Source organism: Brachypodium distachyon, chromosome 1 (genome assembly GCF_000005505.3).
Source record: "Brachypodium distachyon strain Bd21 chromosome 1, Brachypodium_distachyon_v3.0, whole genome shotgun sequence".
In the NCBI taxonomy this organism is placed as follows: Eukaryota; Viridiplantae; Streptophyta; class Magnoliopsida; order Poales; family Poaceae; genus Brachypodium; species Brachypodium distachyon.
In genome coordinates, this window is record NC_016131.3 from 24,428,150 (window position 1) to 24,500,238 (window position 72,089).

General features: G+C 46.3%; 2 protein-coding genes and 1 long non-coding RNA gene across 3 annotated transcripts; all 3 read left to right on the forward strand.

Annotated features, from left to right (window-relative positions):
* The first annotated feature begins 6,773 nt into the window (after positions 1–6,773).
* Positions 6,774–22,430, forward strand: LOC104584913. The gene is made up of 4 exons (XR_732790.3): positions 6,774–18,150; positions 18,245–21,311; positions 21,637–21,687; positions 22,052–22,430. It is a non-coding gene; the product is annotated as an uncharacterized LOC104584913 (long non-coding RNA).
* Positions 22,431–24,334: 1,904 nt separating this feature from the next.
* Positions 24,335–25,365, forward strand: LOC100824270 (photosystem I reaction center subunit IV, chloroplastic). The gene is made up of 3 exons (XM_003563147.4): positions 24,335–24,721; positions 24,839–24,904; positions 25,012–25,365. The coding sequence occupies exons 1-3, from the start codon at positions 24,452–24,454 to the stop codon at positions 25,111–25,113; spliced, it is 438 nt and encodes a 145-aa protein (XP_003563195.1). The 5' UTR covers positions 24,335–24,451; the 3' UTR covers positions 25,114–25,365.
* Positions 25,366–29,120: 3,755 nt separating this feature from the next.
* On the forward strand, positions 29,121–29,708 carry LOC104582080. The gene has a single exon (XM_010231388.1). It carries the CDS (start codon positions 29,121–29,123, stop codon positions 29,706–29,708), a length of 588 nt encoding a protein of 195 aa, XP_010229690.1.
* The last annotated feature ends 42,381 nt before the right edge of the window (positions 29,709–72,089 follow it).

Here is a 72,089-nt window from a genome sequence, read left to right on the forward strand (position 1 = left end):
AGGAAGACGACCACATGAGTGTAGGTTAATGATTGTATGGCCGGCCCATAAGGCCCATTAAAAACCTTAATTTAAGTTAGGTCGTCCACACCGTCCACACCTCTAGGAGCTATCCATAGTCACATTGAAGCTAATCTTAGAAGGCCACACTACTACAGAATCCGTTACTCCAGAAAGCTCTATTCTGACGCATGTAAGAAAAACGTCAGACTTGATCGTTACCTCTGGCATGTCTTGGACGACATGTCAGCGAGCACATGCGAGAGGACGCGTAGCCAGTCGTCTCTGACATTCGCGTGGAGGACGCGTCAGCTTAGTGACGTCTCCTCTGACATAGCGCTTTTCTGAAACTTCACTACTAGAGATGTGTCGGAAGTTAATACTATACCACTAACGCTCCGTCGGTAAGATGTGTCACACATTTTGGAGAGTAACTTCTCTCACGATTGCTATGTTCAAGTGTCAGAGTTTCTGTATTACACCATTGACGCCTTTTCTTACACTCGTCTGAAGTGTTTTGTGTTCCGTGCTATTGTCTTGTCCTCTGACTATGGCGTGTGAATAAGCATCAAAGAAGTTCATTATAGAGCAGAGTATGCATTTTGCGCAGGAATACATATGCATTTTGCGGTCACTGAGGCAAGGGGATATGATGCCACACTCTTGCATTATTATTTGCGGTGTTTTTTTTTTTGCTCTTACAAATTTAATTATCTCTCATGATATTTAATTAATTGCGGGTACAAATTGATCGAAATTAATTTAACTCAAGGAAATTCGATTGGGTCGAATATTGAAAATACATATAATATGCAACCGGTTGCAGAATAACTATTCTGCAACCACCCTCCTATAGGCCGCGCGCACTGCCGGCGAACGAGGGGCGGCGGCGGTGCACCGACCGGGCGGGAGGGAAGGCGGCGCATCGGCAGGGGTCCACCGTCAGCCACCCGCGTCGAGGAGCAGCGCGGTGGCGGTATGATTTGTCATTTATTTCGAAGTGCACGGCCCTGCGGCGCGCCGGTGCGCGGTGCACCCGCGGCAGTGCACCGGTGCACGGTCGGCGCTCCGGCAGAATGCACTGCCTGTGACTCGTCGGTGCACGATGCACCGCCGACATGGTGCGAAATGCACTGCCGCACGCGCGGGGGAAATGCACTACTTGGCAGGAGGATGTGGATTTGGTTGGTTAAGGAAGGATTGCTTGGGAAGGAACAGTAGGTTGTAAAATAATCTGCAACACGTTGCAGAATAGGTTGCATATAACTAGTTCCTGTTTAACTAAACAGGAAACGATCTGAATTTTATCGCCTGCACAACTGAACTTCCCTTTCTGCGGATGTGAACCTCCCCTCCCTGCACTATACTATGCACGGGCACGCAGGACGGGTGGTCCGTGCGGACGGGACGGTAATTTGAAATCTGCTCTTAAACCGTAAAACATTAGCAAAAACATTATAAACGAAAAAGTTGTGCCTGGTTCATAGCTTTCCAACACCGTATTTGCATCATTCTGACAACTACCATGTGAGGAATCATCCTTGCCGCCGCTTGCTCGCCCACACCGGAGAAGAAGGCGGTTCCGACGCACGTCAAGAGGGAGCTCGCCGACTCCTTCCTCGCGTTGGCCTCCGTCACCGCTCGCTCGCCCGCGCCGGAGAAGAAGGCCGTTCCGACACGCGTCGGGAGGGAGCTCACCAACTCCGTCACGAGCTCCCTCGTGTCGGCCTCCTCCGCCGCTTGCTCGCCCGCGCCGGAGAAGAAGGCGGTTTCGGCGCCTGTCGTGAGGGAGCTTGACGAAGGGGTGACTTTGACAATGTCCATATTAGTGGACTTGTATCTAGGAAAGATTTTGAGTGTATGTGTTGGCGAACTCGTCGGCTAATAAGGACACAGGGAACACGATTTACCTAGGTTCAGGGGCCTTGATGAGGTAATACCCCTACGTCCTGCTTGTCTGATCTGCATTGATGAGTCGATTACAATGAGGGTGCCGCGAAGGCTAGATGCACAGATTCGATCTGCCGAGTGCGCCTAGGCGACTTCTAGCTAAGTTGAGGTGTCCCCTTGGCTCCCCCTCCTGGTCCTTTATATATGCAGGAACCCAGGTCTAAGGTAGAGTCCAAGTCGGTTACAATGAAGAGATATACTCTAATTAATCTTCCTTATCTTGAGTCGCAAGATTTGGCATGTAGACTCCTGGAGCCGTAGTAGGCTTCCTTGTGGGCCCCCAGCTGGGCCGTAACGGGTATACTCGAGTCGAGTACTCGGTTAGTCATAACCACGTCAGTAGCCCCCAAGTGCCTAGTTGAGTTGAAGACTTGAGTAGGGACTTTCCCCGTAAAGAATAAACTCAATTGGCTGTTGAGTCAGTTGCATAATGCTGTAGACTCGGTATTTCATCGAGTTAGACTTCAAATGAGAAGCGTTCTCGACTCAGAGAATGTCCGAGCCGATGTTTATTGTTCGATTGTTAAGTAACAGTTTCACAATATGATTTTGATAGCATGTCAGATCAAATGCATTGAGAAGGGATCATAGGTATATATGCTTAATGTGCCCAGATAATGGAGAAGTCGAGTCCAGTTAAGTCGCTCTAGGGCGAATACAACACTAGCTTTCTTCAGTATGCGAGTCCCCGGGCTTGAACCTGGCAACCGGTGAAATTCGACTTAGCCTGCTGGGGTCTTATAGAGTCGAACTCCAGTTTTTAAGTACTCGACTCGTTCGTCAAGTTTGTGCGTACTGGAAATGCGCAGCTGGTACGTTTCCATGCCCTATAGGAAGCCTATGGGTCTTATCTTCATGTAATGAACATGGTCGTAGGGAGCGACCCTTAGGTGAAAATTATTGCTGGAGGGATGCAATCGATGCATATCCAGGCCTAATTTTAGGGCTTACCTTCATACAATGAGTATGGATTCGACTGGAATAATGTAGCTGGTACGATTCCAGGCCCGACAGAGAACTTTCGGGTCTTATCTTCATGCAATCGGCATGGATTTTGCTGAAGTGACGTAGCTGGTGCGATTTCAGGCTCGATGGAATGACCCATGAGACTTATCTTCATGCAATGAGCATGGATCAACTAGAGCGACGCAGCTGGTGCGGTTCCAAGTTCTGTGGATGAAATCCATGAGGCTTATTGTTATGCAAATGAGCATAAATAACTGAGGTGACGCAGCTGGTGCGACCCAGTCGTGTTGACTATATGAAATCGACTGTTGTATGTCAAGGTTGTTGACCTAATTTTACTTGTGTAGGTAAAAAATAAGCAATAACTGACTGTGCGAAGTCTTTAACCAATATAAACCAACAGTTGGTTAGTAAGTGACTCGAATGAGAGTCCTTGTATTCACAAGCGAGACTCATGACGAGTCTTAATATTTTTATGGTAAACTCAATTATCCTGTATGAAAGATAATTTTCGAGTCATGATATTCGAGTCTGACTTCGTCATGGATGACGTACCTGTTGAAGGTGACGAGCCGTTTGGTCAGCCGATGTGACTGGGTGCACAGTCTAGCCTGACAGCTAGACGCACTGTTGGCGTGCGTCAGTGGGGAAACGATCACACTTCGCGTAGTAAATAAGGCATAATGATTTCATCGATTCTCGCGCACGAAATGTAGGCGGCCGTTTCTGTTTTCATCGCTTCATATCCCGATTGATGTGGGACACGTGGCCAAGATAAGGATCTTGCGGCCCGGATTCTTGCCAGGGTTCGGCTTATAAAAAGAGGAGGGTGGATAGGAAATGCCTTTTTACCCTTCTTCTTCTTCCTCGCAACCAGAACCCAAGCGCCCAAGCTCTCTGCCCCCATAACCAAAGACTCTTCGCGAGTTCTCTCGGCGACCAGGAAGCTCACACCATCCAGAGATGGGCAGGACCAAGGTTTCAGGCTCGAAGGCCGACGCCGGCAAGGGAGGTGCTGGTAAGGGGGCCATTCCCGGGCCGAACGTGATCAATCAGCGTCCCAAGATCTTGGTGCTTCAAGGTGAGGGCCTGCTGCCGGGAGGCCTCGACGAGGTCCGCTTCTTGGCCAAGGAGGAGTACCCACAACCTCTGCTAGGTGAGCGGGTCATCTTCATCGACTATGTGTTGCGGGGGCTTTCTTTCCCCCTTCACTCCTTTTTCTGTGCCATGCTGCTAGCCTATGGGCTGCAGCTGCACGATCTCCCCCCTAACTCTTATGTACACGTTGCGTGCTTCATCACGCTGTGTGAATGTTTCTTGTGAGTATTGAAGCGATCCCCTACGTCCTGCTTGTCGGATCTGTATCGATGAGTCGATTACAATGGGGTGCCGCAGAGTCTAGAGGCACCGAATCGTCGAGTGCGTCTAGGCGACTGGTATCTAAGTTGGGGTGTGTCCTCTTGGCTCCCCCTCCTGGTCTTTTATATATGCAGGAACTCAGGTCTCAGGTATAGTCCAAGTCGGTTACAATGAAGAGATATACTCTAATTGACCTTCCTTGTCTTGAGTCGCAAGGTTTGGCATGTAAACTCCTGGAGTCAAAGTACGCTTCCTTGTGGGCCCCCAGCTGGGCTGTACCGGGTATACTCGAGTCGAGTACGTGGTTAGTCATAACCACGTCAGTAGCCCCCAAGTGCCTGGTTGAGTCGAAGACTCGACTAGGGACTTTCCCGTAAAGAATGAGCTTATTCTGCTGTTGAGCCAGTTGCATAGTGTTGTAAACTTTGTCATTTTATTGATTTGTACTTCGAATGAGAAGTATTTTGACTCAGAGAATGTATGAGCTGATGCTTTAGTGTTTAACTGTTAAATGACAGTTTCACAATATGATCTGATAGTGTATAAAAGGGATGAGTAGGAGTCATAGGGATATATGCTTAATGCGCCCAGATACTCGAGAAGTCGAGTCTAGTTAATCGCTCTGGGGCGAAAACAAAGCTTTCATCAGCATTCGAGTCCCCGGGCTCGAACCTGGCGACTGGTGAATTTAGACTTAGCCTGCTGGGGTCTTATAGAGTCAAATTCCAGTTTTTAATTACTCGACTCGTTCGTCAAGATTGCTTGAACTGGAAACACGTAGCTGGTACGTTTCCAGGCCCCATAGGAAGCCTACGGGTATTATCTTCATGTAATGAACATGGTTGCAGGGAGCGACCCTTAAGTGAGAGTTGTTACTGGAGGGATGCAATCGATGCATATCCAGGCCTAAATTTTTAGGACTTACCTCCATACAATGAGTATGGATTTGACTGGAAATAACGTAGCTGGTACGACTCCAGGCCCGTAAGAGAACTTTTCGGGTCTTATCTTCATGCAACGAGCATGGATTTACTGAAATACGTAGCTGGTCCGATTTCAGGCTCGATGGAATGATCCATGAGGCTTATCTTCATGCAATGAGCATGGGGTTTACTAGAGCAGCGCAGCTGGTGCGGCTCCAGGCTCTTTGGACGAAATCAAAGAGGCTTACTGTTATGCAAATGAGCATAAACAACTGAGGTGTCGCAGCTGGTGCGACTCAGTTGAGTCGACTATACGAAATCGACTGTCTTGTGCCAGGGTCATTACCCTGTTTTTACTGTTGTGAATAAAGAATAAATAATAGATGACTGTATGAAGTCTTTAATATAAAGTGACAACTGATTAATTCGCCACTCGAATGAGAGTCTTTAGTATTCATAATCGAGACTCAAGACGAGTCTCAACATTCTTATGATAAAACTCCACCTCCCTATATGAGAGATAGATTTTGAGTCATGATATTTGATTCAGACTCCGTTACTGATGACGTACCTGTTGAAGGTGAAGAGCCGTTGGGTCAACAGATGTGACCGGGTGCACAGTCTAGCCTAACAGCTAGGCGTACTGTTGGCGTGCGTCAATGGGAAAACGGTCACACTTCGCGCAGTAAATAAGGCATAATGATTTCATCGATTCTTGCGCCCGAAACATGGGTGGCCGTTTCTATTTTCACTGCTTCATTTCCCGATTGATGTGGGACACGTGGCCAAGATAAGGATCTTGCGGACCGAATTCTTCGACCAGATTCAGCCTATAAAAGGAGGAAGGTGAAAAGGGAATGCCTTTTACCCTTCTTCTTCCTTGCGAAATCAGTTCAGGCGCTAGAGCTCCCTGCTTCCATAGCCCAAAATCTCTTGCGAGTTCCTTCAGCGACCAAGAATCCCACACCATCCGAAGATGGGCAAGACCAAGACTGCGGGTTCTAAGACCGATGCCGGCAAGGGAGTCATTCCCTGGCCCGTGGTGGCCGACAACCGCATCAAGATCCTGGAACTCCAGGACGAGGGATTGCTGCCGGGGGCCCCTGACGGGGTTCGCTTCCCGACAAAGGAGGAGTACTCGCGACCGTTGCTATGTGAGCGGGTTGTCTTCCTTGATTATGTGCTGCGAGGGCTCTCTTTTCCCTTCATGCCTTTTTCCGTGCTATGCTGCTAGCCTGTGGGCTGCAGCTTCACGATCTGCCCCAAATTCTTATTTGCACGTTGCTTCACGTTGTGCGAATGCTTCTTGGGGGTGAGCCCTCATTGGGGGCTCTGGAAGCGGATCTTTATAATCAAAGGACAGAAGGCGGACGCTGTTGGGAGCGTCAACTTCCAGGTACGGCCCGACGCCAAATACTTCTCCCTCCAGCAGCACGAATCTGTGCAAGGCTGGAGTCGAAGTGGTTCTACGTCCGATCTGATGCCTCGGGTGCCTGCAGAGGAGTCTGAGGCGACTTCCCTGATGGCTAAGATGCACTCCCTTCCCTTATGGGACAGGGGTTGATAGGTGTTCGCCTCATAGCTCTGTTACTCAGTACGAGGATCCAGCCGCTGCTGGCTCACGTTCACCCATGTGGTGCTTCGAAGAACCATGTGATCCCACTTGGGTAAACACGGAGGAACTATCTTTGAAGGAACTGGAGTCGCAGGGGCGAAGGTTAACGACCCTGGTCGAGGCGACTTCATGACTGTCGGTTATCGGTTTGGCTTGCGGTGCTTATGCCTTCTGCGACGCGGTGCGGCTATTTGACCGCAGGGTGGCCGCGAGAAAAAGGTAAGCCCTATGCCAACAACGCTTAATTTCTCTCTGGATTGAATTGATTTGTTTTTGAACCGCCCCTACAACGAGCTCTGCTAATCCATGTGCACTCTATAGCGGCCAACTCTTCGGATGCGTAGTTTTGTTGTTTTACTCTGAACGTCAATGGCAACATCAGTATACCACACAGCGGCATGTCTGCTCTACGCTTTCGCTAGATTTGCTTCTGTCCTCGTTTTTTTTTTCTTCCGTTGTACACTTCCCCCTTTTCATAAAGAATGGCGCCTTTGTCGTGTTTGCCTCCGCACGTTGGTTGCAGGATTGGACCTGGTCGATTTGGAATTGAAGCTCCGCTCCTAGTGTCATCGTCTCGTGGCGAGGGGAATTCGAAGCAGGTCAGTTTCTGGTGCCCGGTCAGATCGGTCCATTGGTTCCGTCACCTGCGTTCGGTGATTTCAGATTTTGATGGCTCGCCCGTGTGGTCTCCTGGATCTGTGTTCCTGATAGAGCGCTCTCTTCCTATGAGTTTTCGTCATCCGTTAATATGAGGTGGATTCGAAGCCCTGGTGGATTCTTATTAGCAGCTGATCTCGCTTTTGTATGTGGTTTTTAGGCTAACCACAGGCGTGTGTTTTGCTCCTTTAGATGCAGGATGGAGTCAATCTCAATCTCCCTCGATTTACATTCTTATTTGTATGCACAGTACAATTTTGTCTCTGGTGATTCTGATTTGTATTTGGATAATCAATCTCAACCTCCATTAGATTTACTTTCTTTCGTATGCACAGTACAATTTCATCTCTAGATATTCTGATTTGGATTTACTGGTGGTTCTACAGAAATTTGAATTATACAGCTTCGGGGGAGATCCTATGTCGCTTCAGCAAGGGCATTCCCTTCTGTGTTTGGAACTCTGGATAAAGAGCCTCTCAATTTAATTTCTTTGTCTCCACATATCAATTGTAGTCTACAACAATATTTCTGATTTAGAGTTTTGTTGGTGGTTCTCCAGAAATTGGAATTCTAGAGCTCAACGGAAGGTCGTATTGATGGGGCTTGCACTTCCTTCCTAGTTTCGATAATTGAGTCCCTCGATTTTATTTCTTCGTCTGACATTCACTTAGTCTCCAACAGACAACAGTTCTGATTTGGATTAGTTCGTGGTTCTCCGGAAGTTGGAACTATACAGCTTCGTGGTTCTAGTTCGCTTCATCATGGTCCCGGCGGTTCCTTTTCGCGACTCAACCATTCCCATTTCTTCTATTATTGAACTTCCAAATATTACCTTAGTCGGTAATTCTCAGCTTCTTGCAGACACTGGCTTGAAGAGACATAATTGCAGTTCGGAACTGCTGTTATTATTATCAGACCTTCCCAGCCATGACAAACTTTATTTTCCCATCACTTTTATGCATTCTTTAGCTGTTTAAGCAGCACAACTTCCCCCACTTTTTTTTTTTTACAGAAAGGTCTTCCTCATTGCAGGTCATATTTGTTGAGTTCAAGTTGAACCTAATGCTGATTTGCTGAGTCAAAATTTTCAGATCTCCTAAATCTACTATCTTATTTCATCATAAATTACATAACCAATAATATAGTGAATATTTTAAATTTAGATTGATCTGCAAAGGTGGATCCTTCTAAGGATGATCTGGAGCTACTAATGAATGATACTATCCTACAACAGATAAACCTGGCTCTATTCTTATCTCTTACATTCCAATTTCGAGTATTTTGTTCTGTTTTTACTTTGTTTAGCTGCTTTACATAGCTTTGATTTCGGTTTTTGCCTAATACCCTTACCGTGGTTGCAGATTTTGCCCAGGCCATGCTTGAGTTACTCGAAATCTGTTGGATGGTTTGCGCTTTCTCTCTGGTTCAGTTTATTGTTTGTATTCCTGACCCACTTTGTTGGTTGTAGGTTTTGGAGTTCCATGAACCTATAGCAGAATCTGTGCTCTTCTAGTGGAGACAGGTCAGTTTTTTTTTTTTGAGAGGAAACTGTAGGAGAGGCTCCGACAGTGAATAAATTAAAATACAAAATATTTACAAGGAGGTCAAAGACCCCAGGACACAAAGACACACTGCCCATACACACACACAAGCAGAAAGAACACATAGCTAACGGTTCCCATCCAACGAGGAGAGCCAGTCAAGAATAGCAATCCTATGAGCTTCTTTAGTCCTAAGGCTATTAGTGAGCAACTCCTGCTTAAAGTTAACAAGCCATCGATGAGCAGAAGGAGGATCCCTTTCAAAGATAAGATCATTGCGCTGCTTCCATATGTGCCAAGCAGCACAAATGAAGATAAGCATAAACCCAGGTTCTCTGGAGGAATTATTAGCAATCGCCATCCTATCTATGGTCATGCTCTGGCAGAGCTGGTATCTTCTCCACCCAAAAATACTATGCTTCATGTTTTCAAGGTCTGCAAACAGATATGGTCTTAGGATGGATTTGGCGGAGTAAATGTGTTCCCAAGCTCAAAGTATTTGCCTGGCTGCTGCTCAATGCAAAGCTCACAGGTCAGTCACAGTTGTTTGGTCCTTTGTGTTCGCCACGTCCACGTTTAGTTCCAGGAGACTAGATCTGGTCTGGAAATGTGCTCTTCTCATGTGGAGTCAGGTCAGTCACGGTTATTCGGTTCATGGTTCATTTGTGTTGTGCTGCCTCCATACGTCTGTTGCAGGAGATTAGATCTGGTCTGGAACTGCTTGTGGTATGTTGATCAAATGAGGTTGATCATGAGGTGGATTTTAGGCTCTGTGTTGGTTCTTATCGTAACAACTGATCTTGCTTGTGGTATTTTGTCTGTGCTCCTTCAAATGCAGGCAGTGATGGTTGTGGATGCTTGAGTCAAAGGGTTGAGGTTTGCTTACTGTTCATTCTTATTTTATTGGCTATGGTTCTGTATCTGGTAAGCTCATATATGTGAGCTGGTGTTGGATTATGCTGAATTGGATCGTTGATCATAGGGTCGGAGAACATGAACTTGCTTGGATAACCACCCCACCTCTTTGTCTGCACAGTTCAATATTGGTATATGATAAATCTGATATGTATTGTTGGTTCTCTAGAAAATTGGACTTAGATGACACTCCAGGATGTCTTATTTTCCTACCGCATGTTACCAGCAGTTCCTTTCGTGACTTCAACAATCTTTTCCAACTTATTTTTCAACTCGAATTCGCTGCCTTTGTCAGTAATTCCGTGCTATTGCAGATGGTGAAACTTGGATGAGATATAATCTGGAACCGTTGCTTTTATCTGATTGTTCTCTGCCAGTCTACCAGGCTTAATCCCTCACTATTTGATGCCTGATTTATCTGCTTAAGCAGCTTCCCTCCCCCAAATTACAAAATCATAGAACGGTTGCTCATTGCAGGTCCTAGCTGACGATCCAACACTCCAACCTGATGATGTAGCTGGGTTATATCTGTTTGCAGATATTCTGAACCTACCTTCTCCGTTCATTCAAAACTTAACCTATATAAGGTCATGCAGAGGCAATATATGAACTCACAGATTTTGATTTGCACATGTTCAAGATTAGAAGTGTGCTCTGGAGCCTCAGTCTAGACGTCTCAACCTACAACCCCCCCAAAAAACTCAGTATACTCTATCAAAGCTCTTATTTTAAGCCTTTATTAAATTTTTTGCTTTGCCTTTGTTTCTTATTGCTCGTAGCTTCGATGCAAGTTTTTTAGCCTCTGCCTTTCTGTGGTTGCTGTTAGCCACTAGAAATCTGTTATACTGTGGTTTGCAATCTATCCATCCATGGTTCAGTATCTTATATTACTCTGCATCTGTGTTCTTGCTAGTGTGGTTTGCAATTTATATATCCATGGTTTCATTTCTCATATCTACTCTGCATCTCCATGTTCTTGTTAGTTTCCTGGGCATGTTGTTTCCAGTATATGTTTTCAAAGGGGGATGGCTGCCTGTGTCCTGTATGATGATTCAGGTCAGTGTTCCTGGCAGTCTGTTCAGTTCCTCCATCGATGGCTAAATAATTCCCAATGTGAATTTGGCACCCTGGACTATTTCGTACTCTTGTTACCCCTCTAGATATAGGAGAGTACTTTTGGAGATTGGACAAAGAGGATTCGTTAGTTCATGTCTGGTCTTTCTTTTGGTAATAAAAAATTGATCTTGTCGCCCTCTAGAGATAGGACAGTACTCGTGGAGAGTAGACAAAGAGGTTTCGTTAGTCCATGTTTGTTCTTTCTGTCAGACAATATCTGTTGTTGTGGCAACCGTGATTTGAATTGTGTTGTTCAGATCCACATGGTTGAATTCTTGAAGATTTGAAGTTGTTGAAGCTTGACCGAACTTGTACATTATTGAATTGGAGTCTGCGATGCTTCTTGTTCCTTACTTGATCTGTTGACGTGAGCAGTTTGATTCTGTGCGACAATGATTTGGATCATGTGGTTGTTCTTCAGCGACTTCTATGCTGCGAATTCTTTTGGGCCTCAGTAATTGGAATGGGCTGACGGTTAGGAGTTACTTCTTCGCGATTGATAATCTTCTCAAACTTCTCATTGATAATTTACATTCCAAGCATTGTGTAATGCTTGCAAGTAATTCTCAGTTTCTGCAGATCTGGCATACATCGAGGAAATCAATACTGATGGATATGAATGCATGGCTTCGCTTAACCAGGCTTATTCATCTCCTTCCTATGTTTTGCATGTTTTTTTGTTGTTGACCGGCTTTCTCCAATATGGTAGACTTCGTTCATTGCAGGCCTAGTTGATAATTCTCCAAGAGGAACTAATCTAGTCATGCATGCTTCGTTTGTCAATTACTTGTATCTTAGCTGTTGCAAGTGCAGTAATTCTCAGAGGAAAGGCTTGATTAGAAAGTCGTAACATTCAGCATGGAGAAGTTTCTTATAACTGCCATAAAGTTTTTATTGGCGTCCAGCAACTGGATTTTTAAGTATGGATTGTGGACTAGAGCTTTCCATATGTGGATTTATTCAATGGATTTCTTCTCATGACAAGTGATCAGTTCAGACTCGCATCTTTAATATGTTCAGAAGCAGCTTACATTTGCATAATATCTCAGCACCATTAAGATGTGCATGCTCCGTGACCGTGACAGTCTTTCAGTATACCTGAGAAGTTCGCCAAAAACGATAGGAAAATCTTTGAGATAAGCTCTTGCTCACTTGAGATGTGCTGATCTCATCTGAAACAGAAGTCCTAAAGCAGAAAGATCAGTTCGTACCAAATTCATTAGCAGATTATCTTGAAATGTTGATTTGGCTATTGGTTACTAAATTATTTCTGGAAGCTGGTTTTCATTCTAATATTTGACTGCTACAATCTTCAAAATTTGTGCACTCGGCTATGTATTTATTGCAGAAAATCTTGTAGCCTGTGGATCACTTTGTAGGAAGTAAATATGACATGTGTAAATGGAGAAAAAGATCTCCACGGTTGATAATACTTGAATTTATTTGGGATCAGAGTCAGATTTGTCAGTCGATACATTGTTGTTCATGTTCATCACAGTACTCTTGTTTCCTGATTTAACTTTTCCTGGTCAGTTCTTCGCTTCGTAAAGATTGCTTTTTGTAGACCTGCTCCCACCCAGTAGCTTGCTGCTTTGCTTGCCCTCTTCACTTTATTGATTTCTAGTGTCAAAACATTAATTAGTAATTAATTTAAAGATGATTAACATTAGTGACATTGTAGCTGGATATATTTTTGAACTGCAAAGAGGTTAGGAGTTACACCTCAACAAGGCTGAGTTGAAAATCCTGGATTGGAAGCTTGAACAAATAGTTTGCATGCACATCCTTTTTGCACTTGCTTGAACATGGAATTGATTTTTCATGAGATTTTTATTCTCATTGGTGCTGCTTCAGGGGGGTCTGGATTACAGGATCTTCATACATATCTGCTTGGTTTACTTCTAGTGGTGGCTTGCATCTAAACTCAGAAATTGTCCTTTATATGTCTTTCTTATCATCTGCGTACATCCTGGATTTCCTAAGACATTTCTGTTCGCATATCTTAGGGCCTTCCAACGTTATGTTCTATCTCTTATGGCCTAGTGATGAAGATAAATCATGTTATGTTCGTGTTTTCAAGATTAAAGATTAGGATCAACCCTCACCCCCTGGATTGGAGTAGTTAATTTCAGTCACGTTCTAAAATCTATAGCCTTCTTTGTCTATGTTGGAAATCCAATTATTGCATGCACTAACAACTTGCTTGTGCTCCCATGGCTGTCTTTGTTACCTTGTTTGTGTGTGTGTGTGTTGTGCGCGCCCGCGCGAATATTACCTTTGCTTGATTGTGTGATTTGTACTTTTCTGAATGTTCAGTTGGTAATGTTTGCTAATTTGTGTTTTGTATTGTTGCAGTTTAACAATGCCTTTGCCGGTCCCAAGCCCAGATGAGAAAATGTGGAGGGAACTTCTTTCAGCATTTTCATGGTCTCCAAATATTTTCAATCGAGTAATAGTGGATGAAGTTCACGTAATGTGGTAGCATATGGTTCAAACTTTGGAATGCACCTTGCCATGATGGGAATCAAAATTTATTTATTCCCAAGGTAAGTGGTCGCAGTTAGAACTGAACTCCACTCCAGGAAGTGACTGATTCTTTTCTGAAGATGTAACATTAGTGCAAGGCATTACATAGCAGGCCTCATCTAAGGTTCAAGAACGGCTGCAAGCCATTCTATGGAAAAAAGCAAAAGGGACACTGATCTTTGGTCAAAGTTTGACATAAAATTCCTCGTGGGCCTTATAAACCAAAAGGGAGGGAGTACAACATTATATTTTTCCATGGAAAAAAGACCCAAATTATAAATGATGGGACCTTGAACCTGTGATGCTACTCAGGATAACGATGCCAAAACTAAATTAAATATTGTGTCTATTTAAATCTTGCTTCTTTAGTTAACGTTCTTCCGAAGTAAAACTATAGAATATTTTTCCCATGGAAAAAAGACCCAGATTACAAATGATGGTTGTTCAGGTGATGGGACCTTGAAGGCTTGAACCTGTGATGTTATTCAGGATAACGATGCCAAATCTAAATTAAATACTGTATCTATTTTAATGTTGCTTCTTTAGTTTACGTTCTTCCGAAGTAAAACTATAGGATATTTTTCCCATGGAAAAAAGACCCAGATTATAAATGATGTTGGTTCAGGTGATGGGATCTTGAAGGCTTGAACCTGTGATGCTACTCAGGATAACATGCCAAAACTAAATTAAATATCGTATCTATTTTAATATTGCTTCTTTAGTCATTATGGATCGGAGGGAGTAATATTTTGGATGTGCTTTGGCCACAAATACCAACTTGTTAAGAGGCAACTCATCGCCATTAATATTCCTATCTTAATCTTTTGTTTAACTATTTTAGAAGATACTACTGGGATATCATCCCTTATTTGGATGCCTAGGGCTGCGCCCCCTATAGGGATGCAGGCCCATGACATTACACCCCCCACCTTTTTTAGCAGCTCGTCCTCGAGCTGCGGTGGTGGCCACGACTGAAGTCCTAGGAGGCCCCAAGCTAATGTCCGGCCACGGCTGTCATGGTTGTGCAGCACCTTTGTCTTTGGAGGAGGATACATCCATACCCCTGCTGCTTTTGGACGAAGGGACTTCTCCCTTGCGCCTGGGGGCGGGAACCTCCATGCTGCTGCATTACGTCTCACTGCATTTTTCTGCACCCGCCCTGAGAGGCGCTTCTTCCCTGCTGCTGGACAACCAAGGCGCTTGTTGCTGATCCTTGCAAGCTTGAAGACTGTCACAGCAACACCACCTCCCGTACTTGACCTCATACCCTACCGGACTTGACGAGCTGCTAGTTGGCGAAGGCGTTCTACAAGGCCAACACGCGGCTGCCGCAGGTTGCACTACCGCCAAGGCTGACTTTATTCTTGCTTGCCTCATGACTATTACAGGGGGCCCTTTTATAGGGAAGACTCGACTTAACCTCCAAGAAACTAACAAACCATATCTTAATATTCCTATCTTAATCTCTTGTCTAACTAATTTAGAAGATACTACTGGGACATCATCCCTTATTTGGATACCTAGGGCTGCACCCCCTAAAGGGATGTATGCCCATGACGGGTACATATTTCTTGCAATTGAATCTTTGTAATCTGTTCACCATGTGAACTTCAAAACAAGAACAAAATTAGGCACCACCAACTCAACTTTTGTTTGAGAAATATGGCAGTGACTGATCTCTTTAAATAAATGATGTGTAGGCTTATGTTTCTCTATTTCTTTCAATACCTGTATTACCTGCCAACATAGAAGTTTTATTGGTTAATAAAAAATAGGTTTTTGTGGACTGTGCTTGGCACAAAGGATTTTTTTTGTTCTGTTCCTGTTTGGGTACCAGACTCATGAGTATGTAGGGCAATTATTGTAGATTTTTGGGTTCTATCTTCTGTCTTTCCATGAAAGAAAAACTGTCATCTTTCTGTGCCTTTCTCTACTCTAGATGCTAATGGGCATTGGATGCAACAAGAACAATGTCATATTAAGTTGCTTCAATTTTTATGTGCTTGTTGTCATGCTGATAAGCATTTCAATATATGATAATGCACTCATATGCCAATTTAAGTTCTGCACATATGCTTAATGAGCTGCTCTTTAGCCTTGCAGGCCCAGGTAAACTACATATGCATTCATTGTGTATAACCAAGTTTGCGGCCATTATCTATGGCTATGTCTACTGTTTCAGTCCATATATTTGGCGATGTGCCTTAGTGCCTTCTTCACCTCTTGTTGGTCTGCTTCAGGTACTTGCTTGTGTTTGTTCACAATGAGGCCTAATCAAAATTTAATTGCTTAATAACTTAATTGTCCATGTTCTCAGTACGTAATCAGGTCCATTCTTTCCATGTTAAATGAGATTACTGTTGTATTGCCTATATTTTATTACTAGATCATTGTCATAATGGAGTTTTTATGTTAATATATTATTTTAGCTACCAATATTTCTATGGAATCTATTAGTGCCCTAGCAGATATCAATGCATTTTAATTGCATCCAACACCACCCGGACGCTGATTACTATTGAGTATTATATTACATCATGTTAATAGTTTTTGAGATTTGATGCAGGACAAAATCCAAGATTGGAGAGCAACAACGCTCGTGTCGACATCCATTCTCTTCATTGCAGTTATGTTTTGGTTTATTGGTATGCTTTCTTAGTATAGTAATAATAATTTCAAAATATCTAGGCGGTATCTGATGTATTCAAATATACTAATTAAAAGATTTTTATAAAGCTTGCCACTCTAGGAGCACTATTGTTTCAATCTATGGAGACTCTTTCCTGAAGTACATGTCGCATGCATGCATGCTGAGAAACCAAACCAATCTTCCTCTGAGCTACTGCCTAACTATTATGTGCTTGGAGGGTGAGGTTAATTTGATTTGCACGAAAGTAACAAAGTAGGGTCTGGATCAATTTTTACCTGCTTCAGTTGCAGATCTTCTAGCCTTATTAGTTGTTACATGCGATAGAATATGTAAAGGAGTCCGGTGAAATGCTGCCATTGATTATAAGCAGGAAATCATGGAGTCTGGATATTTAAGGGTGGTGGAATAGTACTAAATAGACATCATTTTCAAGTTGATTGTGACCTCCTGGACAATGCAATGAAGGACCAGTGTTGCCATGATAATCTCCTGTTTTTCTGAACAAGTCCACACTGAATTCTGCCAGGTTCTCAACTGAGGTTAGGTTTTGTATGGTTCCTACAAAGTAAGCTGATACTAAGGATGGCGTGGTTCTATTTGAATCCTATTCAGTATTTAGTGCATTTGGATTTCTTTCAATGTAGTGTATCTTTCTTTTGATCTATTAATACATGACAGACCTTTCCTTGATCTAGGGACCCAAATAGAATATTCAGTACCTTTCTATGCAGAAGTATTCAGTTTTGAAATGGAAGTCAGTGTGTGCCCAGATGAAAGCACGTCGAATGTACAGGCACTGCGAGATAATTTTGCACTTGTAACATAGATTTTTTTTAGTCAGTGTTAGCACAGTGTTTTTTTCATCAGTAGATAGCACGGAAAAGCATTATGAATAACACAAAGCCAACTTGATAATGCATATTGCATTGGTAGGGTACTCTTAACTTAAGCCATGCTTAATAAGCAGTCAAGTGCCTTTCCATCTGTGTTTTTGAAATGTAATCTTGTCAAAGAACCAGTCTTTAGGTCCTGGATTCAGCATTAGCCACACCACTTGTGTCCAGACTAAACTGGCTTTTGATATATCAATTATTTCACTCTCAGTTTCATTATTATTCCCTTGTGAATCCATGTGTCCTTTTATCCATTTGCAGACTTTCACACAATATGGTAGATATGGAGACATAGTTGAGCGGGTTCTTGTTTTAGTGTTGAAATTATATTCATGGTCGGATCATAAAACACACTTCTTGGATTTGTTGAAATTTCTGATCTATTTTATATGTGTCAGTCTTTTGTTTCACATTTTATTTTAACAGGAAGCATGTATCTTGTTTCTAGGGCTTAAGTTGTGGGATGACGAAATATTTCTCTTCGATCAAAAGGAATTGATGGGTCTTACCCTGCTCTGCAGACACCAATTGGTGCCTCTTCATTAATATTGTGCTTTCTCTTCTACCGGAAAGGAGCAAAAAATTTCCTATTTTGTTTGAATATTCTGCTGCCAAAAACTATCAATACATGTCAGGAATATGTTTCCTGGTTTGCACACATGAAAGTTGTGTTGGATTGGGCTCACACTTGCCCTACCAAAATTTGGCAAGCCAAATAACTGGTTGTAGTTTTGGTTGGGCCAACTTTGGCCAAAATATTGAACTAAAGTTGGCTAAATGAAATTGGCTTGCCAAATAGTTGGCCACCATCCAAACAACTACCAAATTTTGGTCAATGACCAAAAATTTAGCATGACACCTCTTGGCACTGAACCAAACACACCCGAATTTCTACTAAATAAAGGTTGTATCTTATTTATTTTGTGTTCTTTCTAAATTTACTAGATTTGAAGTTTCGGTCTTGAAATATATGTGGCAGTTGTCGTTGGTAAGATTTTGGAGCGAGATAGCATTGGTCTTGGATATGTTACAACTCAAGGTATTATCTTATTTACCATTTTCTCACTTGATATCCTAACAGTCATGTTATCGAATTCATAAATCATAATGTGGTATCATTTTCTCATCTATAGGTGAGCATGTGGACATGGTGAAATTGTCACTGACCCAATAAAAGTGTTCAGAGTTACCTTGGTATATGCTGCAAGGGGGACTGTCTACTAACGTATGCTCATGATAATTTTCATTCAATTTTTTTTTCTCACTGCTCTCATGTCTCTTTTACATTTCATATATTGGATTGACCTCTGTCCACAACTCCTGCCGCTTATATGTTTCTTTTCTAGAATACACCGCTTAGATGTTTTGAAAACGCCTGAAGATTTAGCTTCCAGTCAACTATGATGCACTTTCAGCTAGGCCTGCAAGAGCAGCTTATGTCTACTATATCAGTATGCAGCAGCACACATAGCTTTTTTACTGGCTTTATCTATCAAAATATGTACATTACTATATCAGTTCATTTCTTAGTTTATTATAACCAGTTAATCTCCTGGTTTAGCGATGACTCACCATTTGCGCTCAGGTGGCGCGCGAAGGCACGCCCCAGCATCTAGTACACATTAGTTGGCAGCTACGAATTAGGTTATACAGATTAGACTTTATAGACAGCAGGCACATGTTTGGTATTCTAGAATATGCTTCTGTCTTTCTTGGTCCGTGGTAGTAGTAATCAGCTTTCAAAATGTTTCGCCTCGAGGTACTTGATTTACTTTTGCAAATATACAGATGCGCCACCAATGAACAATAGCACCTGTCATTAGTAGAATGTTTTCGCCTTCTACTGCTACGATTAGACAAGGAGATTGCAGTTACAAGTGTTGGTCTACTAATATCTATCTGATGACCAGAGGTTTAGATGATTTTATTTGGTTCTTAATCTGGGGAAGTGGGTTGGAATTATGGGTTAAACAGCTTATCCAGATTCTTTTAACGGTTCAATGTGCCCTCTGGTGCTTCTTGGCTATTCGATTTGTTGATGGTTGATTCTACTACCTGATGATCAGAGGGTCTAAGTTTTCTAGCTATTCATCAATTCAAATGAATGTTGGATCTTAGCTAGCAAAAGAAGAGCTGTATGGCCTACGTAATGAAGGATTTGAACAATGAGGGTACTTCTTTAAGGCAATCCATTTGATGAACTCATTTACAGTAGTCACCAATTGCTATTAAACTTTCAATCTTTCATTATTTTCGATACAACATGCTAGGTTAGTTATGTTCTTCCTATGCTCTAAGAAGTAATGAACATAACACTGTTTGAAGTATTCTGAATTCTTAGACATGTATATTCTCTAGATTAGTTATGTTCTTCCAATTTTTATTCCCTTTTTTCTTCCATAAATTTAAATCCAGTCTGGTGCACACTTGTGTAGGATTATTGGACATGCCTTTAATTTCCCCATTCCATTGTTTACATAACTAACGAAAATAATCTAGAAGTGGATGACTCATAACTCGATGTCATCCAAACTTATTTCTTTATAAAACTGCGCTGCATGTAGCTTTTCCGGTCTTAGTCATAGCACTGGCGGTAATTTCTACAATTTTTGTGATTTCTTTTAATGAAGTTTGTGTTCTTTACACTTTTCTCCATGTAGCTCTCTTTCTCAAATTTTGCAGCTCTTTTTCTCTACTGGCTCAACAGATTATTTTGTATGGTTAGGTATTTTGGTTCGGGCAAAAACTAGCTGTTTTTATCTGCTCTACAACATGTTGATATGTGATCTGGAATGACTACATACCATGTCCGAACTGCAATTCTACAACCTGGTGATTGCATTTACGTGGGTCCTATAATGGGCATATAACTGAAATCAACTTCATGTAATCTTCCTATGCTTCTATCGGATGCTTTCTTTCTTTGCAGATCCTGTGGTCATTCAGCTCTTTCTGACTAGCATAATATGGTGAGAAGATTGGCTTCTCCTTTCATTCTGCCCAGTCCTAGAGCATCTAATAATAACCTGGGGCCATGCCTTTGGTGTAACAGACTGGTTTTTGGAGCTTCGAAAAACTTTTCCATAGAAATGAGAACCGAAAACTTTCGCTGCATTTAACAAAGCTTAACTGAATTTTATAAAAAGGTTTGGTTTTAAATTGAATTAACACCAACTAGAATATAAATCTGATTTTCCTCCTGCCTGCGCTTACCGACGTCCTTCTCTTATCTTTCCCTCCGAGCCAAATCTTCAGTTGAATGTAAGAGCTTTATTCAGTCCTCTATTTCCTCTGTGGTAATATTTTAAGAACAAGTTATTGTACTCGCCGTAGAGTACATAAGAAAACCAGAAGAGGAGGAAGCATCAACCAAACCTCCTCCACCAGTGACTCCTTCAGAACTAGAGCCAGAAAAAGAAGTCACAGCCAGAGCAGTGCCAATAGATTTGCTGGTAATTTTCCATATTACCACAGCAGGCTAACATCAACTTCTTTACAAACATTTCCATCTTTACTTGGCACGGGATGGGTTAACCGATCTCTATCACATCTGACTTAATCCAATGAATGCTTTGGCCTTCGCAATTGTCGTTCAATCAGGTACATATATCTTGCAATTGAATCTTTTTAATCTGTACACCATGTGAACTTCAAAACAAGAACAAAATCAGGCAGCACCAACTCAACTTCTGTTTCAGAAATATGGCAGGGACTGATTTCTTTAAATAAATGATGTGTAGGCTTATGTTTCTGCGTTTCTTTCAATACTTGTATTACCTGTCAACATAGAACTTTTAGCGGTTAATAAACAAATACTCCCTCCGTTCCTAAATACTTATCGCTGTGTATTTAGGAACGGAGGGAGTAGGTTTTTGTGGACTGTGCTTGCCACAAAGTAGATGCTAATGGGCATTGGATGCAACAATAACAATGTTATACGAAGTTGCTTCAATTTTTATGTGCTTGTTGTCATGCTGATAAACATGTCAATATGTGATAATGCACTCATATGCCAATTTAAGTTCTGCACATATACTTAATGAGCTGTTCTTTAGCCTTGCAGGCCCCAGTAAACTACATATGCATTCATTGTGTGTAACCAAGTTTGCGGCCATTATCATTGGCTATGTCTACTGTTTCAGTCCATATATTTGGCGATGTGCCTTAGTGCCTTCTTCACCTCTTGTTCGTCTGCTTCAGGTACTTGTTGTGTTTGTTCACAATAAGTCCTAATCAAAATTTAATTGCTTATTAACTTAATTGTCCATGTTTTTCAGTACGTAATCAGGTCCATTCTTTCCATGTTAAATGATATTACTGCTGTATTGCCAATATTTTATTACTGGATCATTGTCATAATGGAATTTTTATGTTAATATATTATTTAGATTCCAATATTTCTATGGACTCTATTAGTGCCCTGGCAGATATCAATGCATTTTAATTGCATCCAACACCACTCGGATGCTGATTACTATTGAGTATTATATTACATTGTGTTAATACTGTTTGAGATTTGATGCAGGACAAAATCCATGATTGGAGAGCAACAACGCAGTTTTGTTTTGGTTTATTGGTATGCTCTCTCAGTATAGTAATCAGAATTTCAAAATTTCTAGGCGGTATCTTATGTATTCAAATATACTAATTAAAAGATTTTATAAAGCTTGCCAGTCTAGGAGCACTGTATTGTTTCAATCTATCGAGACTCTTTCCTGATAATATTTTCATGTCACATGCATGCTGAGAAACCAAACCATTCTTCCTCTGAGCCACTGGCCAACCACCATGTCTTAATAATAGATTAAATGTCTATTATGTGCTTGGAGGGTGAGGTTAATTTGATTTGCACGAACTAATAAAGTAGGGTCTGGATCAATTTATACCTGCTTCAGTTGCAGATCTTCTAGCCTTATTAGTTGTTGCATGCGATTGAATAGGTACAGGAGTCCAGTGAAATGCTGCCATTGATTATTAGCAGGGAATGATGTAGTATGGATATTTAAGGGTGGTGGAATAGTACTAAACGGGCATCATTTTCAAGTTGCATGTGACCTCCTGGAGTCCTGGACAATGCAACAAAGGAGCAGCGTTGCCATGATAATCTCCCGTTTTTCTTTTATTCTGAACAAGTCCACACTGAATTTTGCCAGGTTCTCAACTTAGGTTTGATTTTGTATGGTTCCTACAGAGTAAGCTGATACTAAGGACGGCATGGTTCTATTTGAATCCTATTCAGTATTAAGTGCATTTGGATTTCTTTCACTGTACTGTATCTTTCTTTTGATCTATTATTACATGATAGAACTTAACTTGATCCATTAATGTGCCTCGAACTTTAATTTGAAGGACCCAAATAAAATATTCAGTACCTTTCTATGCAGAAGTATTCAGTTTCAAAATGGAAGTCAGAGGGTGCCCAAATGAAAGCACGTCGAACGTACATGCACTGTGAGATAATTTTGCACTTGTAACATACTCCTTCCGATCCAAATTAATTGTCTAAATTTGCCTAAATATGGATGTATGTATGACTAAAAAGCGTCTAGATACATGTAATATTTCGATAACTAATATGGATCGGAGGGAGTAGGTTTTATTAGTCAGTGTTAGCGCCGTGGTTTTTTCATAAGTAAATAGCACGGAAAAGTATTATGAATAACACATAGCCAACTTGATAATGCATATCCCAATCTTATTAGTCAGTGTTAGCGCCGTGGTTTTTTCGTAAGCAAATCCCAATCTTAAACTATCAAGTCCTATTGATATGTTCCAGAATATCCGAAAGTTACCCTTATTGTCTCCTAGTCACGAAGATTTGTTAGATAACCCCAATGTATCCATTCTGTATGCAGGCTTAACATTCTCACGGTCTAAGGATTTATATTAGTGTTTACGAATTATAACGACACCGACAACAAAGTTACGATGTGCAAAAGTACAGTTCCAATCGAGACGTAAGAAACTATAACCAAAATTTAAGAAACATCTCGCAAGTTCGTTATAAGTTTGGCCCGTCCAACATCATTGTTCCACTAACAATGTGTTCTCATAGTTACCAATATCCATATGCTCATGATCAGGAAATAGAGCCATCGGTAATTTCTGAGTTAGTCAATATAAACTTGGTAATAAATAATAAAATATTATTACTTTTAGGGCATATTTTGAAAAATGGATCCGCCAAAGATTGGGCCACTCCGCTGATGGAGATGCCACCGATGTCAATGCTGAGTGGGTTTGGGGCCCACCTGCTTGTGTAGAGGCCGGGACGGTGTGCTGTTGCTCTAACGTGAATAACCGCAGGTGGCGTCAGGCCTCTAGGCTCTAGCGATGAGGATGTTGGCCTCGCTGGCAATTTCAGCGTTATAGGTGTGTGATGTTCATGTCGAGGCCATCATTGACTAGGGGGATGCCGGTGCTATATATTCCGGGGTTACTGCTTGAAGACCGAGAATCGGTTCGAATCCCGGCGGGTTGGCATGCGTGGTCGACGAGGTCGGCGATGGTAGACGCGGAGGTGTCAAACATTTCTTGAAGCCGTTCACGGTACAATGCAACGGTGGTGGAGGTGGTTCCACAAGTTCATTGAAGATAGAGGCCGACGGTGGAGGGGGGCATCGCTTGGAGGTCAAAGTTGTCAGCCAACCGACTAACGCTCGAACCGAAAAGGTGCCGGTCAAGCGTCGGGGCAAATGTCGGCGCGCACTCGGCGTGGTGTGTTGGTTCAATGATGACCAGGGCATGGCGTAGGGGCTGGTCACGAAGGTGATGCCATACACGACGATGCGGGATCTAGTGGCGGCGGGTGTTTTACACCAGCCAGTTCAGAGGTGAAGTCCAGCGGAAGGCATGTATACGAAGGGAAGGCGTGTGTAGGAACACCTATTCATACAAGGATTAGGGACGTCTCTTTTACAGAAAATGCACGGTTTGCGTGAAGAGGCGTCCTTACTGGTCATGTACTTAGGAAGCTTACATAATTAGCCGTTATTTCTTTGCTTGCATCGTACATAATCAACCGCTAGTTACGTCAATGGACGCTAATTCTATGCAAACGATGGCTCGATTTATTAAGACAGACAGTGTATATGTGGGCGATTCCATCCGATGGATGGGAGGTTATCCACATCGGTGGATAAGATATGCCATGTGGCGCAACCCCAGTGGGGGAAATCACCCCCACTTGGCTGGCGATAATCCTCTGGTCTCAGCTCGCCATCCTGACCCAGGCTTATTTCGCGTTACACCTCACCTTCGCCATCTACTTACGTACTTTTGGTTGCCGGAGCCACACGAGCACCAGGAGATCACCGACAACACCAGAGCTCGCCGTTACGATGGCAAGCACCAACATGGCGTCAGCCACCTCGAGATTCATGCTGGCCGCTGGGGCCGTGCCCAGCGGCGGCGTCGGCAGCAGCAACCGCGTCAGCTTCGTGCCGTCGTCCAACAGGCTCGGCAGGAAGCTCGTGGCCCGCGCCGAGGAGGAGCCGGCCGCGCCCGCACCCACACCGGCGGCGGCGCCCGAGACGGCGGAAGGCGCCGTGGCCACCAAGGAGCCCGCCAAGGCCAAGCCGCCGCCGATTGGACCCAAGAGGGGAGCCAAGGTACGAACGCTAGCTAGCTTGTTCCTAACTTCCTATGTATGCATGTCAATTGATCGTGTTGTTAACTTGGACTAATTAAGCATGTTTCGCATGGCTCGTGTCTTTGGTATCGATCAGGTGAAGATCCTGAGGAGGGAGTCCTACTGGTACAACGGGACTGGATCCGTTGTCACAGTCGATCAGGTATTTCAACTGTTGGCTGGCTGGCCATGCTTGTTAATTTGACTAGAACGGTTCGGTGATGCAACGGATTTGTTCAACAATTAATGACGATACGACTGCATATGCAGGATCCCAACACCCGTTACCCGGTGGTGGTGCGGTTCGCCAAGGTAAACTACGCCGGCGTGTCGACCAACAACTACGCCCTGGACGAGATCAAGGAAGTTTAACATCAGAGACGACTACTGCAACCTGCAGCCTGTGCTGTTTGGCAGCTCGATCCATGTGAAATGTTAGCCCACAAGTCTTGTCTGTAATAGTGTAACTTCTACGATTATATGTATTTGCTCGCTTCCTTATGGACGTAATAATCTCATGTCATGTTGCTTACAAGACTTGTATTCTTTTTTTTCCTTCACTTTTGTTTGTACATGCACGTAAGTGACTTAGTTGGTGCTCAAAAGGATCTTTTGTTCATGATATATACTCCCTTCGTGTCATATTAAGTGACAAAATATTACATGTTCTAGAAACTCTTGGGTATAGATACATTCATATTAGGCCAACTTTGAGTCACTTAATATGAGACGGAGGAAGTAGCAGGTGGCTACACAACTCACCCAAACTTAAGTAATTCAGGGTTAAACCACCCAGCAGAGTCGACTGGCCCAAAACGCATATTTGGTCATATATGGTGCGCCTAGATTCAATGAACATGCACATAAAAGTAAAAGAATCACGGCTGCACAATGGTGAACTTCTTTCTTTTTTCGGGTAAATGGTGAACTTCACTATATCCGCACTGGTTACAGAACGCAGGGTTTAACAATGAGCTTTCAGTTCATCTGTGTGGCTCATACAGAGGTATATATAGGTGGAGGTAGTCTGACTCGAATCGAACAGGAAGCCCAACACTTATAGTACATACCTCTCATCACAAGAATTCAATATACATTAACAATTTCCACCTTGCGGCGCATTTTTCATCAAATATTCAGCAATCTTAAAGTCTTACACGGAGGTGGGTGTGTGTGTGTACACGGCTATCGAACATGCATATAATCCAGTCTACCACCGATGGCTAAACACCCTGAGACTGGTAAAACTAGCTAGGAAAACCTATATAAGGTATCGTTAGCATTGCACATTCCATTCGGGCTCGATGATGACTTTGATGATTGCCTGTTGGAACACCTCGCTTGATCACGGTCACGTGAAGATAATCAATCCCCCCCACCCACATTCCAGTGTGGGGGACTGGCGTGGTCATGAATAACCACGTACTCGACTCGAGTATACCTGCTGCGGCCCAGTTGGGAGTTCACAAGAAAGCCTATTACGATTCCTGGAGTCTAAATGTCAAATCTTGCAACTCAAGATAAAAAAGATTAATTAGAGTATATCTCCTCGTTGTAACCGATTTGGATTTTACCTTAGACCTGAGTTCCTGCATATATAAAGGACCAGGAGGGGGAGCCAAGGACACCGTACCTAGCTAGAAGTCGCCTAGACACACTTGAATTTGTGCATTTAGCCTCAGCGGCATCCCGTTGTAATCGATTCATCAATACAGATCAAACAAGCAGGATGCAGGGGTATTACCTCATCGAGGGCCCTGAACCTGGGTAAATCGTGTTTCCTGTGTCCTTGTTAGCCGACGAGTTCGCCAACACACACGCATGTTGCTCTCCCTAAACACAAAGCCCCTCAACATGGGCATTGCCGAAGTCACAACTTCGTCATTGGCGCCGTCTGTGGGAAAGACGTGTGTTGGAGACACGACCTTGGCGGTTCCAGATTCCTATAACCCGTCGTCGACTCAGGCGGAGTCAATGACCTTCGGGTCCTTCCACTTTACCGCTCACCCCCCAGCCAGCCGCGCGGTTTTCGACGCGCTTGACGCTGGCGTTGACCTTGTGTTCGGGGAGTTCCATTTCCGAGCCGACCGATCCGGTATCCTTCGACTGTCGGGTCCGACTGCTCTAACTCTGGAGAAGTTGCCTCTCTCACCCTCAAGAAAAGTCTCGCCGACAGATTCGGTGGGACCACTTGACGAAGCAGAGCAAGTCTCCCTCGGGACTCCCTCTGAAGTCGAAGCAGACCCACCTTATTGTGCAGAAAGCCCCGTCCCAAGTGACGCCGGCTAATGCCCGGAACAAGAAAGTTGCCATAGCAACAACGATCTTGCGCCTCAATGTGCCCAATTCTTCATGACAAACCTAGTCGCTCCAACTCCTCCGGCCGCGGATACCATCGCAAACTTGCAAGGTGGACATTTAGCAGCGGAGAAGGCACGGGTCCAAGGAGCCCTTGACACGGGAGTCCTCATGAAAGACCCCACTCCCGCGGAATTAAAGCTGTATGCAAATTCCTTAGCCGGGAACCGGTTCAACTTGATCAAAGAAAAAGAAGAGTTTGTCAAGCAGCAGAAGCACGAAGCCGACAAACTTAAAAAGATAGAAGAGGAACTTCAAGTGTCTGGGAAGGCTCGGCCAGAATCATCCGACACTTCGGACAAAAGCGCCTTCCCTCTCCGAAACGCTCATCGTGGGTCTCGTTTCTATAAACTGCCCAAGGGAGACAGAACCTACGCGGTTCGTGATCTCTCCTCAAGCTTCATGTCGGCAGATGATCGCAATGATGCAACAGTTGGGATTACTGAAGAGGCACTCCGTGTGGAGAGTACTTATCTGTCAATCCCACTACCCGACAATGACCCGCACTAGCGCGTCTGCAAGCAAATCCTAAAAGGATTGACTAAAGCAGGGGCTTCTTGCATCAATCAAAACCCGGCCGCTCCACCTCATACGGATGACGAGCCTCAGCGTGAACGTCGACTGCCCGTCTCGGGACAAAACGAACACGAGCCAAACCCTCGCAGAAGGAGTGAATCTCCTCGTCGAGTCATTAGCCCCCTAGCTGGCTGCAGGGAGGACAATCCTGAATCAGATCACGAAACGTGTGGAGTACCATGTTTCAGTCGTCGGATTTGCCGAACCAGGATGCCAAGAAACTTCAAGCCGCTAGCTGACCTGGCAAAATACGATGGCACGCAGGAGCCCAGGACCTGGCTGGAGGACTACCTGACCGGGATTCGATGCTATGGTAGAACTCGAACCACCGCTATGCAGTGCCTTCAACTCAAGCTCAGGGGTCCGGCTCGTACCTGGTTGAACAGCCTACGCAAGGGCGAGGTTACTTCATGGGACGAGTTGGTATAGGCTTTTACATGCAATTTCAAAGCCACGTATAAGCGACCGTATCTCTCGAACAACTTCGATCGTGCATTCAACGCAAAGGAGAGTCTATCCGCTCCTATATCCAGCGATGGACCAACACAAAACATGCCTCCGAAGAAATCTCAGATGAAAGCGCCATAGACGCATTCAAACGAGGTCTTCGTCAAGTTGAGCTCAAGGAAGAATTGGGTCGCGTTCGACCTTCTACCATCAGCTATCTGATGGAAATCGCGAACCGATGGGCTGATGGAGAAGACTCACTCCGCAATGAACGTGGTCAATCCCCAGTCAGTAGCACATACCGCACCTTCGAAAGACGGAGGAAGCGCAAGGGTTGCACGTTTGAGGAACCAACCTCACCCGATTTTGTCGCAGCCACTTCTCAAGTAGAAGGTGGCCGCAACGATGAAATTCGCGGGCCTAAACCTCAGTGGCGACGCAAGGGAGGCCAGATTACACTCTCTCAGCAACTGGCGTCTCCTTGCCCGTTCCATGTCTACAAAGACGAACAAAGCAACATTAAGCCTAGCCATCCTCTTAGGGAGTGCAGGCGATTTAAGGAGTTACAGCTCGAGTTTTCTAGAGCACAGGAAACAGCCGTACACATGGGTTATCCCCATCACCCTAGCAATGGAGTCACCATGTTACCACCGGCTCAGCTTCCGGCGACTCTCGCCATCGGAGCTTCATCGGCTCATCTACTCCAAACCAACCTGGCCGTGGTAGTAAACCACTCTTCGGAACCAACACCTGCTGCTGTCGAGCCTTATCCAGCCCCAACAGGTCACGGGTGCATGATTCAGAAGTGCAGGCCAACAAACCGGGTTCAGAAGCTAATAACCCGACAAGTGCATATGGCCGTGGCCACGCCACCAGCCGTACCACAATACCTTGATTGGTCTGAAACAGAAATCAGTTTCTCTCGAGAGGATCACCCTCCTAGAGTCCCACGGCTTGGACACGCAGCTCTAGTGCTCGAAGCCCAGATCCGCGGATACATGATGAACAAAGTATTTGTCGACGGCGAAAGAGGTCTCAACCTTATTTACGCTGACACCCTCCGAGGGATGAATCGTTCCATGACAAAGCTTCCTGCAACGGACACAACCTTCCACGGCATCATCCCGGGCAAAGCAGCCATGCCGCTGGGAAGAATCAGCCTTGACGTGGTATTCGGCTCACCCGACAATTTTCGGTGTGAAAGGCTCGACTTCGAAGTGGTCAACTGGCCTTCACAATACCACGTAGTGCTGAGTCGAGTCGCGCTGGCTCGCTTCATGGCGGTGTCGCATTATGCTTACCTCAAGCTCAAAATGCTAGGGCCCGACGGCGTGATCACCGTTTCAGGGAACTTCACACACTCAGATAATTGCGACAAGGAGTTTCATAAAATCTACGAGTCCTTCGGCATGCATGAAGTGTTCGAGCAGCTAAAAGCTTCAACCGGTCTAGAGCAATCACCCGTCGCAAAAAACCCGGCTCATCAGCCCGAGTTCAACAAGAAAGCAGACACCAAGGAGGTTCAGGTCCATCCGACTGACCCCAGCAAGACCGTTATCATCTCAACAAGCCTTCCTCCTGCATAGGAAAGCGCGCTCGTCGAGTTCCTCCGTGAGCGCTAGGAAATCTTTGCCTGGGTGCCAGCTGACATGCCAGGAATTCCTAGGGAACTTGCCGAGCACGCACTTAAAGTGGACGAGAACGCAAAGCCGGTGCGACAACCCATGTGGCGTTTCTCAGAACCAAAGCGCACAGCCATCGGGGAAGAAGTTAAACGACTCCTCGAAGCTAAATTCATCAGGGAGACAAAACAAGCGACCTGGGTAGCAAACCCTGTCCTTCTCCCCAAGAAGAATATCACAGTCCTGCATATGTGCGTCGACTTCACGTCGCTTAATAAGCACTGCCCAAAGGATCGTTTCCCTTTGCCGCGGATCGACCAGATCGTTGACTCAACTGCCGGCTGCGAACGATTGTCATTTTTGGACGCCTACTCAGGTTACAACCAGATTCGACTCAAGGTCGAAGACGAGAAGAATACATCATTTGTCACTCCATACGGAGTTTTCAGTTACACAACAATGTCTTTCGGGCTAAATAACCCAGGTGCTACCTTTGCATGCTGCATGTAGGCATGCCTAGAGCCTCAACTGGGAAACAATGTCCAAGTTTATATCGATGATATCGTCATTAAAACGAAGAAAGAAGCAACGCTTCTCGATGACATACGGGTGACATTCAATAACCTTGACAAGTACAAAATCAAGTTGAACCCACCAAGTGCACCTTCGGGGTACCCGCCGGGCAACTCCTTGGATATTTCCTACCGGCTTGAGGCATTGAAGCAAACCCGACAAAAATCAGAGCTATCCTAACTATGAAGGAGCCGACTAAAACTCATGAGCTCCAATAGCTCACAGGTCGACTCGCGGCTTTGAGTCGATTCATCGGTAGGCTAGACGAAAAAGCTTTGCCCTTTTACCATCTTCTGGAAAAGAAGAAAGAAGATTTCATGTGGACCCTAGAGGCCAGTGCTGCTTTCGCAGACTTGAAGCGCCTGCTGTCAACCTCGCCGATTCTCGTCGCCCCACAAGAAGATGAGCAGCTCCTACTGTACATCGCAGCCACCACCCAGGTGGTTAGCACAACGATCGTAGTTGAGTGAGCCGAAGAAGACAAGACCCACGGCGTTCAGCGCCCAGTATACTACATAAGTGAGGTCCTTTCGCCTACGAAGCAATGTTATCCCCACTACCAAAAGCTTGCGTATGGAGTCTTCCTAACAGCACGCAAGCTAAGACATTATTTCCAGCAACACACAGTTGTGGTTGTCAGCGAGGCTCCACTCGCCAACATTCTGAACAACTCAGAAGCGACTGGGCGAGTCGCCGAATGGGGAATCGAGCTCTCGGCTCGCAACAGTCTGCGAAGTTCTTCGAAGATAAATTCTTCACGGGCAGCTGCTGCCTTCAGTTTCGCCTTAGCAACTTGCAACTCTCCCATGGTCCTCCGACTCTACATCGTCGAGTCCTTGGCTTGGGATTCGGCTCCTTGGAGACGCCGACGAAGGAACTCCAGTTCACTTTGAGTCTTGTCTAAGGAAGGAACCTCCTTAGGAGCCATTGACCCCACGGTTTTCGAAGCTTCAGGAGGGTTCACTTCAGCCGAGATTTCGGCACTCGTGATGTTTGACTCGGGAGTCATGAACTTCTCGGCGTCTACTTCAACTACTGCAATCGTGGACTCTTTCTGCCTTTGCAAAAGAGAAATTCCCATTAGTCCCGAGAAGGATTCAAAGACATCAAGCCTAACTAGGTGCAAGGTGTCCGACTCATATCAGTACAAAGGAACAAAGGCGTTTCTTTATTAACAACGCTCAAACTCGAGCAAGGACCATACAAAAAAAGAGACAAAATTAGAAAGAGAAAAGGAGAAAGCCTAAGAAGTCTAAAATTCAGCTTGGCCCACCTCTTGACTCGGCGCAGGTGTCGACGACTGTGGAGCCACTCCCCCTTCAGAGGCCATACTACCCAGCTGCACGTCGCTAGTTCTTCACCGAGCTGGAAGTAAGGTGTCAGGGCCATCTCCTCCCCGCTGGGTAGCAACGGAGGACCGGAAGCCACCTTCCGCAGCACGTCCTCGCCGATGCCGTGCGCTAATGCTAACACAAACGTCGACTCAGCACCAGAGTTGGTCTGGACCCAGCTGAACTCGTCCAGGGGATCCGAGTCAGCACTGAAAAACTCTATGAGTTTCCCAAGCGACTCCGGCACCGGCTTATCAGGGAACATTTTCCCAAACAAACTGGTGAGCACACGGGAAGCTTGATGGAGACCAGTCGCCGCCTCTAAGCTGACGCTTGCCACATCATCAATCACGTTCTCGAGTGAATTCTCACTCGTGGTCAAAAGACTAGACAAGGAAATCAGGCCTGCAAAAGAGCCAAAGCATTAACAAGGGATTCAAACGAATGGAATCAACTGCAACGTTTTTACCTGCAAGGGGGCCGACGACTCCGATGAGTTAGATGGCTCGCGTCTTCTCCTTCTCAGCCTCCTTGGCGAGAATGGCGTCCGAAGCTGCTTGGGCGAGGCGTTTTTCAGCCTCTACCTTCTTTGCCGACTGCCTGGCCAGATCACCAAACATCTTTTTCAAATTCTTGTACTGAAGCTCGGCGGCATCCTTGAGGGAGTTAGACTGAGAAAGGAGATCTACACGACAAACAATAAGATACGGGTAGTTTTTCGACTCAAGGAAAGATTGAGTCAGAGGTATTACCTTGAGCAGATCTCAGCTCCTGTTGGCTTTGCTCCAATTCTCGACGGAGCTGATCGCGCACAGCCACTGCCTCCTCATATTGATCAACAATCTTCGTTATGGAGCGGACGGTCGATCGGCTGCGAGCATGTTGGCGGCAGCATCTGACTCATACTCCCATCGGGAGAACAAAAAACAAAATTCAACAAGAAGAGTTCGAAACTTACATGGCAAACTAAAGCTAAGGGAGCCTGACAATAGGGTGACTTCGACAATGTCCATATTGATGGACTTGTATCTAGAAAATATTTCGAGTGTGTGTTGGCGAACTAGCCCGTATAGGGTTCGATCTCTGTGCTTACTGTGCTAGTCCCTGGATCGACTCACTAGCACATACAGTTTCATGATGAAATATACAGAAACAAAGGTCAAAGTACTTTATGACATCGCATCATCCAGGATTTAAATAGTACTTACAACCTCGCATGACCCCTTGGGCCAGCATAAACAAATACTGTTTCAACATCATAAAACATTGTTTTCAAAACTGCAGCGGAAAAGGGTAGAACATAAGGGCCACAACTACTCCAAGGTGAGAGCATGTTGGAATGTAAGCACATGACCCACAACATAACGACGAACCTCACTCATCGTCGGATCCACCTGCATTGTTAATTGCAGCCACTACGTGCTCAATACATTTGAATGTATTGGCAAGTTCACCTGAAGCGATCCCCTTCTCCAAGGGTTCGATCTCTGTGCTTACTGTGCTAGTCCCTGGATCGACTCACTAGCACACAGAGTTTCATGATGAAGTATACAGAAACAAAGGTCAAAAGTACTTTATTACATCGCATCATCCAGAATTTAAATAGTACTTACAACCTCGCATGACCTCTGGGGCCAGCATAAAAACAGTACTGTTTCAACATCATAAAACAATGTTTCAAAATATTGCAGCGGAAAAGGGTAGAACATAAGGGCCACACTACTCCAAGGTGAGAGCATGTTGGAATGTAAGCACATGACCCATGACAAAACGACGAACCTCACTCATCGTCGGATCCACCTGCATTGTTAATTGCAGCCACTACGTGCTCAATACATTTGAATGTATTGGCAAGCTCACTAGAGTTATAAAGGACCTACCAAGTACATGCATAGTTTGGCTAAGTGGGGTTTGGCTATTTTGCATAAAAGCATCATTATTCAAATCCTATCATTTTTAGACAAAAAGTTTTGAATTCTATTGGACACGGGGTAGAAACACCCATGCTCCTATTAACCTAGGCACATTGAGTAGAAACATCAATGCTCCTACCCAGTTCAAACCATTCGTTTTATTAGGAAATTGGAATGAGTGAGACTTTCCTTACAGCTCCAATAGACGCTCCCGAATCACACGGAGAGACGACTCAGCGGGCCCCATAGAAATGGACCTAACGTCACGACATCCGAAAACTCAAAGCAGCCCACCCAGGACGGTTCATTGAATTACTTGTTTTGCCATACACTAGGAAAAACTATATTTGTAATTCAATAGTATCACATTATAATAATACCACCCTCGTATATTATCATAGCATAGCATTTTACTACTACGATGGCAATTGGTGGTAAGGTCATGACAAAGGGTATCCTATACTACTAGGACAGATCATAGCTAGCATAGATACAATATTAATCCTAACAATGCAACTAATGAAAACTAGTGCATAATAAAATAATGGGATGATGGTCAAAGTGAACTTGCCTTGATAGTAGTTGGTATTCAGACACTCTTCATAGTCACACAGTTCGCTCTCCGAGAAAACTATACTATCAGGCAAACATACACATACATAAACACACCATACAAGCAAAAGAATATGTATGTCATGATGCAATGCAAAACATGTGACATGAGTTTGGTTTATTTCATTTGGGTGATCTGCTGATCCAATGCCTTGAGAATCAAACACATGTAATTAGGGTTTTTAAGCAAAAGCAAAAGTTAGGGTTTAAATCCTAAAATGAGGTTTTATTTGCATCTGCAAAACAATTTAATTCAAAATATTTATTTCTCTGCCCCATTGGACAGAGGACATTAGAACAAAATTTTGGGCACTGGTTTCATTCAAAAAGGACTTCTAAATAATTAGTTATGATTTAAATGGCATAAAACCCTAATCTGTGATTTGAATGTGATTAAAATATTCAAATTTGAATTTGGGCAGTGCAAAAATATTCTACACTTCCTAAGGATTCCAAAAAGGTGTGGATCACTAAATTTGGACAAACAGATTTAAAGTTATGATCATTTGAAGTTACAGGGGCCTATCTGCAAAAAGACCATTTAATTATTCCGGGGGATTAAAATTACATTCTCATTTTATAAACCAGGGGCCACGTGGCACGTTATCATTGGATGGTACCGGTTCGGTTTATAAATAAATCCGAGCCGTTAGATCTAACTTATAAAGATCGGACGCTCCACAGTGCGTACCGGTTCGTTTTATAAGTGATCTAATCCCAGCCATCGATCTAGATCAGACGGACGAGGGGCTAGGGTTTCTTACCGGGCGGCGGCGGGCTGCCGGAGTTGGAGGAGACGGCGGCGCGGGCACGGGCACGGCGGCGCGGGGCTCTCCGGCGAGGCTGGCGACACGGGGGTGGTCGGGAACGGCGCGGCGCGGCACGGCGGAGACGGGGCCGCGGTCGGCGTGGGCTCGGGCGGCGCGGGTCGGTGCCTAGGACGGGACGAGCGGGCGGCGCGGGCGGCGGACGGCGGGCGGGGTGCTCCGACGAGGCTGGCGACGCGGGGAGTTCACGGGGAGACGCGGCGCGGCACGGCGGAGACGGGGGCGCGGTCGGACTGCGGCGAGAAATCGGGGCAGCCTGGCGGCGCGATTGGATGGGGAAACAAGGGGGAAAGAGAGAGGGGGTCGCGGGGGTTATAAAGGCGTGCTCGGGCATGAAAATGGAAGGCCGGAGGAGGAGATTGCGGCGGCGGGCGCGCGGGGACGGCGGCCAGAAATCGCGCGCGTGACCGGCGGCGCTTTCCTTCAGGGAAGACGCAGCTGACAGGTGGACCCCACCTGTCAGCGACTGCGGGCGCGCGCGCGCGGACCGGGCGGTCTGGGCCGGTTGGGTGCGGTCGGACGGGGCCGGTTCGGCCCATTTTGGCCGGGCCGGTCCGGTTTACCCCCTTTTTTTTTCTTTTAGGCCTTTTCTTTTTCTGCTTTTCTCATTTCTTTGATATCTTTTGTGTTTGAACTCCAAATTGGTCCAAATAAATTCCAGAAAATTTGTAAAATCATATTCTACCATGAGACAAGTTTTGGGAGTAGTTTCTCCTCAAAATAAAATATATAAAAATACATTTGTCCTATAAATGCCTTTAGGGCTATATATCTATTTGAATATAATACTTTTTCAACTCCAAAAATTATCCAAAAAAAAATATGGGATAGCTCATATATGCAGTAAACCCCTTTTATACATAAAATCTATTGGTTTGAAAATCCAAACTCAAATGGGTGTAAACCCTAGGGTTTAAAATGAAATAAAGAATCTTTCCAAAGCCTTTTGAGATTCAAAATTTGAATTCAAATATGAAATTGTGGCATGATGCTCATGGATGCAATGCACATGTAAAAGCTTGAAATTTTGGGATGTTACATCACCAGAGTTATAAAGGACCTACCAAGTACATGCATAATTTGGTTAGGAGGGGTTTGGCTATTTGCATAAAAGCTTCATTGTTCAATCCTATCATTTCTAAACAAATAGTTTTAATTCTGTTGGACACGGGGTAGAAACACCCATGCTCCTATTAACCTAGGCACATTGAGTAGACACATCAATGCTCCTACCCCAGTTCAATCCATTCATTTTATTAGGCAATTGGAATGACTGAGACCTTCCTTACAGCCCCCATATCTAGTTGCTCATGATTGTCCGTAACCGGGGACACGGCTAAATACTTAGTTTGACAGTCTCGAGAGGTTGTACACATTCCCCACAAGAAATCGACGTGTTAATCCCTTGCTGTCCTTCGAGTGGACTAGCAACGGCATCGACTTCAAGAATTTTCAGAACATATTCACCCAGACCACCTAAGGGACCCGCGCTCCCACCTGCACAACTACCTCAGTACAATCCCTCAGATCTGGGTTCATATTTCTTACTCCATCCAGTCAGAGCCCATATTAGCTTGTGGTTGTACTGGAAGCTACTAAACAGGAAACTAGTCCAGTCTCTGATACCCCAGGTGGCATTCCACATTTGCGACGCAAGCGCTCCCCGAATCCATGGAAGAGACGTCCATGGACGATCCATCTCCGAATCCACGGAGACTCGACTCAGAGGGACCCACAAAAATGGATCTGACGTCGCACAACATCTCGAATACTCAAAGCAGCCCACCCAGGACGGTTCATTGAATTACTTGTTTTGCCATACACTAGGAAAACCATACTTTAATTCAATAATATCACATTGTAATAATACCACCCTCGTATACTAACATAGCATAGCATTTGACTACTACGATGGCAATTGGTGGTGAGGACATGGCAATGGTATCCTATACTACTAGGAATTCATAGCTAGCATAAATACAATAATAGTTCTATCCATGCAACTAATAAAACATCAAGGTGAACTTGTCTTGGTAGCAGTTGGTATTCAAGCACTCTTCAGAATCACACTGATCGCTCTCCGGGAAAACTAAATCAAATACAAACAATACATACATAAACATACAATATAATCAAATGAAAAAGAGTATGCCATGATGCAATGCAGAACATGTGACATGAGTGGGTTAATTTTATTCAGTTGATCAACTGGTCCAAAGCATTAGCGTTTAGAAAAAAAAACATTGGGTTTAAAAACATATTGCAAAAACTAGGGTTTAAACCCTAATACAAGGTTTTATTTGCATCAGCTAAACAATTTAATTCAAAATATTTGTTTCTCTGTCCCAGGGGACAGAGGACATTTAAACAAACTTTTGGGCGCTGGTTTCAACTAAAAAGGATTTCTAAATAATTATTTATGAATTAAATAGCATAAAACCCTATTCTGTAAATTGACTGAGGTTAAAATATTCAAATTTAAATTTAAACGGTGCCAAAAGTTTCTACAGGTTGAGAGCTTTCCAAAATGGTAAAGTTTGTCAAATTTGGCCAAAGGGTTTAAAAGTTATAGGCATTTGAAGTTACAGGCGTTTTCTGCAAAAGTGCCATTTAAATAAACCGGGGGATTTAAATTTACATTTTTATTTTTCTATTAAAGTGCCACGTGTCAGCTTCTCATTGGACGGGCGAGGGGCATCGGGCTCACCTCCGGGAAACCCTAGGGTTCCGGCGAGGTCGTCGGCAGCGGCGCGGTGCGGGCGGGGCGGCGGACGGGGTTCCGGGGGTCGCCGGGCTCAGGGAAGGAGACGGGCGTGAGCGGCGCGACGAGACGAAGGCTGTGACGCGGTCGGCGTGGCGAGATGAGGTTCAAGGCAACGCCTAGGATGACGGAGGGTCTCGGCGGCGTGGGCGCGGGCTTTGGCGAGGTCGGGCGGCGCTACTCCGGCTGCTAGGGTGCACCAAAGACGAAACCGTGCACGTCAACACATGCGCACTGTCGAGAGGGTCCAGAAATTTCAAGGCTCGGGCGAGGAGACTCACCGGCGAGGTTGACCAGAGGCGAAAACGGCGGCGGCTGGCTCCTTGCTCGGGCGAGGAAATTCGGCGTTGTGGGCACGTGAGAGTGAGGGCAAACAGAGGGAAAGAGAAGAGAGGAGACTCGGCTTTATAGGGGCACGCTCGGGCAGCTTCGGGAAGCACGGAATCGGCGGATTCCAGAGATGGCGGCGGCGCGGTTTCCGGCGCGGACTCGGCGGCGTGACGCGGGCGCTTTCCATCATGGACGAAGGCCTGACAGGTGGGCCCTACCTGTCAGCGACGGGCGCGGGCGCGGGGCGCTGTTGAGCTGGACTGCGCGTGCGCATGCATGAGGAATGGGCCTGTTCGGCTCAAATCGGCCGGGCCGGTCCGTTTCTCCATTTTTTTTCTTTGGACTTTTCTTTTTTTTTCTTTTTCTGATTTCTTTGATATCTATTATTTTTGAACTCCAAATTGGTCCAAATAAATTCCAGAAAATTTGTAAAATCATGTTTTATCATGATTCAACTTTTGGGAGTAATTTCCCCTCAAAATAAAATATATAAAAATACATTTTCCCTATAAATGCCTTTAGGGCTTTACAACTATTTAAATAAAATAGTTTTTCAACTCGAAATAAATATCCAAAAATTATGGGATAGTTTATTTATGCAATAAACCCTTTTATAACTAAACCCTATTGGTTTGAAGATCCAAATCTCAAATGGGTGAAACCCTAGGGTTTAAATTGAAATAAAATCTTTTTAAAGCCTTGTGAGATTCAAATTTGAATTCAAAAATGCAATTGTGGCATGATGCTCATGGATGCAATGCATATGAAATGTTTTAAAATTTTGGGATGTTACAGACCTAAGCCCCTTAAGATGAATCTCGTCCTCGAGATTCGGTTTGGCTAGCAAAGAGGTGCGGGTGGTCTTCTCGAAGATCATCTTCGCGCTCCCATGTGGCTTCCTCTTCTGTGTGATGGTCCCATTGAACTTTGCAAAACTTGATGGTCTTGGATTGGGTATGTCTCTCGGCTGTATCCAAGATCCTGATCAGTTTCACCTCATAGATGAGGTCACTTTGCAGCTGGACCTGCTCGAGCGGAATTGTATCCCTCAACGGTGTGTCGGCCATCTCGGGGTGACACTTCTTCAGTTGCGATACATGGAAGACATTGTGGACATTCGACAGTGCTTCCGGTAAGTCCAATTTTTAGGCCACCTCTCCTTGGCGTGACAAGATCTTGAAAGGTCCAATGAAACGGGGTGCCAGCTTTTCGTTGATTCCAAATCTCTTAACTCCGCGTATCGGTGAAACTTTGAGATACGCTCTATCCTCAGCCTCGTAGGTAACCTCCCTACGTTTGGAATCTGCGTAGCTCTTCTGCCTTGACTGAGCTACCTTCAGTCTGTCTCGGATGAGTCTAACCTTTTCCTCAGCATCCTTTATCATATCCGGGCTGAACAGGCTACGGTCTCCTACACCATCCCATAACAATGGTGTTCTGCACTTCCTTCCATACAACGCTTCAAAAGGTGACATTCCTATGCTGGCTTGGAAGCTGTTGTTGTATGAAAATTCTGCATACGGCAGGTTGTCATCCCAACTGGATCCATAATCTAGAGCGCAGGCTCTCAACATAACCTCAAGGATCTGATTTATCCTCTCGGTCTGTCCATCCGTCTACGGATGAAAAGCTGTGCTGAACTGTAGTCTCGTTCCTAGAGACTCATGTAGTTGTCCCCAAAATCTTGAGGTAAATTGGGTGCCTCTGTCTGAAACTATTTGCTTGGGTACTCCATGTAAACACACTATTCTGGATATGTAGCGTTTTGCTAACTATACGCAGGTGTATGTGGTCTTCACGGGTATGAAGTGGGCAACTTTGGTCAAACAGTCGACCACTACCCAAATGGAATCATATCCTGATCTGGTCCTTGGTAAACAGGTGATAAAATCCATGCCAACTTTATCCCATTTCCAGTCTGGTATTGGCAGTGGTCTTAGCAATCCTGCTGGTTTCTGGTGTTCTGCCTTAACTCTGCTGCACACATCACACAAGGCAATGAATTCTGCGATGTCTCGCTTTAATCCGGACCACCAAAATGTTTCCTTGAAGTCCATGTACATCTTCGTGTTTCTAGGGTGGATTGAGTACGGTGAGTCGTGGGCTTCTTGCAATATCAACTTTCTGATCTCCGGATCCTGCGGTACGCAAATGCGTTTTCCGAACCATATGGTACCCTGGTCGTCTTCTCGAAAATCCTTGGCCTTTCCGATAAGTTTATTCTCTTTTATCGCATTTATTTCTGATTCACCCTTCTGTGCTTTTCTGATCCTGTCTAGCAACGTGGGTTGTACTTCCAAAGTGGCCAAATGTCCTTCCGATACAATTTCTAGTCTCAGGTCCTTGAATTGTTTGCATAACTCTGGCGGTAATTCTCCCACTGTCAGACCGTTCACATAGCCCTTGCGGCTCAAAGCATCGGCGACAACATTAGCCTTGCCAGGGTGGTATTGTAGACTTAGGTCATAATCCTTTATCAGTTCCAACCATCTCCGCTGTCTCAGGTTCAGCTCCTTCTGGGTGAATATATACTTTTGGCTCTTGTGATTCTTGAACAACTCACAGTGCTTCCCCATCAGGTAGTGTTTCCTAGTCTTCAAGGCATGCACTACTGATGCTAATTCCAAATCATGCGTGGGGTAGTTGCCTTCGTGGCTCTTTAGTTGCCGCGAAGCGTATGCTACAACTCTTCCTCCCTGCATTAATACTCCTCCCAAACCTTGACGTGAAACGTCGCAATAAACTTGAAAGTCTTCTTGCAGGTTTGGTAATACAAGAATAGGTGCGGACACCAATCTCTTCTTTAACTCCTGGAAACTCTCTTCACATGTCTCGTTCCAGGCGAACATCTCTTTCTTTAATAGTTTAGTCATGGGTTTAGCAATTTTGGAGAAGTTCTCAATGAATCTCCGATAATATCCCGCAAGTTCTAGGAAACTGCGGATATCTCCAATGTTCTTAGGTGACTCCCATTCTGTAACAGCTGTCACCTTAGCTGGGTCGACAGCTACTCCGGCTCCTGACACAATGTGTCCAAGGAAACTGACTTCTGACAGCCAAAAGTCACACTTGCTGAACTTGGCGTACAACTTGTGCGCTCTCAGCTTCTCCAGAATCATGCGCAGATGCTGCTCATGCTCTTCTTTGCTCTTGGAATAAATCAAAATGTCATCGATGAATACCACCACAAACTTGTCCAAGAATTCCATGAACACCTTGTTCATCATGTTCATGAAGTATGTGGGTGCATTGGTCAAACCAAAAGGCATCACGGTGTACTCATACAGACCATACCTAGTGGTGAAAGCTGTTTTGGGTATATCTGCCTCTCGGATCTTCAGCTGAAAATACCTTGATCGCAGATCGATCTTTGAGAACACTTGAGCTCCCTTCAATTGATCGAAAAGATCACTGATTATGGGCAAAGGATATTTATTCTTTATCATCACCTCATTTAGTGAACGATAGTCAATGCACATCCGTTGGCTCTTGTCCTTCTTTTCCACAAATAGGACAGGTGCTCCCCATGGTGATGAACTGGGGCGGATGAATCCTTTCGCTAACTGCTCAGCCAACTGCTTCTTCAATTCTTTCAATTCATCCACAGCCATCTTATACGGTCTCTTAGCTATGGGTCCACTTCCTGGCATTAACTCGATGAGGAACTCAACATCACGGTCCGGTGGCATGCCCGGTAACTCCTCTGGGAATACGTCTGGATACTCATTCACTATCGGAACCCCGTCCAGGCTAACCCCTTAAGAGAATTGACCTTAGGTCTCTTAAGTTCAAAAGCCGACTTGAAACGGATTCTCTTATTCTCTGGGGTGGTGAGGGTGATGGTCCTTCTGACACAGTCTATGAGTCCCTCATATTTGGCCAGCCAATCCATTCCTAGGATGACATCCAAACCCTTGGACCCTATTATCATTAGGTTTGTGGGGAAGGTGTGTTTCCCTATTTCCAAGCTTAGCCCGCGGCTGTCATAGGCGCCTATCAATTCTCCCCTTGGTGAATTTACTTTCATGGGGTTTGCTAGTGTGCTAATAGGTAATCCATTTTTATGCACAAATCCTCTTGAGATGAATGAATGAGATGCACCGGTATCAAACCGTACTAAAGCTTTAAATGAATCAATGCTAAAGATACCGATGACTATACCTTGCTCCTCGGTGATCTCTTCCACGTCGATGTGGTTCACGTTGCCCTTCTGGAATGGGTTTGGTTTAACCACGTTCCCTCCAAATCTCTCCGGGCAATCGTTGGAGTAGTGCCCCATCTTGTGGCACTTGTAGCACTCCACCTGGCTCATGTCCCTGCCAGGGTTGCGGTTCTGTCCGGCTCCATTGCCGTTGGTGTGGCCCTTTCCATTTCCACTTTGGTTTCCACCTCCATTGTGGTTACCATTCCCGTTGTGGTGCCTCGGGCGCTGCTGCTGCTGGTGCTGGTGCTGATGCTGCTGGTGCTTGCTGCTGCTGTTGTTTTCGGCATGGCGGTTCTGATGGTCATACCCTCCATTGCGTCTGTTGTTGTGGCCCCCGACCCTGTGCACAGACAAACTGCCGCTGCCGTCCTGGGTGATGCGCGGCTTCTGAGGTGGCCCCGCGTGAGAGCCTCCTTGATGGAGTCTCCTCTTGCGGTTCTCCAGTTGGTGGAGCTTGTTCTTCAACACAATCGCCTTGTCAATGAGCGATTGGTAGGTAGGAGTGTAAGCAATAGCCAACTGAACGGAGAGTTCATCGTTCAGCGCGTCCAAGAACCTCTCTCGGCGCTTAGCATCCATGTTCACCTCGTCCGGTGCATAGCGGGCGAGGTTATTGAACTGGTCGATGAACTCAATCACCGTGCGACTTCCATGTCTGAGCTGTAGGAACTCCTTCTTCTTCAAATTAAGCACCCCCGCTGAGATATGGGCGGTGCGGAAAGCTTCTTGGAACATGTCCCAAGTGACTTGCTCGATCGGGGTGGTGATCTGGTAATTTTCCCACCACGATGCAGCCGGTCCTTCAACCAGATGGGTTGCAAACCGCACTTTCTCTTCCTCAGTGCAGTTGATGGTCACCAAGTTCTTGTTAACTGAGCGGAGCCAGTCGTCCGCCACTATTGGCTCGGGTGAGCTGGAGAAAGTGGGTGGGCGCAATCGCAAATACCTGGTCAGCATATCCACTTGTGGAGGGTGGTGTTGTTGATTGTTGTTGTTCTGTTGGTTGTTGTTGGCCATCTGCTGGGTAATCAGTTGTAGAAATTGGGTCTGTGCTACCAACAGTTGCTGCATGGTTGCAGCGTTCCCGTCTGTCTCGGCATTGCCGGCCTCAGTGTTGTTGGCAGGGTTCTGGCGTCTCGGAGGCATCTGTTTAGGGTAGCATAGATGAGGAAACAGATAGAATAGAGCTAAGGATGTCTAAGCCCCCACAAAACCAGATATTAACACAAGCATATCTCAATCATACACTCAATCATTCATAAAAAGTTTTGAAAAAGATAGCAAATCACACTTGTTCATGATGGGGTACTGCCCATAAGAAAAGAGTACGGGAAAAAGCAATCGATCTACATTGCCATACACATAGCTTGTATGGTCAATGACTAACTCGCCAAAACTGATAATGATAAAGACTGATAAAACTGGCAGGCATCGACTTGTACTAAGGAAGTGTGGCTAATGGTGCGGTCCCGTTCGCCTTCCTCTTGGAGCGAGTGTTGGAGGCAGGGGTGTCCATCTCGTGAACCTCCTGGGGCTCCTCCTCCTCAGTCGGTACCTCCTCCTGAGGCTCCATCTCCTGATCCTGTGGCGGAGGTGGGATCTGAACAGGCGCCGGTGCAGTAGCTGGCACGGCTGCAGGTGCGGCAGCGGCCACGATGAAAGCTTGGAACTGCTCGCAGTAGTAGCGAGCATGGTCCCTCTCATACTGCAGCTGCTCTATGGCTCCTCCCATGTTGAGGACAGTGTTCTCCAACACGGTCTTGTCCTCCTGCCACTGGGCCTTCTCTCTCATTAGATTACCGACCTGCTCCTCGGCTAGGTCGGCCCTAGTCATCTCGTGTTCGAGGCAAGACTCTAAGTCCACTGTGTTTGCCTCCATGTTTTCGAAGTGGGTCGTCACCGGGGTTGCATCCTCGTCATTGGTTGTTGCCACGGCCGAGCATGCATGGTTCCGCCTTCCAAAGAGACGGAAAGGGGAGTCCTCGGGAAACTCGTGCCGATAGTCCCGGCACACCTGCGCGAAGGCGCACTGCATGGCGAACTGAAGGCCTTGCTCGAAGGTGGGGTAGCGGCTGATGAAGGTGATATCCGGCGTTGCTGGCGCGATCTCACGCCCGCGGATCTTCGCCTCGATCTCCGAATCCACGGAGACTCGACTCAGAGGGACCCATAGAAATGGACCTAATGTCGCACAACATCTCGAATACTCAAAGCAGCCCACCCAGGACAGTTCATTGAATTACTTGTTTTGCCATACACTAGGAAAACCATACTTTCCTTTTATACCAAATCTCTTTACCCCGCGTATCGGCGAAACTCTGAGATACGCTCTTCCTTCAATCTTGTAGGTAACTTCCCTACGTTTGGAGTCTGCATAGCTCTTCAGCCTTGACTGAGCTACTTTCAGCCGGTCTCGGAGAGTCTAACCTCTTCCTTGGCATCCTTTATCATATTCGGACCGAATAGGCTACGGTCTCCTACACCATCCCATAACAATGGTGTTCTGCACTTCCTTCCATACAAAGCTTCAAACGGTGACATTCCTATGCTGGCTTGGAAGCTGTTGTTGTACGAGAATTCTGCATACGGCAGGTTGTCATCCCAACTGAATCCATAATCTAGAGTGCAGGCTCTCAACATATCTTCAAGGATATGATTAACCCTCTCGGTTTGTCCATCCGTCTGCGGATGAAAAGCTGTGCTGAACTCTAGTCTCGTTCCTAGAGACTCATGTAGTTGTCCGCAAAATCTTGAGGTAAATTGGGTGCCTCTGTCTGAAACTATTTCCTTAGGTACTCCGTGTAAACACACAATTTTGGATATGTAGCATTTCGCTAACTGTGCACTGGTGTAAGTGGTCTTCACTGGTATGAAGTGGGCAACCTTGGTCAACGATCAACCACTACCCAAATAGAATCATATCCTGATCTGGTCCTTGGTAGACCGGTGATAAAATCCATGCTAACTTTATCCCAGCTCCAGTCTGGTATTGGCAGCGGTCATAGCAATCCTGCGGGTTTCTGGTGCTCTACCTTAACCCTGCTGCACACATCGCACAAGGCAATGAATTCTGCGATGTCTCGTTTTAATCCGGACCACCAAAATGTTTCCTTTAGGTCCATGTACATCTTTGTGTTCCTAGGGTGGATTGAGTACGGTGAGTCTTGGGCTTCTTTTAAAATCAGCTTCCTGATTTCCGGATCCTGCGGTACGCAAATGCGTTTTTCGAACCATATGGTACCCTGGTCATCCTCACGAAAATCTTTGGCTTTTCCGATAACTATATTCTCTTTTATTGCATTTATTTCTGAGTCACCCTTCTGTGCTTTTCTAATCTTATCCAGCAACGTGGGCTGTACTTCCAAAGTGGTTAAATAACCTTCTGGTACTATTTCCAGTCTGAGGTCTTTGAACTGTTCGCACAATTCTGGCGGTAATACCCCAGCTGTCAGTCCATTTATATAGCCCTTGCGGCTCAATGCATCGGCTACAACATGAGCCTTGCCGGAATGGTATTGCAGACTCAGGTCATAATCCTTTATCAGTTCCAACCATCTTCTCTGTCTCAGGTTCAATTCCTTCTGGGTGAATATGTATTTTAGGCTCTTGTGATCCGTGAACAATTCACAGTGTTTCCCCATCAGGTAGTTACTCCAAGTCTTCAAGGCATGCACTACTGATGCTAGTTCCAAGTCATGCGTGGGGTAGTTACCTTTGTGGCTCTTTAGTTGCCGCGAAGCATACGCTACAACTCTTCCTCCTTGCATTAACACTCCTCCCAATCCTTGACGTGAGGCGTCACAGTATACTTGAAAATCCTCTTGCAGATCAGGCAAAATAAGGATGGGCACAGACACTAGTCTTTTCTTCAACTCCTGAAAACTTCCTTCACAATTCTCGTTCCAAGGGAACTTCTTCTCCTTCTTTAAGAGCTCGGTCATAGGTTTTGCTATTTTGGAGAAATTCTCAATGAACCTCCGGTAGTAACCAGCAAGTCCTAGAAAGCTGCGGACATCACCGACATTCTTAGGTGCTTCCCATTCGGTCACTACTGCTACCTTAGCTGGGTCGACAGCTACTCCTGCTCCTGACACGATGTGCCCTAGAAAACTGACTTCTGATAACCAAAATGCACACTTGCTGAATTTGGCATACAACTTGTGCGCTCTCAGCTTCTCCAAAATCATGTGCAGATGCTGCTCATGTTCTTCCTTGCTCTTGGAATAAATCAAGATGTCATCGATGAACACTACGACAAACTTGTCCAAGAATTCCATGAATACCTTGTTCATCATGTTCATGAAGTATGCAGGTGCATTGGTCAAACCAAAAGGCATCACGGTGTACTCATACAGTCCATACCTAATGGTGAAAGCTGTTTTGGGAATGTCCATCTCTCTGATCTTCAGCTGAAAATACCCTGATCACAGATCGATCTTTGAGAACACACAGGCTCCTTTCAACTGATCGAAAAGATCGTTAATTATAGGTAAGGGGTACTTATTCTTTATCGTCACTTCATTCAGTGAGCGATAATCTATGCACATCCGTTGGCTCTTGTCCTTCTTCTCTACAAACAGGACAGGTGCTCCCCATGGTGATGAGCTGGGGCGAATGAAACCTTTCGCTAACTTTTCAGCTAGCTGCTTCTTCAATTCCTTCAATTCACCCACAGCCATCTTATATGGTCTCTTGACCATGGGTCCACTTCCAGGCATCAACTTGATAAGAAAGTCTACATCACGGTCTGGTGGCATACCTAGCAACTCTTCCGAGAAAACATTCGGGTATTCCTTCACTATGGCTACATCCTCCATGCTAACCCCCTTAAAAGAATTGACCTTAGGTCTCTTAAGTTCCATAGTAGACTTGAAGCGGATTCGCTTCTTCTCAGGGGTTGTGAGTGTAATTGTTCTCTTGGCACAGTCTACAAGTCCTTCGTATAAGGTCATCCAGTCCATTCCCAGAATTATGTCTAGACCTCGGAAATCTAACACAATAAGGTCAGAGGGAAAAATGTGTTTCCCAATCTCTAGGGGTAACTGGCGGCATCCTTGAGTCGCTACCATTTGTCCTCCAGGTGAACTCACTCTCAAAGGGTTTCTTAGGGTGTTTATAGGTATCTTATTCTCGTTCACGAACATTCTTGATATGAATGTATGTGATGCACCCGTGTCAAAGAGTACGAGTGCTTGGAAAGAATTCACGCGGAATGTTCCAATTACAATGCTCGGCTCTGAGATTTCTTCCACACTGACCCGGTTCACATGACCTTCCAGGAACGGGGTGGGCTTGACTCCATTCCCTTCGAACCTCTCTGGGCAATCGTTCGAGTAGTGCCCCATCTTGTGGCACTTGAAACATTCCACTTGACTCAGGTCAAACTGGGTAAAGTCGTCATTCTGATTCTGCTCGTTGTTGTTTCCACTGCCCTGACCATTGCTCTTGTGCTGTTGTCGGCGTCCATTCCCATGATAGTGCTCATGGTGGCCATTCTCTCCATGGATATGATGGTGGTGGTGGCTTCCATGTTTGATCCTTGATGAACTACCACCATCTCCATAAGAGGTGCGTGGCTTCTGGTGTGGTCCAGTGTTAATGCTTCCATGGCGATGTCTTCTCTTGCAGCCCTCAATCTGGTTTATCTTGTCTTCCAAGATAAAGGCTTTGTCTATCAGGGACTAATAGGTGGGGGTGTAAGAAACTCATAGCTGAACGGAAAGCTCGTCGTTCAGTCCATCCAAAAACTTCTCACGGCGCTTGGCATCGGTATTGACTTATCAGGTGCATAGCGAGACAGCTTGTTGAATTCCTCAATATATTCCATCACGGTGCGGGTTCCTTGCTTCAGTTTGTGGAACTTCTTCTTCCTCAGGCTTAGCACTCCCGTAGAGATATGGGCGGTGCGGAAAGCATCCTGGAACATCTCCCAAGTGATATCCTCAATCGGGTTGGTGATCAGGTAGTTCTCCCACCATAATGTGGCTGGTCCCTCCAATAGGTGTGCTGCAAACCTCACTTTCTCAGCGTCTGTGCAGCCCATAGTCATTAAGTTCTTGTTCACTGAACGTAGCCAGTCATCTGCTACCATGGGTTCAGTGGAGGTGGTGAAAGTAGGTGGGTGCAACTTCAGAAATCTTGTAAGCATATCCACCTGAGGTGATGGGTTGGGGTGTTGGTTATTCTGGTCAATGTTCTGGTGGCTGGTCATCTTCTGGGTTATCAACTGGAAAAATTGAGCCTGGGCTGCCAGCAGAGTCTGCACATTAACTGATTTGTTGTTCCCTTCCTCATGGTTGTCACTGTTGTTGGTGGTGTGTGATCTGTTGTTGTTAGGGGTACGTCTTGGAGGCATCTGTTTAGGATAGCATAGATGAGAAGATAGACAGATGGGGTATAAAAGAAACTTAACCCAACAGCAGGCAAGTAAGGCATAACAATCACCAACCAAGTAAGATCCAGCAAACTAATGACATAGTTCAGGCATCCAAGCCCAAGAAAAGAAGTTTCAAAAGCAAACGAACAAAGTTTTCGTTATCCAAAATAATTTACTACTATCATTTGTGGCCATCAATAAATCCAAAAGTGACAGCTCACAAATTACGTCTACCGTGACTAAGTATGCTGGTTTCGATGTATGAAAACCTTCAAAACTGGATGAGAGAGTGAAAGAACTGGACGAGGATAGAATATGAGAGTTTTCAAAAATAAGTTTAGTTTGGTAATAGGTACCTAATAAGATAATTCATATCTAAGGGTCACGAATCTACAGGCAACACAATGCTCTGATACCATCTAAAGCGATCCTCCCCCTTACAGGGTTCGATCTCTGTGCTTACAGTGCTAGTCCCTGGATCAACTCGCTGGCACACACAGTTTCAAGATGTAATATCAAGATACAAAGGTCAAAAGTGTATTACATCGCATTGATCCAGAATTTTAATAATACCTTATATTGCATAACCTCATGGGTTAGCTCAAAAGAAAAGAAAATCTTGCAGCGGAAAGCAGAAGATGCGTGAGTCCCATAACAACTCCACCGTCAAAACATGTTGGAATGTAAACTCGCAACCCTAACAATTCGTACCTCACTTTTCACCTGGTTCACCTGCAACATTTAAACGTTGCAGCCACTAGGGAGTCAATACATTGAATGTATTGGCAAGATTCACAAAGGAGTTATAACAGATCCTGTCAAGTATATGCAGTATTTGGCAAGGTGGGGTTTGGCTAATTGCATAAAAGCATCAATGTAACATCCTATCATTTTATTAAATAGTTTTATCACTATTGGACACGGGGTAGAAACACCCATGCTCCTATTAACCTAGAGCACATTGAGTAGAAACATCAAGTGCCCCTACCTTGTTCAAACCATTCATTTTATTTAAGAAATTGGAATGAGTGAGACCTTCCTTACAGTTCCCAAATCTAGTTGCTCATAATTGTCCGTAACCGGGGACACGGCTAAGTACTTAGTTTGACACTCTCGAGAGGTTGTACACATTCCCCACAGAAATCGACGTGTTAATCCCTTGCTGTCCTCAGGGTAGAGTAGCAACGGCATCGATTACAGGAATTTTCAGACAATAATCACCCAGACCACCTGAGGGACCTACGTTCCCATCTACACGGCTACATCTGCACAATCCCTCGGATCTAGGATCATATGTCTTACATCCATCCTGGCAGAGCCCATATTACCATGTGGTTGTACTGGAAGCTACTAAACAGGAAAACTAGTCCAGTCTCTGATACCCTAGGTGGCATTCGACATTTCTGACGCAAGCGCTCCCCGAATCCACGGAAGAGACGTCCATGGACGGTCTGTAACATCCCAAAATTTCAAATCCTTTCATATGTATTGCATTCATGAGCATCATGTCACAATTGCATATTTGAAATCAAATTTGAATCTCAAAAGGCTTTAAAAGACTTTGTTTCAATTTAAACCCTAGGTTTACACCCATTTGAGCTGTGGATCTTCAAACTAATAAGGTTTATTTATAAAAGGGGTTTATTGCATAAATAAGCTATCCCATAATTTATAAGATTTTATTTGGAGTTGAAAAAGTATTTTATTTAAATAGTTATATAGCCCTAAAGGCATTTATAGGGCAAATGTATTTTTAGATATTTTATTTTGAGGGGAAATTACTCCCAAGAGTTGTATCTTGATAAAACATGATTTTACAAATTTTCTGGAATTTATTTGGACCAATTTAGAGTTCAAAATCAAAAGATATCAAAGAAATAAGAAAAACAGAAAAAGAAAAGGCTAAAAAAAAAAAGGGAGAACACCGGACTGGCCCGGCCAAATGGGCCGAACCGGCCCAGTTCCGTGCGCCCGGACCGGACCGAGCCGCTGTTGCGTGGGACCCACGAGTCAGGGTCTTCGTCCCCGATTGAAAGTACCCGCGTCTGCCGCCGCCTTCCTTCTTCGCCGCCACGCGCTGTCTCCGCCGAGATCTCCGCGCTCCGTCCTTATTTCGCAGCCCCGCCCGCGTCCTTTAAAAGCCCGTGCCTCCCTCTCTTCTTCCCCTCTTCTCGCCGCCTCGATTACGCGCCCACGCCGCCGCGATTGCTCGGCGGAACCCTAGCGCGCCCGCCGCCGTTTTCCTTCGTCGCCGGCAACCCTAAGGGTTAGCTCCGCCATCTTCTTCTCCCTCTACTTCTTCATCTCCGTGCGCTTCTTTTGACGCGCCCCGTTTCCTTTTTCGTGCACCGTAGCGCCGCCCCCATCATCGCCGAAGCTCGCCGGAGTCCGCCGCCCGCGCTGCCGCGCCCGTCCCCGTCCTAGGCGTGGCCTCCGACCGCGTCCCCGACCTCGCCTTGCCGCGCCGCGTCGACCCCGCACCTCCCCGCGCCGCCAGCTTCACCGGAGAAGCTGCCCGCCGCCCGCCCGTGCCCGCGCCGCCGCAGTGGAGGTAATGGTCACAACCACCGCCAGGGAAACCAAGGACACCACCACTAGGGTGGCAATGGGAACCGACACCATCAACAGCACCAGCAGCAGCAGCAGTTCGCTCGCCCAAGGCCCATCAATGGCAATGGCAATGGCAGGAACAACAGCAATGGCCAGAGCAACAATGGTTAGAACCACAATGCCAACAAGGACATGAGCAAGGTGGAATGCTTTAAGTGTCACAAGATAAGACACTAAACCACCAACTGCCCGGAGAACCAGGATGGTACTGGGAACAAGCCCAACCCATTCCAGAAGGACCACGTGAATCACGTGGATGTGGAAGAGATCACCGAGGAACCAGGTATCATACTTGGCACCTTCCACGTTAATGCTTTTGAAGTACTAGTTCTATTTGACACTGGTGCATCGCATTCATTCATTTCAAGAGTATTGGTAGAAAGAGGCAAATTACCCTCTAAGACCATGGCTAGACCCATGAAAGTGAACTCACCGGGTGGAACAATGCTAGCAACCCGACACTGCCACCAGCTACCCCTAAGTATTGGGAGACACAATTTTCCCTCTGATCTCATAGTTATAGATTCCCGAGGACTGGACCTAATCCTGGGAATGGACTGGTTGACCTTGTATGAAGGATTAGTAGACTGTGCCCAGAGAACTGTCACACTCACAACCCCAGACAAGAGACGCATCCGGTACAAGTCAACCCACGAGCTTAAGAAACCCAAGGTAAATGCTCTTAAGGGGGTTAGCATGGACGAAGTACCGATAGTGAAGGAATACCCAGACGTATTTCCAGAGGAATTACCAGGCATGCCACCGGACCGTGACGTTGAGTTTCTCATTGAATTAATGCCAGGAAGTGGACCCATAGCCAAGAGACCATATAAGATGGCTGTGGATGAGTTAAAGGAATTGAAGAAGCAGCTAGCTGAACAGTTACCGAAAGGTTTCATCCGCCCTAGTTCATCACCCTGGGGAGCACCTGTCCTGTTTGTGGAAAAGAAGGACAAGAGCCAACGGATGTGCATTGACTATCGTTCACTAAATGAGGTGACGATAAAGAATAAGTATCCTTTGCTCATAATCAATGATCTTTTCGATCAATTGAAGGGAGCTCAAGTGTTCTCAAAGATCGATCTGCGATCAGGGTATTTCCAGCTGAAGATCCGAGAGATGGATATACCCAAGACGGCATTCACCACTAGGTATGGACTGTATGAGTACACTGTGATGCCTTTTGGATTGACCAATGCACCTGCATATTTCATGAACATGATGAACAAGGTGTTCATGGAATTCTTGGACAAGTTTGTCGTAGTATTCATCGATGACATATTGATCTATTCCAAGAGCAAGGAAGAGCATGAGCAGCATCTGCGCATGATTTTGGAGAAGTTGAGAGAGCACCAGCTGTACGCCAAATTCAGCAAGTGTGAATTTTGGTTACCAGAAGTCCGCTTTCTAGGACACATAGTGTTAGGAGCCGGAGTAGCTGTTGACCCAGCTAAGGTTGCAGCAGTTACATAATGGGAGGCACCGAAGAACGTCGGAGAAGTTCGCAGTTTCCTTGGACTTGCTGGTTACTACCGGGGGGTTCATTGAGAATTTCTCCAAAATAGCGAAACCCATGATTGAGCTCTTAAAGAAGGAAAAGAAGTTTGCCTGGAATGAGTTATGTGAAGAGAGCTTCCAGGAATTGAAGAAAAGACTTGTGTCTGCGCCCATCCTTGTGTTACCTGACCTGCAAGAGGATTTTCAAGTGTACTGTGATGCCTCACGTCAAGGATTGGGAGGAGTCTTAATGCAAGGAGGTAGAGTCCTAGCGTACGCTTTGCGACAACTAAAAGATTATAATCTGACTTTGTAATCCCATCCAGGCAAGGCAAACGTGGTAGCTGACGCTTTGAGCCATAAGGGCTATTTGAATGGACTGACAGCAGGAGAATTACCGCCAGAATTGTGCGAACAGTTCAATGACCTTAGACTGGAAATAGTACCCGAAGGTTACTTAGCCAATTTGGAAGTACATCCCACACTGCTAGATAAGATTAGAGAAGCACAGAAGGATGACCCGGAAATTAATGAAATAAAAGAAAATATGGTTATTGGAAAGGCCAAAGATTTTCGAGAGGATGACCAAGGAACCATATGGTTCGGTAAACGCATTTGCGTACCGCAGTATCCGGAAATCAGAAAGCTGATTTTACAAAAAGCCCATGATTCACTGTACTCAATCCACCCTGGGAACACGAAAATGTACATGGACCTCAAGGAAACATTTTGGTGGTCCGGATTAAAGCGAGACATCACATAGTTCATTGCCTTGTGCGATGTGTGCAGCAGGGTTAAGGCCGAACACCAGAAACCAGCAGGATTGCTAAGACCGCTGCCTATACCAGACTGGAAATGGGATAAAGTAGGCATGGATTTTTTCACCGGTTTACCAAGGACCAAATCAGGGTATGATTCCATATGGGTAGTGGTCGACCGTTGGACCAAGGTTGCCCACTTTATACTGGTAAAGACTACTTACACCAGTGCACAGTTAGCGAAACGCTACATTTCCAGAATAGTGTGTTTACACGGAGTACCCAAGGAAATAGTTTCAGACAGAGGTACCCAATTTACCTCAAGATTTTGGGGACAACTACATGAAGCTCTAGGAACGAGACTAGAATTCAGCACAGCTTTTCATCCGCAGACGAATGGACAAACCGAGAGAGTTAATCAGATCCTTGAAGACATGTTGAGAGCATGTGCTCTAGATTATGGATCCAGTTGGGATGACAACCTGCCGTATGCAGAATTCTCATACAACAACAGCTTCCAAGCCAGCATTGGAATGTCACCGTTTGAAGCTTTGTATGGAAGGAAGTGAAGAACACCATTGTTATGGGATGGTGTAGGAGATCTGGCCTATTCGGACCGGATATGATAAAGGACGCCGAGGAAAAGGTTAGACTCATCCAAAACCGGCTGAAGGTAGCTCAGTCAAGGCTGAAGAGCTATGCAGACTCCAAACGTAGGGAAGTTACCTACAAGATTGAAGGAAGAGCGTATCTCAGAGTTTCGCCGATACGCGGGGTAAAGGGATTTGATATAAAAGGAAAGTTAGCACCCCGTTTTATTGGACCTTTGAAGATCTTGTCACGACAAGGAGAGGTAACCTACAAATTGGATTTACCGGAAGCACTGTCCAATGTCCACAATGTCTTCTGTGTGTCGCAACTGAAGAAGTGTCATCCTGAGATGGCCGACACACCACTAAGGGATACAATTCCACTTGAAGAAGTCCAGCTACAAAGTGACCTCACCTATGAGGAGAAACCTATCAGAATCTTGGATACAGTTGAGAGACAAACCCGATCCAAGACTATCAAGTTCTGCAAAGTTCAGTGGGATCATCACACAGAAGAAGAAGCCACTTGGGAACGCGAAGATGATCTTCGAGAAGACCACCCACACCTCTTTGCTCACCACACCTAATCTCGAGGACGAGATTTATCTTAAGGTGGTTAGGTCTGTAACATCCCAAAATTTCAAATCCTTTCATATATATTGCATTCATGAGCATCATGTCACAATTGCACATTTGAAATCAAATTTGAATCTCAAAAGGCGTTAAAAGACTCTGTTTCAATTTAAACCCTAGGTTTACACCCATTTGAGCTTTGGATCTTCAAACCAATAATGTTTATTTATAAAAGGGGTTTATTGCATAAATAAGCTATCCCATAATTTTTAAGATTTTATTTGGAGTTGAAAATGTATTTTATTTAAATAGTTATATAGGGCTAAAGGCATTTATACGGCAAATGTATTTTTAGATATTTTATTTTGAGGGGAAATTACTCCCAAAAGTAGTATCTTGATAAAACATGATTTTACAAATTTTCTGGAATTTATTTGGACCAATTTGGAGTTCAAAATCAAAAGATATCAAAGAAATAAGAAAAACAGAAAAAGAAAAGGCTAAAAGAAAAAAAAAGGGAGAAAACCGGACCGGCCCGGCCAAATGGGCCGAACCGGCCCTGTTCCGCGCGCCCGGACCGGACCGAGCCGGCCCCGCGCCGCGCGCGCGTGCTCGCTGCCGCTGACGCGTGGGACCTACGTGTCAGGGTCTTCGTCCCCGTTGGAAAGCACCCGCGTCCGCCGCCGCCTTCCTTCTTCGCCGCCGCGCGGCGTCTCCGCCGAGATCTCCGCGCTCCGTCCATATTTCGCAGCCCCGCCCGCGTCCTTTAAAAGCCCGTGCCTCCCTCTCTTCTTCCCCTCTTCCCGCCGCCTCGATTACGCGCCCACGCCGCCGCGATTGCTCGCCCGAACCCTAGCGCACCCGCTGCCGTTTTCCTTCGCCGCCGGCAACCCTAAGGGTTAGCTCCGCCATCTTCATCTCCCTCTACTTTTTCATCTCCGTGCGCTTCTTTTGACGTGCCCCGTTTCCTTTTTCGTGCACCGTAGCGCCGCCCCCGTTGTCTCTCGCCGGAGTCCGCCGCCCGCGCTGCCGCGCCCGTCCCCGTCCTAGGCGTGGCCTCCGACCGCCCTGAGCCGCTCCGACCGCGTCCGCGACCTCGCCGTGCCGCGCCGCGTCGACCCCACACCTCCCCGCGCCGTCAGCTTCACCGGAGAAGCCGCACGCCGCCCGCCCGTGCCCGTGCCGCCGTCTCCCTCTTCTCCGGCGCCCGCCGCCGCGACGGAGGTAAACCCTAGCCCGTCCCGACCGTCCGATCGTGATCCCACGGCCGAGATTAGATCCCCGTTTAATTTTTATTCAAACCGGTACTCACCAATAAGATTGTGACACGTTGCGCTTTAAAATAAAATGAAAATCTAATTTTAACCCCCCTTAATAATTAAATGGCACTTTTGTAGAAAAGCCCCTGTAACCTCAAATGATCATATCTTTTAAACTGTTTGGCTAAATTTAATGATCCACACCTTTTTGGAATCCTTAGGAAATGCAGAATCTTTTGGCACTGTCCAATTTCAAATTTGAATTTTTGAATCACATACAAATTACAGAATAAGGTTTAAAACCATTTAAATCATAACTAATTATTTAGAAGTCCTTTTTGAATGAAACCAGTGCCCAAAATTTTATTTTATTATCCTCTGTCCATTAGGACAGAGAAATAAATATTTTGAATTAAATTTCTATGCAGATGCAAATAAAACTTCATTTTAGGGTTTAAACCCTAGCCTTTGCCTTTTTATTTAAAACCCTAATGCATTTGTTTTAATTACTTATGCTTAGGATCAGTAGATCACCCAAATAAAATAATCCAAGCTTCTGTCACATGTTTTACATTGCATCATGGCATACATTTTTTACCCTTGATTGTATTCTGTGTTTATGTATGCAATGTTTGTATTTGATTAGTTTTCTCAGAGAGCGAACTGTGTGATTGCGAAGAGTGTTTGAATACCAACTACTATCAAGTCAAGTTCACTTTGATCATTCACCTATTATTTTCTTTTGCACTAGATTTTATTAGTTGCATTGCTAGGATTATTATTGTATCTATGCTATGTTATGATTCTCCTAGTAGTATAGGATACCTTTGCCGTGACCTCACCACCAATTGCCATCGTAGTAGTAAAATGCTATGCTATGATAATATACGAGGGTGGTATTATTACAATGTGATAATATTGAATTACAATATGGTTTTCCTAGTGTATGGCAAAACAAGTAATTCAATGAACCGTCCTAGGTGGGCTGCTTTGAGGAAGTGGAGATGTATGCGACGTCAGGTCCATTTCTATGGGTCAATTTCTATGAGTCGTCTCGCCATTTCTATGGGAGCGCCTGCGTTGCAACTGAGGAATGCCACCTGGGGTAACCAGAGACTGGACTAGTTCCTGTTTAGTAGCTTCGAGTACAACCACATGGTATTATGGGCTCTGCCAGGATGAATGTAAGAAATATGAACCCGGATCCGAGGTGACATCGGTATGTAGCAGTGTAGGTGGGGGCACGTCCCTCAAGTGGTCTGGGGGATTATGTTCTGAAAATTCCTGTAGTCGATGTCGTTGCTACTCTACCCTGAGGACAGCAAGGGATTAACACGTCGATTTCTTGTGGGTAAAGTGTACCGCCTCTCGAGAGTGTGAAACTAAGTACTTAGCCGTGTCCCCGGTTACGGACAATTATGAGCAACTAGATATTGGGGCGGTAAGGAAGGTCTCACTCATTCCAATTTCCTAATAAAATGAATGGTTTGAACTGGGTAGGAGCATTGATGTTTCTACTCAATGTGTCTAGGTTAATAGGAGCATGGGTGTTTCTACCCCGTGTCCAATAGAATTCAAAGCTATTTGTTTAAAAATGATAGGATTGAACTATGATGCTTTTATGCAAACAGCCAAACTCCACCTAGCCAAATTATGCATATACTTGGTAGGTCCTTTATAAGTCTGGTGAACTTGCCAATACATTCAAATGTATTGACCATGTAGTGGTTGCAATTAACAATGCAGGTGGATCCGACGATGAGTGAGGTTCGTCGTTTTGTCGTGGATCATGTGCTTACATACCAACATGCTCTCACCTTGGGTAGTTGAGGCCCTTTTGTTCTACCCTTTTCCGCTGCAGTTTTGAAACATTGTTTTATGATGATGAAATAGTATTTGTTTTATTCTGGCCCAAGAGGTCATGCGAGGTTGAAGTACTATTTAAATTCTGGATGATGCGATGTAATAAAGTACTTTTGACCTTTGTTTCTGTATATTTCATCAGGAACCTGTGTGTGCTAGTGAGTCGATCAAGGGACTAGCACAGTAAGCACAAAGATCAAACCCTAGTAAGGGAGCGGTCGCTTCACGATCCGTCTCCGAATCCACGGAGACTCGACTCAGAGGGACCCATAGAAATGGACCTGACGTCGCATAACATCTTAAAGTCTCGAAGCCGTTCACCCAGGATGATTCGTTGGGGTTGTTTTGCCAAGTATCCAAAATTACTCCTCATTGACAATGATAACATATTGTAATAATACCACCCTCGAATACTAACATAGCATAGCATTTGACTACCTACGTTGGCGATTGGTGGTAAGGGCATGGCAGGGGTATCCTATCCTACTAGGAGATTCATATCTAGCATAGGTACAATAATATTCCTAACAATGCAACTAATAAAATCTAATGCATAATAAAATAATGGGATGATGGTCAAAGTGAACTTGCCTTTGTCACAGTAGTTTGAGTTACACTCTTCACAACACACACGTTGCTCTCCGGGTAATCTAAACGAGGCAAACATACACACAAATAAACACACAATCGAATACAAGGAAAAATATGCCATGTTGCGATGCAATCATGTGACATGATTTGATTTATTTTACTTGGGTGATCAACCAGATCATAAATTTGGTCCAAAGTGTTAGCAATTTTAAACTAATACAATAGGTTTTAAAACAAAGGCAAAACAATTGATTTAAAATTCTAATTAAGGGTTTTATTGGCATCAGCCAAACAATTTAATTAAAAATATTTATTTTTCTGCCCCAATGAACAGAGGACAATTTAAAAAAAAATTGGGCACTGGTTTCACTTAAAAAGGGTTTCTAAATAATTAGTTATGAATTAAATGGCATTAAACCCTATTCTGTAAATTGACTGTGATTAAAATATTAAAATTGAAATTTAAACAGTTTCAAAAGATTCTATAGGTTGAGAGCTTTCCAAAAAGGTAAAGTTTGTCAAATTTGGCCAAAGGGTTTAAAAGTTATGATCGTTTGAAGTTACAGGGACTTTTCTGCAAAACTGCCATTATAATTCTTTTGGCAATAAAAATTACATTTTTGTTTTTCTTTTAAACTGCCACGTGTCACGCTCTGATTGGCCGGTACCGGTTCATTTAAGTGAATAAAAATGGATCTAATCTCAGCCGTTGGAGATGGATGAACGGCTGAGATGGAACATGGGAGATTACCGGCGGCGCTAGGGTTCCGGCGGACGGCTCCGGCGGCGGCGCGGCACAGGCGGGGTGGCGGTGGGCGGTTCCGGTGACGAAGCGGCTCGGGGAAGCGCGCGGGAGGCGCGGCGTGGCACGGTGAAGTCGCGTACGCGGTCGGCGCGGCTCGGGGCGGACGGGGTTGTCGCCTGGGTCGAAGATGAGGCGGCGGCGCGGGTGGCGGAGCTCCGGCGAGCTTTGGGCTCGGCCGTGGGGGCGCTGCAGTGCACGAAAAAGATGAAGGAGCGCGTCACGGTGTGCGCGAGAGGGAGAGGAAGACGAAGGCGCAAGCGGCAGCGAGGAGGGCTCACCGAGGCGTCGGCGGCGAGGGGAAAAGCGGAGGCGTCCGAAACTTCAACGGCGAGCAATTCCGGCGGCCTAGCAGCGAAATCGAGGGGGAGAGCAGAGGGGAAGAAGAGAGGGGCGCTCAGGCTTTATAGCGATGCGCTCGGGCGGTTCTAGGAAGGTCGGGATTAGCGGGGAGCGGCGATGGTGCGCGGGGACGGCAGCCGGGAATCGCGGCGGCGGGGCGGGGGCTTTCCTTCGGGGAAGAACGCCCTGACAGGTGGGCCCCACCTGTTAGTGGCTGCAGGCGCGCGCGCGGGCCGGTTTTGCTAGGGCGGTCGGGTGCGGTCAGGCGCGGTCGGTTCTGGGCTGGTTCGGCCCAAGCGGTCGGACCGGTCCGGTTTTCTCTTTTCTTTTCTTTTCTTTTTGCCTTTTTCTTATTTCATTGATAACTTTTGATTTAGACCTCCAAATTGGTCCAAATAAATTCCAGAAAATTTGTAAAATCATGTTTTACCATGATTCAACTTTTGGGAGTAATTTCCTCTCAAAGTAAAATATACAAAAGTACCTTTGCCCTATAAATGCTTTTAGGGCTATATAACTATTTAAATAAAATAGTTTTTCAACTCCAAATAATTATCCAAAAATTATGGGATAGCTCATTTATGCAATAAACCCCTTTTATAAATAAATCTTATTGGTTTGAAAATCCAAAGCTTAAATGGGTGTAAGCCCTAGGGTTTAAATTGAAATAAAATCTTTTCTAAGCCTTTTAAGATTCAAATTTGAATTCAAAAATGCAATTGTGGCATGATGCTCATGGATGCAATGCATATGAAAGGATTTGAAATTTTGGGATGTTACATGAACTGACGCCTGCAAAGGAGTCTGAGGCAGCCTCCCTGATGGCTAGGATGCACTCCCTTATGAGGCAGGGCTGACAGGTGTTCACCTGATAGCTCTGTTCCTTAGGACGAGGATCCAGCCGCTGCAAGCTCGCGTTCGCCCGATGTGGTCCTTCGAAGGACCCGAGGATCCCACTCGAGTGAACGTGGAAGAACTATCATTAGAAGAAGTGGAGTCACGGGTGCGAAAGTTGACGACCCTGACCGGCACGGCTCCATGCAAGATCGACTTGCCGGTAGTCCCTTATGGCCCTGACAGGCTGAGGGAAGAGGTATTCTATATTTGGACTACTTTAATTTTGTATTGTACGCTGCTGACCGGTTTGTTGGTTGCAGGGACTCGAAGATCCTTTGAGTCAGCCTCCCCCTGCTGGGGAGGAAGAGCTAGCTGACGAGTCCTCGGAGTCGCTGGACCAAGTAAGCGACTCCGAGACTGAAGAAGTTGCCCTGGAGACAAGGAGGAAGCGCAGCAGGGAGTCGAACCCGAAGTCTGGTGATCAGTCGACGGGAGTCGAAGGTCCACCTGCTGCAACCTCGTCTCCTTCTCCTTCAGCTAAGAAGACCAAGATAGGCGGACCAGCGCCTGTCCGACGATTTGGCCTTCTGCCGAGTCACCCAGACCAAGTATGTGGTCTTTCGGGTAGTAGTTCTCAAATAACGCAATCTGATTACTGAACTAGGAAATTTCTTTTGTCATCTCCGTGGTCTCGGGTGACCAACCATCGACCCGGGCTATTGAGCCCACAGGGTCGGACCCGAAGGCTTCGGGTTCCTCAATTGTCATTGAGACGGTTGAGCCTCAAGTAGCAATGCCTGAGGCGCCTTCTCCAGCGAGTGGGGAGCATCAACTTCAAGGGGTGCCCCACTCATCGACTCGCTTGGAGAGCAGCGGAGCCGAAAGGGCTCCCTCAGCTTCAGCTTGCCACGTAAGTTTCGAACTCTTTTGTTAAAGAATTTTTTTCTCCCGGTGGGAGTATGAGTCAGATGCTGACACGATCATGGTCGCAGCCGATCATCCGCTCCATAACGGAGTTTGTTGATCGCTCTGAGGAGGCGGTGGCTGAGCGAGATCAGCTTCGCCGAGACTTGGAGCGAAGCCAACAAGAGTTGAGGTCTGCTCGAGGTAATACCTCCGATTCAATCTTTATTTGAGTTGAGAAACTATTGTATCTTATTGTTTGTCATGTAGATCTCCTTTATCAGGCTAACTCCTCAAAGATGACGCCGAGCTTCAGCCCAAGTATTTGGAGAAGAAGCTTGCTGATCTGGCCAGGGAGTCAGCAGAGAAGCTAGAGGCTGAAAACCGCCTCGCCCAGGACGCTTCGGACACCATTCTCACCAAGGAGGTAGAGATGGAGAAGGCGCGAGCCGTCCGACTCCGAGGAGTCCTCGGTCCTCTTGCAGGTAAAAATGTCGTAGTTGAGTCCATTCGTTTGGATAGTTTGTTAATGCTTTGGCTCTTTTGCAGGTGAAGCGATCCCCCTTCACCAAGGGTTCGATCTCTGTGCTTACTTGTGCTAGTCCCTGGATCGACTCACTAGCACACACGGTTCAAGATGTAATACCAAGATACAAGGGTCAAAAGTACTTTATTACATCGTATCATCCAGAACTTAAATTGTACTTACAAACTTGCATGACCTCCTAGGCCAGCATAAACAAATAATGTTCAAAACCATGATAACAATGTATCATGAAGCTGCAGTGGAAAGGTAGAGTAAAAGGGCCTCATCTACTCCCAGAGGAGAGAGCATGTTGGAATGTAAGCACATGACCCAAAGAAATATCGACGAACCTCACTCTTCGTCAGGTTCACCTGCATTATTAATTGCAGCCACTATGTGGTCAATACATTTGAATGTATTGGCAAGCTCACTAGAGTTATAAAGGACCTACCAAGTACATGCATAGTTTGGCTCAGTGGGGTTTGGCTATTTTGCATAAAAGCATCATTATTCAAATCCTATCATTTTTAGACAAATAGTTTTGAATTCTATTGGACACGGGGTAGAAACACCCATGCTCCTATTAACCTAGGCACATTGAGTAGAAACATCAATGCTCCTACCCAGTTCAAACCATTCATTTTATTAGGAAATTAGAATGAGTGAGACTTTCCTTACAGCTCCAATATCTAGTTGCTCATAATTGTCCGTAACCGGGGACACGGCTAAGTACTTAGTTTGACACTCTTGAGAGGTGGTACACTTTACCCACAAGAATTCGACGTGTTAATCCCTTGCTGTCCTCCGGGTGGAGTAGCAACGGCATCGACTTCAAGAATTTTCAGAACATGTTCACCCAAACCACCTGAGGGGCCCGCGCTCCCACCTACACAACTACCTCAGTACAATCTCTCGGATCTGGGTAAACATTTCTTACTCCATCCTGGCAGAGCCCATATTACCATGCGGTTGTACTGAAAGCTACTAAACAGGAAACTAGTCCAGTCTCTGGTTATCCCGGGTGGCATCCCACATTGTGACGAAGGCGCTCCCCGAATCCACGGGAGAGACGTCCATGGACGATCCATTCCTGAATCCACAGGAACTCGACTCAGAGGGACCCATAGAAATGGACCTAACGTCACGACATCCGAATACTCAAAGCAGCCCACCCAGGACGATTCATTGAATTACTTGTTTTGCCATACACTAGGAAAATCATATTGTAATTCAATAGTATCACATTGTAATAATACCACCCTCGTATATTAGCATAGCATAGCAATTTACGACTACGATGGCAATTGGTGGTAAGATCATGGCAAAGGTATCCTATACTACTAGGGGAATCATAGCATAGCCTAGATACAATATTAATCCTAACAATGCAGCTAATAAAATCTAGTGCATAATAAAATAATGGGTAAATGATCAAAGTGAACTTGACTTGATAGTAGTTGGAGTTCAAACACTCGTCACAATCGCAAGGTTCGCTCTCCGAGAATACTATACAATCAACAAACATATACACACACATAAACACACAATACAAACATAACAAAAGAATATGTATGCCATGATGCGATGCAAAACATGTGACATGAATGGGTTGGTTTTATTTGGGTGATCTACTGGTCCAAGGCGTTGATAATTAAGCACATGCAATTAGGGTTTTTAAATAAATTGCAATGGCTAGAGTTTAAACCCTAAGATGAGGTTTTATTGGCATCGGCTAGATAGATTAGTTCAAAATATTTGTTTCTCTGTCCCATTGGACAGAGGACAATAAAACAAAATTTTGGGCACTTGTTTCATTCAAAAAGGACTTCTAGATAATTAGTTATGATTTAAAAGGCATAAAACCCTAATCTGTAATTTGAATGTGATTCAATTATTCGAATTTGAAATTGGAGAGTGCCAAAAGATTCTAAATTTCCTAAGGATTCCAAAAAGGTGTGGATCACTAAATTTGGCCAAACAGATTTAAAGTTATGATCATTTGAAGTTACAGGGGCCTATCTGCAAAAGTGCCTTTTAATTAATCCGGGGAAAATAAAATTACATTTTCATTTTATAAACCAGGGGCCACGTGGCGCATTACTATTGGATGGTACCGGTTCGGTTTATAAATATATCCGAGCCGTTAGATCTAACTTATAAAGATCGGACGCTCCACAGTGCGTGCCGGTTCGTTTTATAAGTGATCTAATCCTAGCCATCGATCTAGATCGGACGGACGAGGGGCTAGGGTTTCTTACCGGGCGGCGGCGGGCTGCCAGAGTTGGAGGAGACGGCGGCGCGGGCACGGGCACGGGCGCGGCGGCGCGGGGTGCTCCGACGACGTGGGCGCGACGGGGAAGCAACGGGGACGCGCGGCGCGGCACGGCGGAGACGGGGGCGCGGTCAGCGCCTAGGACGAGGAAGACGCGACGGCGCGGGGCGCCTCCGGCGACGGACTCCGGCGAGGGATTCCGGCGGCCTGGCGGCGTGCGAGCGAGGGAAAACGGGGGGGGAAGAGAGGGGGTCGCGGGGGTTATATAGACGTGCTCGGGCGTGAAAATGGAAGGCCGGAGGAGGAGATTGCGGCGATGGGCGCGCGGGGACGGCGGCCAGGAATCGTGGCGACGGCGCGGCCACTTTCCTTCCGGGGAAGAAGCCCCTGACAGGTGGGCCCCACCTGTCCGGGGGTGCCAGCGCGCGCGGACGGGAGGCTGGGCAGGCGGGGCTACGGCGCGCGCGAGGGAGTTGGGCCGGTTCGGCCAAATTCGGCCGGGCCGGTCCGTTTGCTCTTTTTTTTTCTTTTAGGCCTTTTCTTTTTCTGTTTTTCTCATTTCTTTGATATCTTTTGAGTTTGAACTCCAAATTGGTCCAAATAAATCCCAGAAAATTTGCAAAATCATGTTATACCATGATACAACTTTTGGAAGTAGTCTCCTCTCAAAATAAAATATATAAAAATACATTTGCCCTATAAATGACTTTAGGGCTATATATCCATTTAAATAAAATACTTTTTCAACTCCAAATAATTATCCAAAAATTATGGGATAGCTTATATATGCAATAAACCCTTTTATACTTGAACCTGAATGGTTTGAAGATCCAAAGCTCAAATGGGTGTAAACCCTAGGGTTTAAAATGAAACAAAAATCTTTCCAAAGCCCTTTTGAGATTCAAATTTGAATTCAAATATGCAATTGTGGCATGATGCTTATGAATGCAATGCTCATGTAAAGGTTTAAAATTTTGGGATGTTACAGCAGGCCTGCTTTCCTTGTCTGGTCTCTTGACCTCGAGTGAGCATTCACTTGAGAAGGTGATTGACGTTGTGGCAAGCGTCAGCTCGGAAGCAGTGATTGGTCTCCAGCAAGCTTCCAAGGTGCTCACCAGTTTGTTCGGGAAGATGTTTCCTGACGAGCTGGTGTCGCAGTCACTTGGGAAACTCGTAGAGTTTTTTAGTGCTGACCCGGATCCCTTGGACGAGTTCAGTCGGGTCCAGACCAACTCCGGTGCGAAGTCGACGTTCGTGTTAGCATTAGCGCACGGCATCGGCGAGGACATGCTGCGGAAGGTGCCTTCAGGCCCTCTGTTGTTACCCAGTGGGGAGGAGATGGCACTGACGCCTTACTTCCAGCTCGGGAAGAACTGGCGACCCAGCTGTCGGCTCATCTGGGGAGTTTGGCCGCTGAGGGAGAAGCGGCTCCACAGTCGTCAACTCCTGCGCCGAGCCAGGGGTGGGCCAATCTTGAAGTTTAGACTTCTTAGGCTTTCTCCTTCCTTCTTTGGAATTTTTCTTTTTTGTATCGTCCTTGCTCGAGCGTGAGCGTTATTAATAAAGAAACGTCTCTGTTCCTTTGCACTGATATGAGTCGGACACCTTGCTTCTAGTTAGGATTGATGTCTTTGAATCCTTCTTGGGACTAAAGGGAATTTCTCTTCTGCAGAGGCAGAAAGAAGCCACGATTCCAATAGTCGAAGTAGGCGCCCTGAAATTCATGACTCTCGGGTCGAATATCGCGAGTGCTAAGGTCCCGGTCGAAGTGAACCCTCCTGAAGCTCCGAAAGCCGTGGAGTCGATGGGAGGTTCCTTCCTTGGACAACAAGACTTGGAGTGAACTGGAATTCCTTCATCGACGTCTCCAAGAAGCCGAAACTCAGGCCAAGGACTCGATGATGCAGAGTCGGAGAACCTTGAGCGAGTTGTAGATTGCCAAGACCAAGCTAAAGGCGGCTCCTGCCCGCGAAGAGTTTATTTTCGAGGAGCTTCGCGGGCTGAGTTCTCAGCTTCAATGTGACCTTTTTGCTTGATCTTTTTATACTTGTACTTTATTCTCATGTAAGAGATGTCTGCAGATGTGCAAACCGACCCGCGAGCCGAGAAAGATCGGGTGAACAGTGCCCTGAATGCTCGCCAAACGATCGATCGATCATCGTTCTGGTCGCACTTAGAAACTCTAAAGGAGATTCATCAGGCATTCTGGCCCTTGGAGGAGGTGCCCCGGGAGCTGAGCAAGCTGACCCGAAAGCTTAGGCAAGATAGCATCTTCCGGGAGTTGATGTACCGTCAGCTAGTCAGGGGAGAGAAGATAGCCCTGGCATTCGTGCGGATCCAGCACCCTCGTCTCGACCTCAGCCGAATCTCTGAGCTTCCTGCCGACCCTCATGATGAGATCGACATGCGACCGCATTTCCAGGCTGTGTACGCGCAGGCGGCGAGGATCATCGGCTGGCGATACTGGAAAGAAGAAGACCTTACAGCTCGACAGCAATCACAGCGTCGACTGCCGAGCCCGTAGAAGATAGCAGTAGAGTAGATTCTACCGGGTGCGCGACTAGCGCTCCCGGTGGGAGTAGCCCCCGAGTCTGGTGACGACTGTTTGCAGTGGTGACCGGACTCAAGTTATGTACTCGAGGATTTGTATAACTGTAATTACATCTGAATGTAAATTTCAACTTGGAGACTCCCGGTGGGAGTGATTCTGGACTCTTTATCCCTCCTTGAATCTTATAAGTGCAGAGACGCGAGTAATATCTACCGGGTGCGTGACCAGCGCTCCCGGTGGGAGTAGCCCCCGGGTTTGGGGTCCCAAGTGAGTTTCTGAAGCGATCCCCCCCTTCACAGGGTTCAATCTCTGTGATTACAGTGTTAGTCCCTGGATCGACTCGCTAGCACACACAGTTTCAAGATGTAATATCAAGATACAAAGGTCAAAAGTATATTACATCGCGTTGATCCGAAATTTAATAGTACCTTACATATTGCATAACCTCATGGGTTATCTCAAAAGAAATTTGTCGTCGCACAGTGCTCCGACACCGGGGGCGTGCGGTCACGGCCCCCTTTTAGGTTCGGTAGGGGCGTCGGGGATAGCCCCGGCGATCGCCGGCACGGCCGATGGGCCCTGCGAGGCCGGCAAAATGATGCACTAGAGGTGCGCGCTAATCAAAGAACACATGCACACACGTTTTTACCCAGGTTCGGGCCACCCGGAGGTGTAAAAACCCTACGTCCTGCTTGTCTGAGCTGGTATTGATTGCAGATCGAGTGTTTACAGGTTGCCGGGTGAGTTCCCGGGTACTCTCTCCTTTTGGCTAAGTAGTCCTTACTATTCTCTGCTAATGCTAGAGGCTAACTGCGGGCTGATCGAACTCCACCCGAACAGAAGCTGAACTGAACCGAACCCTTTGACCGCTGGCGGGGGTCCTCCTTTTATAGCCAAGGGGATGCCACAGGTGCCACGGTGCATGGGCTACAAGTGTCGAGCGGGGAAGCATACAACTCCCCCCCGGTGAGCTGGTGGCGTGCATGGATGCCACCTCCGCTGCTAGGGGTCTAAAACCCTAGAGTAGGATTGGACAGCCACTGTTCACTTGACTTGGACGGGTAATGCCCCTCCTGTCGGCTCATTTAATGAGCCGTGCGCCTTACTCCTTGCACCGGTGGGGCACGCACCCCACGCCTGCCACGCGCCTGCGTGGCGCTGTTGCTCTGCTCACTGGGCCCCACCCTTGAGGCGGAAGCCTGCGCGGGAACCCCTTCTCCCGGCAAGACGCTCCCCGGGAAGCCCCCGGGCCCAACGCACCTGGGACCCCCCCCCCCCGGGAAGCGGCTTCCCGGGAGGTGCCCAGGCGGGAATATTCCCCGAAGCTCCGCTAGCCCTTCCGGGCTGGTAGCTTGTCGGGCTGCTCGTAGCCGCTGCCCGGCGTCGCGCAGCGGTGGTACCCCGGGTGCCGCTGGTGCGACAAAATTAAAATCTTGCAGCGGAAGACAGAAGATACAGGAGTCCCATAACAACTCCACAGTCGAAACATGTTGGAATGTAAACTCGCAACCCTAACAATTCGTACCTCACTTTTCACCTGGTTCACCTGCAACATTTAAACGTTGCAGCCACTAGGGAGTCAATACATTGAATGTATTGGCAAGTTCACAAAAGGGTTATAACAGATCCTATCAAGTATAACACCGGGTACTGCCTAGCGCACCAGATGTCGTCGCACGGTGCTCACACACCGGGGGCGTGCGGCCACGGCCCCCTTTTAGGTTCGGTGGGGGCGTCGGGGTTCGCCTCGGTGATCGCCGGCACGGCCGACGGGGCCCTACTGGGCCGGCGCAATGAAGTGCTAGGGGTGCGCGCTAATTCAAAAACAAACACACGCACGTTTTTTACCTAGGTTCAGGCCACCCGGAGGTGTAAAAGCCTACGTCCTGCTTGTCTGCGCTGGTATTAGTTTAGAATTGAGTGTTTACAAGTTGTCGGGCAAGTTCCCGGGCTCTCTCTCACAAGCTAGGTACCCCTTACTACCCTTTGCTAGTGCGAGAAGCTAACTATGAGCTGGCCGGACTCAGCCCAACTGTCTACTGGAGCCAACTAATCTCCTCCGGAACCCCAACCCTTTGACCGCTGCAGGGGGTCCTCCTTTTATACTCAAGGGGATGCCACAGGTGCCACGGTGCATGAGCTACAAGTGTCAGGCAGGGAGGCATACAACTCCCCCCGGTGAGCTCGTAGCGCGCATGGATGCCACCTCCGCAAGTCACTCCCCGGAAGCGCCCGGGCCCAGCGCACCCGGGAACCTCCCCCCGGGAAGCGGCTTCCCGGGAGGTGCCCAGGCGGGAATATTCCCCGAAGCCCCGCTAGCCCTTCCGGGATGGTAGCTTGCCGGGCTGCTTGTAGCCGCCGCCCGGGATGGAACCTTCCCGGGAACTTGGGGACGGGGCCCACGCGTCGCGCAGCAGTGGTACCCCAGGTGCCACTGGTGCGACAGGGTGCCCGCGCATCCCTGGTGTCGGAGCCCCTTGCGACGACATCTGGCGCGCCAGGCAGGGGCGAAGGCAGCCCGGCAGGCCCAAGCCGCGGGCAGAATCCAGGGCGCAGAGACGCGCCTCGTGTCTCGCGACAAGGGGAAAGCCTCCCCCGTAGGGAGGCCCGGTAGGCGGGGACCCGGAGGGGTCCTCAGACTCGTCACCCACCATCACGCGAGGTGACGTGCGCGGCATCTTGAATGCCCGCCAGCAGGAGGATCTGCGTCAGCGCCTGGAGGAGCAGGAGGATGCTCCTATGGGCCCGAGGACGGCTGCACTGCGTTCACGCACGAGCTGCGGCGGGTGACATGGCCCCGCAAGTTCCGAACGCCCGCGCTCGGTACGTACGATGGGGCCGTGAATCCCAAAGATTTCCTCCTGACCTACACGTTGGGGATGCATGCCATCGGCACCGACGACAAGGTCAGAGCCAACTGGTTCTCGATGGTCCTGAAAGGATCAGTGAGAACCTGGCTGCTCAACCTGCCTGCTGGGTCCATCGCCACTTGGGCGGATCTGCGCGAGCAGTTTGTGAGCCAGTTCCAGGGCGGATACAAGCTCCCAAAAAACATGGCGGAGCTGCACACTGTAGTGCAGAAGCCGGGGGAGACGCTGCGGAGCTTCGTCAGCCGCCTCTCCAGTCTCTCCTACTCCATCCCGGAGGCGGAGGCTGCCGCCATCGTCAACACCTTCACCATCCACGTCCGCGACCCCAAGATGCGCGAGAAGCTGAGCAAGCATCGGATCAGGAAGACGCAGGATCTGTACGCCCTGGCGCACAAGTGTGCAATGGCCGAGGAAGGGCGCTTAACGCCCGAACTTGCAGCTAAAGCTGCTGCGAGCTCAGGAGAGGGTTCGCAGAAGAAGAGTTCCCGGAAGCGCAGCGGGAAGCAAGTCCTCGCTGCGGAGTTAGGAGCTGCTGCGAGCCTCGCCCGGTAGCGGGTCTGGCGGCAAGCAGGGCGACGCGCCCCGCTGCCTCAGCCACACCAATTCCACCCACGACGCACAGGACTGCCGCATCCTGCAGGGTATCAAGCGGCGGCGCGAACAGCGCCATGAAGAGCGCCGGGCAGCCGGCGCCTACTTTTGCGGTGACATCGGGCAACTGTCCTAAGATTGCCCGAAGGACCCCAGAGCGGGGCTGAAGCCTGCCGGCGGCAACGCGGGCAGGGAGGAAGCCCAAGGGGGATGCGGCCAAGCCCACGCTGGCAGGGAGCGCCCTCCCTGGGGACGGCACAGGGCTCGTGCTAAGGAGCAGCGCGAATCCGACTGCACTGGCGGCGACGAGTGTAACAGCCCGACAAACAACCCTTTTCCTTTTAAGCCGTTTTGGACTGTTTTGTAATTTAAATTGTTGTCATCATCTGTCATGCTCATGTCATCATAATTATTTTGCCATGTTATTAGCATCATGTTGCACGAAATAATTATTAGTTGCACGAAATGTCACCTCTTTTGTGTTATCATGTGCTTGTCTTTTTGTTGTGTTCGTGAAAGCCTAAAATTATTTTTGTACAAATCCTATTTTGGTTTGACAAATTAATTCGCGTTTAATGAAACCTAGCTTTTGCAAAAAAACTAAATTTGCAAAACCTGTATTTTGTTTGAGACTTTTGTTGGCCCAAAAGCCCACTAAGGCAAACCGTAACCCTAGCTATTTAATCCCCTCCTCTCTTTTTCTTTTTCTTCCTTTCTTTTTCTTTCTTACCTGGCCGTCGCCTCCCATCTTCCTCCCCGATCCCCTTTCTCTTCTGGCTTCTTCCTCCCGGAAATTTCAAACTTCTACATGTGCATTGCATCCATGAGCATCATGCCACAATTGCATACTTGAATTCAAATTTGAATCTCAAAAGGCTTTAAAAGACTTTGTTTACACCCATTTAAGCTTTGGATCTTCAAACCAATAGGGTTTATTTATAAAAGGGGCTTATTGCATATATAAGCTATCCCACAATTTTTTGATAATTATTTGGAGTTGAAAACGTATTTTATTTAAATAGATATATAGCCCTAAAGGCATTTATAGGGCAAATGTATTTTTATATATTTTATTTTGAGGGGAAACTACTCCCAAATTGAATCATGGCAATCTCCACGCCCGGCGATTCCGACCTTCCCAGAACGCCCAAAGTGCGTCCCTATAAAGCCTAGCTCCCCCTCTCTTCTTCCCCTCTCTTGCTCGCCCGAATCGCGTGCCCACGCCGCCCAATTCGTCGCCGGAGTTCGCCCACGCCGCCACCGTTCTCCTTCGTCGCTTGTGAACCCTAAGGGTAAGCACTGCCATTTTCTTTCCCCTCTTTCACTACTCGTCCTCGCACTTCGTTTGACGCGTGCCGTTTCTTCTTCCGTGCACAGTAGCACCGCCCTCGTCGCGCCCGAAGCTTCGCCGGAGTTCGCCGCCCGCGCCGCCACGCCCGTCTTCGACCTAGGCGTGGCCTCCGACCGCCCCGCGCCATGCCGACCGCGTCCCCGACCTCGCCGTGCCGCGCCGCGCCTCCCCGTGACATCCCCGCGCCGCCCGCCTCGCCGGCGCTCGCCCGCCCGAGCCCGCACCGCCGCCAGAACCCTAGAACTCGCCGGTGAGCTCCATCTCCAATCTCGGCCGTTGGATCTTGATCAACGGTCGAGATTACAACATTTTATTCCTTATTGAACGAACCGGTACCGACGAATAAGAACACGACACGTGGCACCTATTTTATAAAATGAAAATCTAATTTTAATTCCCTGGGATAACTAAAAATCCTTTTTGCAGAAAAGCCCCTGTAACTTCAAATCATCAGAACTTCAAATCTGTTTGGCCAAATTTACTGATCCACACCTTTTTGGAATCCTTAGGAAATATAGAATATTTTGGCACTGTCCATTTTCAAATTTGAATTTTTGAATCACATTCAAATTACAGAATAGGGTTTAATACCATTTAAATCATAATTAATTATTTAGAAGTCCTTTTTGAGT

Coding starts and splice junctions, on each gene's coding strand:
- LOC100824270 (XM_003563147.4), top strand. CDS start 24,452: ATGGCAAGCACCAACATGGCGTCAGCCACCTCGAGATTCATGCTGGCC. Junction 24,722..24,838: donor GACCCAAGAGGGGAGCCAAG/GTACGAACGCTA, acceptor GGTATCGATCAG/GTGAAGATCCTGAGGAGGGA. Junction 24,905..25,011: donor CCGTTGTCACAGTCGATCAG/GTATTTCAACTG, acceptor CTGCATATGCAG/GATCCCAACACCCGTTACCC.
- LOC104582080 (XM_010231388.1), top strand. CDS start 29,121: ATGATGAACAAAGTATTTGTCGACGGCGAAAGAGGTCTCAACCTTATT.